The 72,089-nt window shown below is 39.9% G+C and overlaps 3 protein-coding genes and 1 non-coding gene across 4 annotated transcripts; 2 read left to right on the top strand and 2 right to left on the bottom strand.

The window, feature by feature from the left end:
* Positions 1–28,710: 28,710 nt before the first annotated feature.
* On the bottom strand, positions 28,711–28,817 carry LOC138886574 (small nucleolar RNA R71). Its single transcript, XR_011405624.1, has one exon. It is a non-coding gene; the product is annotated as a small nucleolar RNA R71 (small nucleolar RNA).
* A 12,039-nt stretch (positions 28,818–40,856) lies between these two features.
* Positions 40,857–43,153, top strand: LOC104218130 (premnaspirodiene oxygenase-like). Its single transcript, XM_009768530.2, has 2 exons — positions 40,857–41,809; positions 42,334–43,153. The coding sequence occupies exons 1-2, from the start codon at positions 40,913–40,915 to the stop codon at positions 42,946–42,948; spliced, it is 1,512 nt and encodes a 503-aa protein (XP_009766832.1). The 5' UTR covers positions 40,857–40,912; the 3' UTR covers positions 42,949–43,153.
* Positions 43,154–43,769: 616 nt separating this feature from the next.
* LOC104218131 (NEP1-interacting protein-like 1) lies at positions 43,770–47,021 on the bottom strand. Its single transcript, XM_009768531.2, has 5 exons — positions 46,553–47,021; positions 45,355–45,533; positions 44,447–44,530; positions 44,192–44,359; positions 43,770–44,090 (listed from the first exon to the last, which is right to left on the bottom strand). The coding sequence occupies exons 1-5, from the start codon at positions 46,722–46,724 to the stop codon at positions 43,968–43,970; spliced, it is 726 nt and encodes a 241-aa protein (XP_009766833.1). The 5' UTR covers positions 46,725–47,021; the 3' UTR covers positions 43,770–43,967.
* Positions 47,022–47,466: 445 nt separating this feature from the next.
* Positions 47,467–48,104, top strand: LOC138885825 (uncharacterized). The gene is made up of 2 exons (XM_070166809.1): positions 47,467–47,928; positions 48,024–48,104. Exons 1-2 carry the CDS (start codon positions 47,467–47,469, stop codon positions 48,102–48,104), a joined length of 543 nt encoding a protein of 180 aa, XP_070022910.1.
* Positions 48,105–72,089: the final 23,985 nt, after the last annotated feature.

The raw sequence follows: 72,089 nt of genomic DNA, 5'->3' as shown, positions 1-72,089 counted from the left end.
AAAAAGAAAAAACTTGACTTTAAAAATGTTTTTTTTGCCCATAGGGCTTAATTCAAGTGGTAAAGGCCGAGGAAATTGTGACTTAAGTGACAGATTCAATTAACTATGATATGCAAACTAAATTAAGTATGATATTTAAGTGAAGAAGGGTAGAGGATATATGACACCAATCATCGAGTTTTTAAAGCCGCAGTTGGTCCAGAGTGGATTTCTTTGTTGTTTTTTAATGCTGCAAAACATAATACTTATGACTAACAGTTTTTGGTGTACAGATAACAATGTTTTCATGTGATTTTTTTATTTCCCCCTCTTCCACTCAACGACAGTGGAATTAATATCTTAAGATCATAAGCAGATCTCGATGAATGAAGCAACAAAGAAAGCGGGCTTAACGCTGAAGCTGAAGATACCGTGGTTCTTGCTAGATGATTTATTTGCTAAGTATTTTTTATGGATAAATAACAGGCTAGCTTTACATTCTATAATATTAGATTCGAGAATAATCAGAGTACTCCAACTTTGATCTCAGTAGGAAATTAAGTAAAATTTTGTCTAAACTTCAAAAATTAGATTTGTTCTTGTAAATACTAATTCAACGGATATTGCAATGGAGTTTGTCTGTAATTTTGTGTTAGGTTGCTTGTTTGTTAGATCCATTGTTATTAATGTGTATATTCTCTTCCACGTTAGATAATTTTGCTCCAAGTGGCGATCATTACACAGATGATAATTATGTCTCTGATGTGACTATTATATTCGAATTCATCTTTTTCTTCGTTTAAGCTGTAACGCTCGTGACGAAGGTTAGTACAACAAGGGGGCGGTCAAAGAGCAATATTGGTAGGCTTCTAGGCTCGCGTAAGCTTCTGAATCCCACGTTAGAGTGCCAATGACATATTAAATGAATATCACAGTTGAATGAGAATGAAAAATGATGAATATATACATGGACTATGTGTTCCTTGGACTATATTATCTCGATGACAGAGGCGGATCCAGGATTTCCGGAGGATGGGTGTAATTACCATTACTTTTTTTAAAAAATTAAACCAAAAGAGTGGTAGGGGATTTGATCTTCTAACCTTAGGTTATTGGAAATAAGAGACCAAAACCAATGCACCACTTGGTCTCTTTCGACCATATATATATATATATATATATATATATATATATATATATATATATATATATATATATATATATATATATATATATATATTGTCAAATGATGTACATCATATCTATACTTTACCCCGAGGACCACGGGTTCACGTGAACCATGTTTTACATGGTAGATCCGCCCATGCTCGATGGAGTTAGATGAGATTTTGTATATCATATCATTCCGATTATACTAAAAGTGGAAAGCTACCAACATTAAGGTTGAATTACCAAAATAATCATGTAAAATTGATGGACTCATTCTATGCTTTCAAGCATCAAATAACTCTTCTGCGTTAAAATATAAATATATAATATTTTAGATGTTGGGTTTTAAAGTCTTAATTTGATATGATCAGAAAATTTATTATGATTGCGTCAACGATAAAGCATATACAATGTATGTTACTATCTTTCTTTATTTTTTAATTGGAATTTACAACTTGATATTATGAAATATTAATGTGGCAATTAATATATAGTTTCATTTTCAACATAATAGATATACAAGGGAATTGAAGGGGCTAAGGTGAAGTCAAGAAAGAAAGGAAAGAAAAGAACAAGGATTGTTTTGATCTACTTTGTCACGACCCCAAACCGACCCGGTCGTAATAGCGTCTATCGTGAAACTAGGCCAGCCGACACATTCTCAATTTAATCCATATTTCATTTAAAACTTAAGAAAGACCATTTTTCAACTGAAATCCGATAAAGATATAAAGTCAAAATCAAACAAGCGGAAAATACAAGCCCAACCTCGGGTGTCACTAAGTCATGAGCCATGCTACAATAGTTTTGAAACAAGACAAGACCAAATAGTCTGAAAATAGCAACAATGTACTAATAGAAAGATAGAGAAGGAGAAAATCGGAACTGCGAATCGCCAGGCAGCTACCTCGCTATTTCCGTGAGGTCCGTGACCGAAATAGTCTACAGCCACTACCGTGCCCTGAGATACCTGGATCTGTACACAAGGTGCATGGGGTAACGTGAGTACACCAACTCAGTAAGTAACAAGTCCAAACTATGGACTGATAGGTAGTGACGAACCAAACCTCAACGGGTATTACATATAAACTGTACAAAAAAGTAGGCATGCTTGCAGTTCAAGTATAAATCAACAGTAAATAAATACAATCTAAACAATATGGAGTATAAAGCTCAGCAAATCTCTATGTAGCAATGCACATAAAGCATGAAAAATGTACCGTGTACCTCCACTCATAAGTGCTCAACCACTCGGTACTGTATATGGCCATCTATCCTAGGGAAGATCCATCCCGGAATATATACACATCACTAGCCGCAGTCATCCAGTACCGAGGTAGGACATTCCAGCCCCTATGGAGATGATCCATCTCTAGGTATAAATACTTCGGACAAGATCCATGTCCAGGGAAGATCCATCCCTCAATAACATCAACTGCGCTCACTGGGGTGTAAAGACTCCGGAGGGGCTCCTTTTAGCCCAAGTGCTATAACAAGACAACGAAGGCATAATCAATATCCCGCTGCGGCGTGCAGCCCGATCCCATACTATCACTCAATATCAGACTCTCGGCCTCACTCAGTTATCACTCTCCAGTCTCACACATACAGGCTTAAAATGTCATGATACTAGCCCGAAACAATGATATGATGTGCCAAATAACAATAATCGAGACCGAGGCATGATATAATATGCATGAACAAGACTGAGTACAGAATATCAATGAAGCTAACGATATGACAGCAAGAAACGACCTCTCGGGTTTCAACAATAGCGGCGTGAAGCCTTAACATGATAATTAGCACGATTTAAAGTTCATTAACTTAATCACATAATCATAACACAGATATCAGCAAGAAAGAGTCACTAAGCGGTGCCATTGAATGACCCAGGCCGCGATTCTCACAGTGCATGCTCACACACCCGTCACTTGGCATTTGCATCACCTCAATAGTAATTATAGAATACGTAGTTTGTTGTTTCGATCCCTCAGAACCAATTTTGGAAGCGTTACTTACCTCAACCAAGCCAAAACTCTAACCCGTGATGCCCTTGCCTCTCGATCCGGCCTCTAATGCTCCGAATCTAACCAAAATTAGTATATTATCATCAACATACGTTAAAGGAATGAAACCCACATGAAAATTATCAAATTAGACCCAAAATCCCGAATTTGCTCGAATCCAGCCCCGAGCCCATGTCTCGAAATTTGATAAAATCACATCACTAGAACCTTTATCTCCTCACGAGTCTATACATACCAAAATCATCAAAATCGGACCTCAAATGGCCCCTCAAATCCCCACTCAAAGCTCTCCAAAACTCAAGCCATAGCCTTCAATTTTTAACCTTTAAATCCACTAATTTCATGTCTAATTAGTTAGAATTTACCATAGAATCGAGTATTGAGTTCAAAAACCTTACCTCCAAGTGTTACCCCTCGAATCCCTCTTCAAAACCTCTCAAAACGCTCCAAGTCCGAACACAAATGGTGGAAAAATGACCAAATTACGCGAAGACAAGAATTTATATGTTCTGCCCAGGGGTTCCGCACCTGCAGTCAATGAAGCGCACTTGTGGATTCCACTTATCCGCCAAATTCCGCATCTGCGGATGATACCTTACTCCTGCGGCCCCGCAGGTATGATAGAACCTCCGCACCTACGATCAAGATCCAACTGGCAAAAACCACTTCTGCGACCTCCAAATGCATCTGCGACATCGCACCTGCGATCCCCAATCCGCATGTGCGGTTATGACAGGAACAACAACTGAAGCTGCTAAATTATGATTCAAATCTTTCCGACAACCTTCCGCACTCATCCCGAGGCCCCTGGGACCTCAACCAAAAATACGAACAAGTCATGTATAATCATTCAAACTTATTCCACCCTTCAGAATACTCAAAACAACATCGAAATACCAAATCATCCCCGGATTCAAGCCTAAGGATTTCCAAACATCTGAATTCCGCAACCGATCCAAAAACCTATCAAACCTCATCCGAATTACCTGAAATTTGGCACACACATCACAAATGACACAACACACCTACTCAAATTTTTGGAATTCCAATCCGACACCGATATCAAGATTTCCACTGCCGATTGGAAAATGCCAAAATTCTAATTTCGCTAATTCAAGCCTAAATCTACCACGAACCTCCAAATTACACTCCAAATATGCTCCTATGTCCCAAATAACCTAACGAAGCTATCCGAATCATAAATGCCAAATTCCGAGATCATTTACTCACAAGTCAACTTTCGGTTGACTTTTCCAACTAAAACTTCCAAATAAGAGACTAAGTATCTCACTTCACTCCATGACCACTCTGAACACAGAACAACTAACACGTGATGATGAAATACAGCTGAACAACATATAAAGAAGCAGAAATGGGCGAAATGGAGCAGTAACTCATGAAACGACCGGCCGTGTCGTTAAATCCTCCCCCTCTTAAACAAATGTTCATCCTCAAATGAGTCAAGAAACATACATGAAACCTCAAATAGGTGAGGATATCTGCTCCGCATCTCCCACTCGGTCTCCCAGGTAGCCTCCTCCACGGGCCGACTTCTCCACTGCACTTTTACTGAAGCTATATCCTTTGATCTCACCTTCAGACCTGCCGCTCCAAAATAGCTACTGGCTCCACATTATAAGTAAAATCACCGTCTAACTGAACCGTGCTGAAATCCAAAACATGAGATGGATCGCCAATATACTTTCGGAGCATAGAAACATGAAATACCGGATGCACACTCGACAAGCTAGGTGGCAAAGCCAGCTCATAAGCCACCTTCCCAATCCTCCAAAGCACCTCAAAAGGCCCAATAAACCGAGGACTCAATTTACCCATCTTTCCAAATCTCATAGCACCCTTCATGGGTGAAACTTTCAATACAACATTTTTCCCAACAGTGTAAGACACATCACAGACCTTCCTGTTAGCATAACTCTTTTGTCTCGATTGCACTGTATGAAGATGCTCCCGAATTACCTTAACTTTGTCCAAAGAATCCTACACCAAGTTTGTACCCAAAAGCCTAGCCTCGCCCGGCTCAAATCAACCAACTAGAGACCTACACCGTCTCCTATATAAAGCCTCATATAGAGTCATCTGAATACTTGACTGATAACTGTTGTTATATGCAAACTCTGGAAGAGGTAGAAACTGATCCCATGAACCCCCAAAATCAATGACACATGCTCACAACATGTCCTCTAATATCTGAATAGTGCGTTTGGACTGCCCGTCCGTCTGAAGGTGAAAAGTTGTGCTCAACTCAACCTGAGTACCCAACTCTCTCTGCACGGCTCTCCAAACCTGCGAAGTGAACCGAGTACCTCTATCTGAAATGATAGAAACTGGGACACCATGCAAGTGAACAATCTCTCGGATGTAAATCTCTGCTAACCGCTCTGAAGAATAAGTAGTACACATAGGAATGAAGTACGCGGACTTAGTCAGCCGATCTACAATCACCAAAATAGCATCGAACTTCCTCAAAGTCCGTGGAAGTCCAACTACAAAATCCATAGTGATCCGTTACCATTTCCACTCTGGAATATCTAACCACTGAAGCAAGCCACCCGGTCTTTGATGCTCATATTTCACCTGCTGACAATTGAGACACCGAGCTACAAACCCCACAATATCCTTCTTCATTCTTCTCACTAATGTTGTCTCAAATCCTGATGCATCTTCGCGACACCTGAATGAATAGAATACCGCGAGATATGGGCCTCTTCCAGAATCAACTCCCGAAGCCCATCTACATTGGGCACACATATCCGGGCATGCATCCTCAATACCCCATCATCACCATTTATCACATCTCTGGCATCGTCGTGTTGAACTTTGTCCTTAAGGACAAACAAATGAGGATCATCATATTGACGCTCTATGATGGGATCAAACAAGGAAGACCGAGAAATCACGCAGGCTAAGACTCGACTGGGCTCCGAAATATCCAACCTCACAATCTGATTGGCCAAGGCCTGAACATCAACTGCAAGAGGTCTCTCCTCAACAGGAATATATGCCAAACTGCCCATACTCACCGCCTTCCTACTCAAAGCATCGACCACTACATTGGCCTTCCCCGGATGGTACAAGATAGTAATATCATAATCCTTTAGTAGCTCCAACCATCTCTGCTGCCTCAAATTGAGATCCTTTTGCTCGAACAATTGCTGAAGGCTACGATGATCAGTAAACACCTCACAAGACACACCATAGAGATAATGTCTCCAAATCTTCAACGCGTGAACAATGGCAGCCAACTCTAAATCATGAACATGGTAGTTCTTCTCATGGGGCTTCAACTGACGAGAAGCATAAGCAATCACTCTACCCTCTTGCATTAACACACACCCAATACCAACTCTCGAAGCATCATAATACACTGTATATTAACCTGAAGTGGATGACAAAAACTTACACTAGAGTTATGGTCAAGGCAGTCTTGAGCTTCTGAAAGCTCACCTCACACTCATCCGACCACATGAAAGGAGCACCTTTTTGAGTCAATTTGGTCAAGGGCGATGTTGTAGATGAAAATTCATAAATGAACTGACAGTAATAGCCCGCAAATCCAAGAAAGCTGTGAATCTCTGTGGCTGAGGACGGTCTGGGACAACTCTAGACTACCTCTATCTTCTTCGAATCAACCTGAATACACTCGCTAGGCACCACGTGCCCCAAGAAAGCCACCGAACTGAGCCAAAACTCACACTTGGAGAACTTTGCATAAAACATCTCCTCCCTCAATCGCTGCAATAATACTCTCAAATGCTCCGCGTGCTCCTCCTGACTACGCAAGAACACCAAAATATCATCAATGAATACAACGAGTCGAGATAAGGTCGAAACACGTTGTTCATCAAATGTATGAACGTTGCTGGGGCATTGGTCAGCCCAAAAAACATCAGAAGGAACTCATAATGACCATATCGAGTCCTGAAAGCTGTCTTAAGAATATCCGAGTCCCTGATCTTCAACTGGTAATACCATGACCTGAGATCAATCTTGGAGAACACCCTCGCTCCCTGAAGCTGGTCGAATAAATCATTAATGCGAGGCAAAGGGTACTTGTTCTTGATTGTCACCTTGTTCAATTGCCTATAATCAATGCACATCCTCATCGTGCCATCCTTCTTTTTTACAAATAGAACTAGTGCACCCCAAGGCGACACACTAGGCTGAATAAACTCCTTATCAAGGAGTTCCTGAAGTTGCTTCTTCAACTCCGCCGGTGCCATACGATACAGTGGAATAGAAATGGGATGAGTGCCCAATACCAAAGTCAATATCCCTGTCTGGTAGCATGAGCGATAGGAAACACATCTGGAAAATCCCTCACTATTAGGACTGAATCAATACTAGGAGTCTCTACACTGACATCCCTCACAAAATCCAAGTAAGAAAGACAACCTTTCCCAACCATCCACTGGGCCTTCAAAAATGAGATCACCCTACTGGGGACAAAATCAGTCGAACCTCGCCCCTCAATCCGTGGCACACCCAGCATAGCCAACATCACTGTCTTAGCATGATAATCCAAAATAGCACGATACAGAGATAACTAGTCCATGCCTAATATCACATCAAAGTCCACCATACAAAGCAATAAAAGGTCAACTCGAGTCTCTAAATCCCCAATAATCACCACACACGACCGATATACACAGTCCACAATAATAGTATCGCCCACCGGAGTAGATACACGAATGGATGAAATAAGAGACTCACAGGGCATATCCAAATAACAAGCAAAATATGATGACACATATGAAAAAGTGGAACTGGGATAAAATAACACAGAGGCATCTCTGTGGCAAACTGAGACAATACTTGTAATCACAACATCTGAAGCAATATCATCTAGTCTGGCTGGGAGGGCATAGGAACGGGCCTGACCACCTCCTGATCCACCTCCCTCTTTAGGTCGACCCCTAGCTGACTGACCTCACCCCAAGCTGACTGAGCGGGTGGGGAAGTAACTGGTGCTGAAGTTGAAGACTGACTCCTCTTATGGGATAAACCTCCCATAAGACAGGGACAAAACCTCTTGATATGACCCAAATCTCCACACTCGAAGCAACCTCTCCTAGTAAATGGAGGTAGGGACTAAAGGGATCCCCGAGCACCAGGATAACCACTAGAAGAACCAGACGCAGATGAACCCTGAACTGATGGTGCATGAGTCGAACTCTGAGCTGGCAGGGCACTAAGAGATGAGTGGCCCTGATGTGAGATGTGAGAACTATGGCCTGATAATCCACCACGGTGACCCGAACAAGCTGGTTGAGCATGTTTAAATGGACGGTCTCTATCATGCTGATACTGACCTCCAGAAGGAATACCACCAAAACTACCAGATCCCCGAGGCCTCTTGGCCTGCCTCCCAACTCGCTCCTGGCGGCAAACTGACTCAATTTCTCTGGTAATGTCAACCACCTCCTCAAAAGAAACGCTAGATACCCTCTCTCTAGTTAGAAATATCCATAGCTGATAAGTGAGCCATCGACAAACCTCTTGATCCTCTCCCTATCCGTGGGAACTAGCCAGATAACATGATGGGCCAACTCGGAGAACCTCATCTCATATTGCATCACGGTCATGTCCTCCTGATGTAACTGCTCGAACTGCCTACACAGCTCCTCCCAATGGGAATGCGGTACATACTTCTCCCGCAAGAGAATGGAGAACTGATGCCAGGTAAAGGGTATTGCACCAATAGGCCTACGCCTCTCATAAGCCTCCCACCAAGTAAAGAAAGCTCTAGAAAACTGAAAAGTAGTAAATGAGACTCCACTGGCCTCCAGAATACCTGCTGTACGTAACATCCTCTGACACTTGTCCAAGACACCCTAGGCATCCTTGCCCTCTACACCACTGAAATTCGGAGGCTGAAGTCTACCAAACCTCTCCAATCGACGCTGCTCATCATCAAGCATAACTGGTACCACAAAGTCCTGAACAGGTGCAACCGGCTGGGCTAGTGGTTCCTTCGGTGTCTGTAGTCCCTAAACAAACTGCTCGGGTGTACGTGCAGGGGGAGTCTGAGTGCCTCCCACGACCTGAGAAGTAGCTGCTTGTTACATCTCGTGTTTTCATACGTTAAAAGTTTTATCTTCAGTTAATTGACATAGACCCTGGGATAAGATTATCTTGAGGTTAACGTATTTACGCTGTTTATAACAAACGAGAAATAAGTGTCAAGAAGTATAAAAGGGTACATGAATTAAAGAAAATGAGTTTCATTAAAAGTGGCCAATTTGGGATAAAATATGGGTCGAGCGATAATGCCCGATAATTATGAACTAGTACAATGCAAGGTACAATATGGCCGTGATAAAGTAATGTATGAAGTATATTAAAAATAAGTAATATTTTTAGGTAAATTGAGATATTCTTAATTATACGGGTAGTTGATTAATTACCGGGTAACGGGACATTACCCAGTTAACTAATAAATGGATAGAAATTAATAAATTACACATGGCAAGAAGCCACAAATCTAGAAATGAATCAGTGATCATTTATGCCTAGGTGGCTACCTAAGCATTAAGTGGGAATTAATGATTAACTAAATAAGACTTCTAATAAGTCTTGTTACATTTGCATATTGAACAAAATGAGAACCAAAAACGTTAATCAACTCTAAAGCAAACCTATCTTCTTGGTTTGTTGTCCAAAAAATTTTCTAATAAGAAAATTTCATTCAAAGGATTTCAAGGAATCCGAAACAATTTCGTTCAAAGAATTTCAAAGAAGCACGAGCAAATTTCGTTCAAGAAATTCAAAAAGCAGAAGCTTAATCCGATTTTTTTGAGTTCTAAGTTCAATCAACGAAGGTTTTCCAACAAAATATTATTCGGAGTTTTCCTTACTCCATGTATGTTAAGGTCATCCCTTCTTTCTTTTGGCATGGTCCAAATTATACAGAAGAAACGAGCAAACGCACAATTTTCATAAATTACTCTATTAATAGAAATACGAGGGGTGTCTATATTCTTGATTTCCCATGAGAACTATTATTATCTTCTGTTCATGGGTCTCAGAATAATACGCAGTTGAAAAAGTTTATTCGGAAGGAATATTGAGATTATTATGTATTTTTCATGCATTTCACCCATTTATACATGTGCATTGACCCATGACCAGATGGTGTTATATACACGTATATATGTAAATATATGTATATGTGATATGGGAAAAGGTTACAGCGTTATATGTGCACCACCACCTGATCAGTTGGTATATGTTGATGATGTTGCCCACAGTGGCCAAGACGATATGATGGGATGCCCTCAGTGGCTTGATGATATTATGTACACCCGTAGCTATGCATGGCATGACATTTATACGCACGTGCATGACATTATAAATGTTTCAAAATTTACAAAGTTATTCAGATTTAAAGACGTGTTTCTTTATTCCATGTTTCATTTATGTCTTTTACATACTAATTTTCATGCCTTAGATACTCAATACATTTTTCGTACTGACGCCCTATTTCACGGGGCCTACATTTTATGCCCGCAAGTGTAGATAGGCAAGCTGACGGTCCCCCTTCTTAGGATCCCTTATCAGCGAGTGTTGGCGGGCTCCACTTGATCCGGAGCTGTTTTTGATTTTGGTACGATATGTTTGTATATATATATAGGTATGACATGGCTCAGTCCCATCTTTGTACATTTATATTTCTATTAGAGGTCTATAGACAGTATGTCTAGTTGAATAGTATGTGGCCTTACTGGCTTCCAGGTTTGAAATGTATAGTTTTCTATAGCAGCCTTGTCGGCTCATCCTATATTTGTTGCACGTATATGTATGTATGCCTTTTTGGGCAGATTTCCTTCATGTATATTATTCTCGTAATTCAGCAGATTTTATTCAGTTTTATATCTTAGATGCATGATTAAGGGTGTTTGACAGGTAGGACTCGGGCATCCGTCGCGGACCATCGATTTGGGTCGTGACAAAAGTGGTATCAGAGCAGTTCTGTCCTAGGGTTGTCTACAGACCATGTCTAGTAGAGTCTTGTTTATGGGTGTATTATGCACCACACTTATAGACATGAGGCTATAGGACATATAGGATGTTATCCTCTCTTTTTATCTCAGATCGCGCGATACAAGAATTCATGTTCCTAACGATATGTTATATTTTTAGCGATGCCTCCAAAGAGTACGGCTGCCCAGAAAGGAAAGTCCGTGGCTGGTAAGACTACTAGTCGAAGAGCCACGAGTTACCAGGGCTCGGGAAGAGTCTCATAGTGAGATTTCATCTCAGACGTCACATACCCCGCCCTTTCCAGAAGAGCTTCAAGGGGCACCAGCTCCAGCGCCCGCCCTTGTACATTCAACACCTCAGCCGGATGCACCGGGTCAGGAGATGAGAGTTGCTATTCAGCTATTAACCCGATTAGTAGCTGCGTATGCTCGGCGTCAGGAAATAGGTATTGGTCATACAGATAGGTCCGTTAGTGTGAGGGTTCATGACTTCATTAATTTAGACCCTCCGATATTCTCTGGGGCAGGTCCAAACGAGGATCCTCAGGTATTTATTGATAAAGTGCAGAGGACGTTACGGGTAATGAAGGCCACTGTGGCTGAGTCAGTTGAGCTAGCTTCCTATAGACTCCGAGATGTTGCAGTTAATTGGTACGAGTCTTGGGATTTGTCCAGAGGTGAGGACGCCCCTCCAGCAGTATGACAAGAGTTTACAGAGGCTTCTCTTCGTCATTATCTACCACCATAGCTTAGACGAGCCAGAGTTGATAGGTTCTTGACCTTTCGACAGGGTAACATGAGTGTTCGGGAGTACAATCTTCAGTTTGATTTATTGGCTAGGTATGCATCAAGTATTGTATCTAAGATGGAGGATTGGGTTCACCGGTTCGTGATAGGATTAGAGCCTCACTTGCTTAACGATTGTATGTCGGTCTCACTTCAGCTAGACATGGATATTTCCCGTATTCAAGCATACGCTCAGGTTATAGAGGAGCGTAAACAGAAACAGAGGGCCGATCGTGAGCATGATAGGGCCCAGAATAAGAGAGCGAGGTCTTCGGGTCCTTCTGGTGAGTTTCGAAGTGGTCAGAGGCAGTAGTACCCAAGGTATCCAGCCCAGCTATCGGCTAGCGTGTTTTTGTACGTTAAAAGTTTCATGTCAGTTAGTTGACATAGACTCGGGGATGAGATTATGTTGAGGTTAACGCAATACGCTATTTATAACAAGTGAGAAATAAGTGTCATGAATGATAAAGGGTACACGAATTAAAGAAAATGAGTTTCATTGAAAGTGACTAATTTGGAATAAAATACGGGTCGAGCGATAATGCCCGATAATTATGAACTAGTACCATATGACCGTGATAAAGTGATGTATAAAGTATATTAAAAATGAGTAGTATTTTTTGGTAAATTGAGATAATTCTTAATTATACGGGTAATTGGTTAATTACCGGATAACGGGACATTACCCAATTAACTAATAAATGGATAGAAATTAATAAATTACACGTGACAAGAAGCCACAAATCTAGAAATGACTAAGTAGTCATTTATGCCTAGGTGGCTACCTAAGTATTAAGTGGGAATTAATGATTAATAAAATAAGACTTCTAACAAGTCTTGTTACATTTGAATATTGAACAAAATGAGAACCAAAAACGTTAATAAATTCTAAAGCAAACCTATCTTCTTGGTTTGATGTCCAAAAAATATTCAAAGAAGCAAATTTCATTCAAAGGATTTCAAAGAATCAGAAGCAATTTCGTTCAAAGAATTTCAAAGAAGCAGAAGCAAATTTCGTTCAAAAAATTCAAAAAGCAGAAGCTTAATCCGATTTTTTTTAGTTCTAAGTTCAATCAACGAAGGTTTTCCAACGGAATATTATACGAAGTTTTCTCTACTCCAGGTATGTTAAGATCATTCCTTATTTCTTTTGGCATAGTCCAAATTATATAGAAGAAACGAGCAAATGCACAGTTTCATAAATTACTCTATTAATAGAAATACGAGGGGTGTCTATATTCTTGATTTCCCATGAGAATTATTCTTATCTTCTGTTCATGGGTGTCTGAATAATACGCAGTTAAAAAAGTTTATTCGGAAGGAATATTGAGATTATTATGTATTTTTCATGCATTTCACCCATTTATACATGTGCATTGACCCATGACCAGATGGTGTTATATACGCGTATATATGTAAATATATGTATATGTGATATGGGAAAATGTTACAGCGTTATATACGCACCACCACCTGATCAGTTGGTATATGTTGATGATGTTGCCCACAGTGGCCGAGACGATATGATGGGATGCCCTCAGTGGCTTGATGATATTATGTACACCCATAGTTATGCATGACACGACATTTATACGCACATGGATGACATTATAAATGTTTCAGAATTTACAAAGTTATTCAGATTTAAAGACGTGTTTCTTTATTCCATGTTTCATCTATGTCTTTTACATACTAATTTTCATGCCTTAGATACTCAGTACATTTTTCGTCCTGACGCCCTATTTCACGGGGCCTACATTTTATGCCCGCAAGTGCAGGTAGGCAAGATGACGGTCCCCCTTCTTAGGATCCCTTATCAGCGAGAGTTGGCGTGCTCCACTTGATCCGGAGCTGTTTTTGATTTTGGTACGATATGTTTGTATATATATAGGTGTGACGTGGCTCAGTCCCGTCTTTATACATTTATATTTCTATTAGAGGTCTATAGACAGTATGTCTAGTTGAATAGTATGTGGCCTTGTTGGCTTCCAGTTTTGAGATGTATAGTTTTCTATATAAGCCTTGTCGGCTCGCCCTAAATATGTTGCACGTATATGTATGTATGCCTTTTTGGGCAGATTTCCTTCATGTATATTATTCTCGTAATTCAGCAGATTTTATTCAGTTTTATATCTTAGATGCATGATTAAGGGTGTTTGATAGGTAGGACTCGGGCACCCATCGCGGCCCATCGATTTGGGTCGTGACAAAAGTGATATTAGAGCAGTTCTGTCCTAGGGTTGTCTACAGACCATGTCTAGTAGAGTCTTGTTTATGGGTGTGTTATGCACCACACTTATAGACATGAGGCTACAAGACATATAGGATGTTATCCTCTCTTTTTATCTCAGATCGTGCGATACAAGAATTCATGTTCCTAACGATATGTTATATTTTCAACGATGCCTCCAAAGAGTATGGCTGCCTAGAAAGGAAAGTCCGTGGATGGTGAGACTACTAGTCGAGAGCCACGAGTTACCAGGGCTCGGGGAGAGTCTCATAGTGAGATTCCATCTCAGACGTCACATACCCAGCCCTTTCCAGAAGATCTCCGAGGGGCACCAGCTCCAGCACCCGCCCCTATAAATCTAGCACCTCAGCCAGATGCACCGGGTCAGGAGATGAGAGATGTTATTCAGCTATTAACCCGATTAGTAGTCGCGTATGCTCGGCGTCAGGAAATAGGTATTGGTCATGCAGATAGGTCCGTTAGTGCGAGGGTTCATGACTTCATTAATTTAGACCCTCCGATATTCTCTGGGGAAGATCCGAACGAGGACCCTCAGGTATTTATTGATAGAGTGCAGAGGACGTTACGGGTAATGAAGGCCACTGTGGCTGAGTCAGTTGAGCTAGCTTCCTATAGACTCCGAGATGTTGCAGTTAATTAGTACGAGTCTTGGGATTTGTCCAGAGGTGAGGATGCCCCTCCAGCGGTATGGCAGGAGTTTACAGAGGCTTCTCTTCGTCATTATCTACCACCAGAGCTTAGACGAGCCAGAGTTGATAGGTTCTTGACCTTTCGACAGGGTAACATGAGTGTTCGGGAGTACAATCTTCAGTTTGATTTATTGGCTAGGTATGCACCCAGTATTGTATCTAAGATGGAGGATTGGGTTCACCGGTTCATGATAGGATTAGAGCCTCACTTGCTTAACGATTGTATGTCAGTCTCACTTCAGCCAGACATGGATATTTCCCGTATTCAAGCATACGCTCAGGTTATAGAGGAGCGTAAATAGAAACAGAGGGCCGATCGTGAGCATGATAGGGCCCAGAATAAGAGAGCGAGGTCTTCGGGTTCTTCTGGTGAGTTTCAAAGTGGTCAGAGGCAGTAGTACCCAAGGTATCCAGCCCAGCTATCGGCTAGTGTGTTTTTGTACGTTAAAAGTTTCGTGTCAGTTAATTGACATAGACTCGGGGATGAGATTATGTTGAGGTTAACGTAATACGCTATTTATAACAAGTGAGAAATAAGTGTCATGAAGGATAAATGGTACACGAATTAAAGAAAATGAGTTTCGTTGAAAGTGACTAATTTGGGATAAAATACGGGTCGAGCGATAATGCCCGATAATTATGAACTAGTACCATGCAAGGTACCATAGGCCGTGATAAAGTGATGTATAAAGTATATTAAAAATGAATAGTATTTTTAGGTAAATTGAGATAATTCTTAATTATACGGGTAATTGATTAATTAGCGGGTAACGGGACATTACCCAATTAACTAATAAATGGATAGAAATTAATAAATTACACGTGGCAAGAAGCCACAAATCTAGAAATAACTAAGTAGTCATTTATGCCTAGGTGGCTACCTAAGCATTAAGTGGAAATTAATGATTAACAAAATATGACTTCTAACAAGTCTTGTTACATTTGAATATTGAACAAAATGAGAACCAAAAACGTTAATCAATTCTAAAGCAAACCTATCTTCTTGGTTTGATGTCCAAAAAAGATTCAAAGAAGCAAATTTCGTTCAAAGGATTTCAAAGAATCAGAAGCAATTTCGTTCAAAGAATTTCAAAGAAGCAGGAGCAAATTTCGTTCAAGAAATTCAAAAAGCAGAAGCTTAATTCGATTTTTTTTGAGTTCTAAGTTCAATCAACGAAGGTTTTCCAACGGAATATTATACGAAGTTTTCTCTACTTCAGGTATGTTAAGGTCATCCCTTCTTTCTTTTGGCATGGTCCAAATTATACAGAAGAAACGAGCAAATGCATAATTTTCATAAATTACTCTATTCATAGAAATACTAGAGGTGTCTATATTCTTGATTCCCTATGAGAATTATTATTATCTTCTGTTCATGAGTCTCAAGATAATACGCAGTTGAAAAAGTTTATCCAGAAGGAATATTGAGATTATTACATATTTTTCATGCATTTCACACATTTATACATGTGCATTGACCCATGACTAGATGGCGTTATATACGCGTATATATGTAAATATATGTATATGGGATATGGAAAAAGGTTACGGCGTTATATACGCATCACCACCTGATCAGTTGGTATATGTTGATGATGTTGCCCACAGTGGCCGAGACGATATGATGGGATGCCCTCAGTGGCTTGATGATATTATGTACACCCATACCTATGCATGGAACAACATTTATATGCATGTGCATGACATTATAAATGTTTCAGAATTTACAAAGTTATTCAAATTTAAAGACGTGTTTCTTTATTCCATGTTTCATCTATACCTGCGTTTCATGCCCGCAGGTAGGAAGGCTGACGGTCCCCCTTTTTTGGATCCCTGATCTGCGATATTTTGCATGCTCCACTTGATCTGGAGCTACTTTTGATTTTGGTACGATATGTTTGTATATATATATATATATATATATATATATATATATATATATATATATGGGTATGATGTGGCTCAGTCCCGTCTTTGTACAATTATATTTCTATTAGAGGTTTGTAGACAGTATGTCTAGTGGGATAGTATGTGGCCTTGCCGGCTTCCAGTTTTGAGATGTAGCATGTGTCCTCACCATCTGTGAGAGAATAGAATAATAGAAGTTTAGTTACCAGAATCAACAGATTCACACGACAGGAATTCAAGAATATGAAGTTTTTCCTAAAGGTTCTGCAGCCTCTTGAGGATCAGTACAGACGTCTCCATACCGATCCGCGAGACTCTACTAAACCTGCTCATGACTTGTGAGACCTATGTAACCTAGAATTTGATACCAACTTGTTACAACCCTTAACTTAACCCGGTCGTAATGGCGCCTATCGTGAAACTAGGCCTGCCGACACATTCTCAGTTTAATCCATATTTCATTTAAAACTTAAGAAAGACCATTCTTCAACTGAAATCCGATAAAGATATAAATTCAAAATCAAACAAGTGGAAAATACAAGCCCAACCTCGGGTGTCACTAAGTCATGAGCCATGCTACAATAGTTTCGAAACAAGACTAGACCAAATAGTCTGAAAATAGAAACAATGTACTAATAGAAAGATAGAGAAGGAGAAAAGCGAAACTGCGAATCGCCAGGCAGCTACCTCGCTATCTCCGTAAGGTCCGCGACCGGAATAGTCAACAGCCGCTACCGTGCCCTGAGATACCTGGATCTGCATACAAGGTGCAGAGAGTAACGTGAGTACACCAACTCAGTAAGTAACAAGTCCAAACTATGGACAAACAAGTAGTGACGAACCAAACCTCAATAGGTATTACATATAAACTGTACAGAAAAGTAGGCATGCTTGTAGTTCAAGTATAAAACTCAATAGTAAATAAATACAATCTAAATAGTACGGAGTATAAAGCTTAGCAAATTTCTATGTACCAATGCACATAAAGCATGGAAAATGTACCGTGTACCTCCACTCACAAGTGTTCAACCACTCTGTACTGTATATGGCCATCCAGCCCAGGGAAGATCCATCCCAGAATATATACACATCACTGACCGCAGTCATCCAGTACCGAGGTAGGCCATTTCAGCCCTATGGAGAAGATCCATCTCCAGGTATAAATACTTCGGACAAGATCCATGTCCAGGGAAGATCCATCCCTCAATAACATCAACTACGCTCACTGGGGTGTAAAGACTCCGGAGGGGCTCCTTTCAGCACAAGCGCTGTAACAAGCCAACGAAGGCATAATTAATATCTCGTTGCGGCGTGCAGCCCGATCCTAGACTGTTACTCAATATCAGGCTCTCGGCCTCACTCAGTCATCACTCTCCAGTTTCACACACACGGGTTCAAAATGTCATGATACTAGCCCGAAGCAATGATATGATGTGCCAAATAACAATAATCGAGACTAAGGCATGATATAATATGCATGAACATGACTGAGTACAGAATATCAATGAAGCTAATGATATGACAGCAAGAAATGACCTCTCGGGTCTCAATAGTAGTGGCGTGAAGCCTTAATATGATAATTAGAATGATTTACAGCTCATTAACTTAATCACATAATCACAACACAGATATCAGCAAGAAAGATCACTAAGCGGTGCCATGGAATGATCCAGGCCGCGATTCTCACGGTGCACACCCACACGCCCGTCACTTGGCAGTTGTGTCACCTTAATAGTAATTATAGAACATGTAGTTCGGGGTTTCGAACCCTTAGAACAAGTTTGGAAGCATTACTTACCTCAACCAAGCCAAAACTCGAACCTGCGATGCCCTTGCCTCTTAATCCGGCCTCCAAATGCTCCGAATCTAACCAAAATCAGTATATTATCATCAACATAAGCTAAAGGAATGAAACCCACACGTAAATTATCAAATTAGACCCAAAATCCTGAATTTGCTCGAACCCAGCCCCACGTCTCGAAATTCAATTAAAATCACATCACTAGCACCCTTATCTCCTCACGAGTCTATACATACCAAAATCACCAAAAGCGAACCTCAAATCCCCACTCAAAGCTCTCCAAAATACAAGCCATAGACTTCAATTTTTAACCTTTAAATCCCACTAATTTCATGTCTAATTAGTTAGAATTCACCATAGAATCGAGTATTGAGTTCAAAAACCTTACCTCCAAGTATTACCCCTCTAATCCCTTTTCAAAACCTCTCAAAAAGCTCCAAGTCCGAACACAAATGGTGAAAAAATGACCAAATTTCGTGAAGGCAAGAATTTATATGTTCTGTCCAGGTGTTCCGCATCTGCGGTCCAATTTAATGCACCTACGCTACCACATCTACGGTCAATGAAGCGCACCTACGGATTCCACTTATCCGCCAGATTCTGCATCTACGGCTGATACTTCACACCTGCGGCCCCGCAAGTGCGATAGAACCTCTGCACCTGTGATCAAGCTCCAACTGGCCAAAAACCGCTTCTGCGACCTCCCAATGCATCTGCGACATCGCACCTGCGGTCCCCAATCCGCAGGTGCGGTTACGACAGGAACAACGACTGAAGCTTCTAAATTATGATTCCAATCTTTCTGACAACCTTCCACACTCATCTCGATGCCCCCAGGACCTCAACCAAAAATACGAACAAGTCACGTATCATCATTCAAACTTATTCCAACCTTTGGAACACTCAAAACAATATCAAAGCACCAAATCACCCCCGGTTTCAAGCCTAAGGATTTTCAAACATCCGAATTCCGCAACCGATGGAAAAACCTATCAAAACTCATCCGAATTACTGAAATTTGCACACACATCACAAATGACACAACAGATCTACTCAAATTTCCAAAATTCCAATCCGACACCGATATCAGGATTTTCACTAACGACCGGAAAACACCAAAATTCTAATTTCGCTAATTCAAGCCTAAATCTACCACGAACCTCCAAAATACATTTCGAACATGCTCCTAAGTCCAAAATTACCTAACATAGCTATCCGAACCATAAAAACCAAATTTTGAGATCATTTACTCAAAAATCAACTTCCGATGACTTTTCCAACTAAAACTTCCAAATAAGAGAGTAAGTGTCTCACTTTACTCCATGTCCACTCCGAACACAGAATAACCAACACGATATGATGAAATACAACTAAACAACACATAAAGAAGTAGGAATAGGGGAAACGGAGCGGTAACTCATGAAACGACCGGCCGGGTCATTACATACTTATTGCTATAAAGTCCTCGTTCATGGGAGTTCATTCATTCCATAACAAGTTTGCAATGACATTTTTAAAAATTTCTTTTGGTGGTTTAAATTTCGCTGCATTTGATTATTTGATGTGCTTCAACATCAAATTAAGCACTTTGAAATCTTGAATACAACTAGCTGACAAGCGACGGAAAGAAAAATTTCGTGGTGTAAAAAGGTATATGAAATTTAGAAGTTTCATTTGAGTGACTTAAGGTCAAATGTCGTTGTTTTGTTTTATGTTTGTCTTCTCTGTTTTTTGTGTATTTGGAGGGTATGGAGATGTATTTATGTTTACAGTTAATTACATATGACAATTTTAGTATAACGACAGATTATGTGAATTAATTTAGGAAAAGATAACCTTTCCTGTTCACATTTCCTCTTGTATCTAGCTTTGTAGAGATGCCAATTAACGATCAAATGAACAGTTTAAACAAAACGATGTAGCTTTGTAAAATTTTCAATTCATTAAATTTACTAAACATTTGAAATTAAATTTTGATAAGATTTTTCCTGTAATTGCTAGCTATTAAGGACATTTAAATATTTTTCACAATCTGGTAATATATAAGACCAGAAATTATGTATAATATCTCATTTCGTGCTCAGCAATTCATTACCCTAGTAGACTCTAACCACACTGATTCCCCTATATATAGACCCCACCTCGATCACCAAAATATCGCACTCACCTATTACTTCCCGTAATCCACTTCTCTCTCCCCACGCTTTTCCTATTATATTTCTATCCCTTTTCTCTCTCTCTCTCTCTCTCTCTCTCTCTGTCTCTCTCTCTCGAGTTATCACCCAATCTCTTCCAAAGAACAATGTTCTAGAAAAGAATTCTACTTTCACTCTTTGTTCTGTTTTACCTCAATCGAGGAACATATTGTTCATCCATGGTGTAAATTGACGTGGTATCAGAGCACATATGCTTTCGATCCAGTCATCTTAATTGTCTCTTAGCCTAATAGAGTTTTCCGATTCTGCCCTAATCTCATTCTATTCATACAATGTAACATATGTGTTCCTTGGACTATCTTACCTCGATGGAGTTTGTTGAGATTTTGTATATCATATCATTCCTATTATACTAAAAGTGGAAAGCTACCAACTGTTACATCTCACATTTTTGTACGTTAAAAGTTTCATCTTCAGTTAATTGACGTAGACTCGGGGGTGAGATTATCTCGAGGTTAACGTATTTACGCTAATTATAACATGAAATAAGTAAGTTTCAAGAAGGATTAAGAGTACACGAATTAAAGAAAGCGATTTTTGTTGAAAGTGGCCAATTTGGGATAAAATACGGTTCGAGCGATAATACCCGATAATTATGGACTAATACCATACAAGGTACCATATGGCCGTGATAGTATGATGTGTAAAGTATATTATAAATAAGTAGAATTTTAAGTAATTTGAGATATTTTTTTATTATATGGGTAATTGGTTAATTACCGAGTAACGGAACATTACCTAGCTAATTAATAAATTATGAGATAAAAATAAAACCCCCAAAACAAAAACGTGGCAACACCACCAAACCAAACCTATGACTAAGGGTCATATGATCTTTAGGTGTTAAAATAACAATTAGTCACTTTTACAAAAGCTTTTAACAAAGCTTCATACAAAGACACAAAATTAAAACATTAGCTATTTTCCTACAATTAGAACTTAAGAGTGAAAGAAGTCCTACAAAGGCAGAATGTACAATTCTCCAACAAAGTTCTGATCCAAACCTTCATTAACAACGAAAATTCGTGCAATTTAATTCTCCTACAAGGTTCCAACGAGAATTTTTAAGAATCGTAGCAACGTAAAATTTTGTGGGTCTAAAGGTGTACGGTGCATTCTTCTTCAATAATATTATACGGAATTTTCCCTACTCCAGGTATATTAAGGTTATCCCTTCTTTCTTTTAGCATTATCCAAGTAACGATACGTAAATATAATGATATTTCATAAGTGTTTCTACTCTTAGCAGTTAAGAATGTCTACGTTATTCATTCTTGTAAAAGTGGCACAAGTTTTTCATTCAGATTCCGTCACATGCATATTGAAGTACTTCCTTCCATTTAAGGTGTCAATCATTTGAATGTGTGCTATATATTCACTAGACTGTGATGATCTATACAGTTCAATAAGCTTGGAAATTTGTACTAATCATCAAGCTTAATCTTTCATGTAATTGAAGGGGTTTAGATTTCACTTAGATTTTGTACTTTAATTATCCGGACTTAGTTTAATTTGGATTTTAAGAAATTTCATAAGAAATTTCGTAGCCTTATGGTTAAGATGGATTATAATTTGTCCTTGTTTCGCTAAACTTTCTTTAGTGCTTATGCATGAAGGTCGATTATGTTAATCTATATGTTAAAGAAAAACAAAAAGTTTCTGTTGCTAAATGCTACTTGGAGGAGTGGTAGTAAGATGTTCCTGTATTTTCGTTTTGCATGATAAAGATGTTAATATTAATAGTATTGTGATATACGCATGTTCGTTTACCATCGAGCTACGTCCGTTCGGACAGCTACAGTTACCACCGGTTGAGCATTATATATTATTGTTTACCACCGGTAGGGCAGTTACGCATTTACCACCGAGTTACGGCCGGTCGGGCAGTTACCACTGATTAGTTGGGCAGTTAATCTCATAAAGATGAGGTAATTAGAACTATTATATTGTAGTTTTATTTATATATACGAGATGTGATTTATTTTATATGTTACGACCCTCAGAGGCAAGTCATAAGTTATAAGTTGACTCTTATCTCTTTCTGAGATAGTATTTTATTATTATTACGTTTCGTTGCCGCCTTACATACTCGGTACATTCTTCATACTGACGCCCCTTTTTTCTGGGGCGCTGTGTTTCATGCCACGCAGGTGTAGGTAGGCGAGGTGAGGACCATCCACTGTAGGCTGCCTCCAGATATCAACTTTGGGTTGGTGAGCTCCACATCTTCCTGGAGCATTGCCGAGTCACATTCCATATATGTTACTTTGTTTTATGAGGACGTCTGAGACCCTGTCCCGTTTTATATGTTATGGTCATGTTTTCTTAGAGGTTTTGCAGACAGTATCATGTGTATAACTTTAGGTATGACATGTCAACGGCCTTGTCGCCCCCTATGTATCTATAGAAATCCTTTTGAATTAATTACGTGAGTTATGTTCTAATATTGTTAATTACATATATAGATGTGTCCTATCATGGCACATGATGAGATTTATAGAAAAAAAGGAATAAGGTACGTGGCGCTCGGTTGAGTAGGCACCGGGTGCCAGTCGTGACCCTCTGATATGGATCACAACAAAGTGGTATCAGAGCAGTTCTGTCCTAGGGTTATCTGCAAGCCGTGTCTAGTAGACTTTTCTTTATAAATGTGTTGTGCACTACGTTGGATAAACAGGAAACTACATGGCATTTACAGACCGGTTACCCTTCCTTCTTGATATTAGATCGTGCAATAGAGCAGAGTCATAGGGAACAAAGCCCTTGACCTTTGACTTGTTTTATATATGCAGCAATGCCTATGACCAGGAACGTTACGGCTAGTCAGAAGGGTAAAGTAGTGGCAGATGAGGGCATGAGTAGAGTACCAATGTCTAGTGAGGGCCAGAGTAAGGCCCCGAGGGGAAATACGACACCCTTGCATAGTTCTCTGATTTCGTCAACACCCGAGGAGATGACGAGGAACCCAGTACCTCCACCTATTGTTCAGGATGAGGATATGGATATACGGAGTGCAGTACAGTTGTTGACTAGGTTGGTAGCCGCTCAGGCTCAGCGCCAGGTAGGTACAAATGTTGGTCATGTTAATAGAGTAATTAACGCAAGAGTTCGAGACTTCATCAACTTGGACCCTCCAGTGTTTACCGGATCCAACATTGAAGTTACAAGTGTGTCAAGAAACAAGAAGACAGCTCCACTAAAGGATCAGTTTCACAATGATTCTATGTGTATCCGTAGTTGAGTTGTAATCTTGTTATTTATTCTTCATTGTAACTCCTATCTTGCTTTCTTAGAAGCTGTGTTTTAGGAAACCCAAAATCACAAACCTTCTAAGTTTGTGTAGTGACTAGAGTTAGTTATAAGTTAAAGTCTTTGTAACTAGAGAGTGACAAAGTGGCTTGTGGTAAGAGTATCACAAGTTAGTTAAGTTGAAGTCTTTGTAATAGAGTCATTACAAAGTGGCTTGTAATAGTGTGATTACAAATTAGTGAAGTTGAAAGCCTACAAGTGTAGGTCGTGGTTTTTGTCCCCTTGAGTGGGATTTTTCCACGTAAAAATCTCGTATCTCTTTTACTTACTGCTTCATAATTCTCAGTGGAAATTCATAGAGGATCACGTACTCTATAGTTTGGTGGACTCATATAAACTCTCAACGTATAAATAATTAATTTAGAACTCAATAATTTAAAAGGACTAAAATTTTAAATATGCAAGCTTCGAACTCTTGCTCCACCTCTAACTACAATATATATTATAATAATCATATTATTATAAAAGCACGAATAATAATATTAATTATAAAAATATTCTTAAAATATTAATTTACTGTTAATGAGTGGAAAGGCCATGATTGTCATTGAAGAGTTCTAGAACTATTATAATAGACCTATTATAATAATAGGAATTCTCCGAGTAAAAGTTTGAAACCAACAGAACTAGGAGAATGAAAGTCTTATTTTGTGAAAAAATTCCTAATGACCCGTTACTCATTTCCCAACAGAATTAGGAGAATGAAAACACGTATAAGGTTGTGACAAAATATCACCAAATTTGATTGCGGATACGCTACTTTAATGACATTTTGGGGTATTATCACTTTTAGTCCGTGTCAGAAATTATTTATATTCGGTAGCCAAAAAATATATAAAATTTATATAATTTTTGTATATAAAATACAGAATATATATATATTAATCTAAAGTTTTGTCACCATTAATATAAACAATTACTGACAATTATTTTGTTATTTCTAATCATCCTGTGACTTAGTAACAACAAAGTTTTATCACCAAACATACAATGTTTAAATGGCGACGACTTAAAATTTTGTAGCTAAGTGATACAACTATTTTCTACGAAAAAGGATTCATAGCAAGATAATATGATCTTTGGCTATACGATTGTTTAAGGTTACAACTGACAAATATTATTTCAAATGCTCTTCGTATACTTGAAACCCAATTTTTGTTGGCATGTATGTCTGATATTTAATTTTTGTGTGTTTAAATATTTAAAGCTGAAAATGATATTGACTAATAACTAATTAGTTAGACTTGATATGATGAATATGAATATACATTAGTTATCTTTAGGGGTGGCAAAATGGTTAAAAGAAAATAATTAACCACCCATATTATCCACTAAAAATGAGTTGGATAATGAACTTTTTAAAAATGGGTCAAATATGGATAAAAACCATATTATCCATTTAGAAAATGAATAACCAATGAGTAACCAATAGATAACCAATGAGTCTACTTTTACATTTGTAAAGCCTCAAATTGGGGTTCCTCAAGTTAGGGAGACTAAATTCTCCCAAAAGTAATCATATGCAAGAATTCTCCCAAAAGTAATCATATGCAAGAATTAATGGATAATATGGTTACCCATATTATCCACCAATTAACCCGTTTTTTATTCGTATTAAATATGGGTCGGATCGGATAATTGATCCATTTCTTCATGACCCGTTTTCGACCCAAACCATATCCGACCCGACCCGCCCGTTTGCCACTCCTAGTTATCTCCTACACAAGTAGCATATCCCACCCCCAACCCCACCCCCAACCCCAATGTTGCAATTCACGTATCGCAAGATAGCATACGGCTTACGAAATCGCTCGAACCCTATATTTATCTTTAAAAATCTAGTAAATATGTAAAAGTTATTAATTTAGAACTTAGTAACTTAAAAAAATTAAAATTTGAAACTATAAACTTCAAATCTTGACTCCACCCTTACTATAAACTCAGTTAGGTATTAGTGGTGTAGCCAAGAATCTCGTCAAGGGTGTTCAAACTTTAAGAAAGTTGATAAATTCTTATTGATGAATGGGTGCACCAACTTTTTAAAAATTAAATTACGCAACATTTAGCTAAACGTGAAAACACTTGTAATATAACTATAATTTTATAAATCAAAACTAACATAAAACAAGACAAAAAAATTACTAATGAAAGTAAACATAAAACCAAAGGAAAGTGAGAGTCAAGAAGGTCTTTAGTATGCAGAGAGATTTTGTTGATTAAATTTTTGTAGAACTTGAATCTTAAATTGTAAAATTTATTTAAGAAGCAACATTTAAGATTAGTTGTTTACATAGATTTTATGTTTTAATAGTTATTTATTAGAAAATATTGAAATAGAAAAAATGTCAAATAAACCACATATGATGGTCTCTGTTTTACTTTGGCAAAAAAAATTAGCAAATAAAAATGTTAAGATAGAGATTCAAACATATATAATATCTCACTTTGAAAATCCTAGACCGTTGGATTACCTCACTCAACTATGTTAAGGATGTTCAAGATATAATATAGCCATAAAAAATAATATTTGACCTATATATACAATAAAATTATCCGGCGAAAAGTATTCGCTTGAACACTGATAGTAGACGATAATTATGCAATTTAGATACTATTTACACTCTAATTTGGCCGCACTTTATCAATGCTTGAATGTTAAAAGATAACAAAATGCTCTAATTAAGAGTTTTACGTTTTGCAAGAGCCACTCTGAGCTAGGAGGAAGCTAAAGAGTGTTTTGGAGTCAATATGGAGCGTGAAAGGCCAATCGGAGGATAGCACGGTCGAAAAGAAGAAAGAAGAGCAAGTGTCAGCTTCGCGGTCAGATCCGCGGCTGCGGACAGAACATGGGCGGAATCCGCGGTCAGATCCGCGGTCCAGTCCGCGGACGGGCTGACGGAAGCCAAGAACTCAGGGTCAATTATGTAATTTCTAGGGCGACTAGCCTAAACCTATATGAAGCCTAATTCGTCCAAAAGAGAGGGGTAACTAGTTTTAGAGAGAATTTGAAGGCAAGAACATGGAAGAAAGATAGAGAATTTCTTTAGAGTTTTATCTTCTTCTTTTTAATTCCATTGTTGATTATGACTTTATATAGTGAATTTTTATCTATTAGTATGAGTAGCTAAACCCTCCATCTAGGATTGATGGAGTCAATTGTTGGATGAAGTCTTGACTCAATTTTGATATAATTGAGTCATTTTTACTCTATAATTGTTCAACTACGTGTTGTCTTGTGATTAATTGAAAGGGCCTTTGATTAATCGTGTCTAGTTATCTTGTGTTGCTTGAGAAAGAATACTTGGTTAGATTGTTGTTTAACAACACCATTTTTGGGTAAGTTAAGAGATTAATTACTTGAATTTAAAAGCAGGGTTAGAGATAACGAAGCTTTGGTGGGATAATTCTGAGTTGCATAAGTTGTTAACTAGAGTAGTTCGAGAGAATGCTTCTAGTAAATTATCGTAATTGATCGAGAGATAATTGCAGTAACTCTGAATTCATATTTCTTATAGAGTGTTACGACGAGATAATAGCTAACATGTTAGGAATTAATCCGATAATTGGGGAAATCAATAACCCTAGACTATTTTACCATTGAATTCAACTCTATTCTTGATTATTGCTAGTTTTATTGTCATTTTTCCTTAGTTAATTGAATTCTACTCATTATCCATTAAAAATCTTGCATGCAGGAATTGTTTGAGCTTATCATTAGTAGCGTTAAAAGTTATAGTAAATAGGTTAGTTCCCTATGGGATTCGACTCCGGACTGAACCGGATTATATATTTGCAGCGATCGCTTAGTCCTTTTTATAAGGCATAGTTGGTCGTGATCAAATTTTGGTGTCGTTGCAGGGGAACTAACGGTGTTATTTATTCCAACTTGGAAGTTGCTAGGATTATTAGTTTATAGTATCAATTTTCTGTGGTGTTAAAAATATTTCCATTGAAATTCTCACGTTTGAACTCTTATGTGCCTCAGGTGTAGTCCTAGAAACTCTTTGATAATTGGTAAACTCTTTGAAGGACTCTCAGATCCCAAGAAAGCATTCCGAACATTGAACCGGGCTAACAAGAAGAGCAAACAGTTTAAACAAAACGAACAAATTAAAATTGAAATGGGTGACGTAGATTACGTCAACGAGATTAACGGGAATGATCGAGATGACCCAAACATCAGAGTGGTAGAACCTCTTGTGCCAGAAGTTGCTCTTTATAATTGGGCGCAACCAACTACTGATAACCTGGCCACAGTAATTGCGGTTCCTCAGATACAAGCGGAGAAATTCCAGATTACCAACAACATGCTGCACCAATTGCAAAATAAAGGGTTGTTCTCCGGGTCATACAGTGAAGACCCGCAACAACATCTAAAGAACTTTCTATCAATATGTGTCACTCAAAGATAGCCGAATGTGACTCCTGATGCAATCAAATTATTATTGTTCTCATTCTTAATGACCGGGGAGGCTCAAACGTAGCTGAATTCGCTCCCAATAAAATCCATTGCTACTTAGGAGGAACTAGTCAAGCAGTTCTTAAATAATTTTTATCCACCCAACAAAACTGCGAGGCAAATTGATGAGATAATACAATTCAGGCAGAAACCTACTGAGACTTTGCAAGAAACCTGGGAGAGGTTTAAGGGTATGTTGGTGAAGTGTCCTCACCATGGCATTACGGATCACATGATAGGATAGAGATTCTATATGGGTTTGGCTGACAGTCTGAAGGCCAATGTAGATGCTTCTATCGGGGTTGCATTCTTGAGCAAAAGCTTCACAGAGTGCAAGATTCTTTTTGACAAGATGTCTCAAAATTCAGGCTGGATGACAAGAGACACAACACTCACCCCAATAGTGCATTCTGTCGCTCTTGACCCAAACAACACAAATGCAGAAAACATACCGCTCTTATGACCCAGATGAGCTTGCTGACAAAGAAAATTAATGAGATGGGTACGAAACAGGTGCACATTGTTGATACCACAAATGAAGGCTTATGCACTCCTTGCATAAACCAGTCATATGTGTGCTCGTGGAATGGAGAGAATGACAACCAGGGTTTCAGAGAAGACATGAATTATGTCAATAATTTTGGAGATCAGAGGCAAGGTGGGAAATAATGGGGACCAACATCAAACCAGCAGTACAGACCAAACCAGCAACAACACAACCCCAATCTAGGAGGAGCACAACCACAAGTCGTGCCTTATCAAAGGCAGCAGGGCTATAATCAGCAACACTAACAACAATTGGCCTACCAACCACCTCATCAACAGCAGGATAGTAACATGATCGAAATCAAGGGTATGCTGCAACAATTCCTTAGGAAAAATAGAAAGATGCAAGAGAAGTTAGCTGCACATGATTCAGCAATGAAAGGCATTGAAACTCAATTGGGACAGCTATCTATGGCCTTGAACAATAGCCCATAAGGAACATTGCCTGCATATACAAACATTAATCCAAAGGAGCATAACCCAAATCAGCTCATGGCAGTGAGTCTTAGGAATGGAAGAGATTTAGACATGGAGCAAAAAGTTGCTCAATCTAGGAGAGAGACAACGCCAACTACTCCAATTACTCCATTTACATTAGTGATAGATGAGTCAACAGAGCTCACCGAGGTTGTAATAGAGCAAGCACATGTTGACAAGGGTAAGGAGAAGGAAGGTGAACAACTCCCAGAACAGGTAGTAGAAAAATCTTCCAGCAAAGAAAAGACACAAAGCAGCGGGCAGAGGTTGATTCCTTCACCATTCCCTTAGAGGTTGGCAAACCAAAAGAAAGATGATCAATACAGGAAATTCATGGAAATGCTCAAACAAATCAATTGAATATTCCACTAATGGATGCTTTGAGGAAAATGCCAAGGTATGCAAAAATGATGAAGGACCTGACGTTGCAAAAATTTGACTTCCAGGACCTGTCCACTGTAACTCTGACGCAAACCTGCAGCACGGTAGTGACAAGGCCTATGGCTCAAAAGGTGTCTCATCCAGGTAGTTTCACTATCCCATGCACTATTGGGAGTTATGCTTTTGCTAAAGCATTGTGTGACCTGGGAGCCAGTATAACTTGATACTCTTGGCAATCTATACAAAACTGGCATTGGCAGAGCTAGACCGACCACAATGTTGCTTCAACTGGCTGATCGCACAGTCAAAAGACTGACAGGAATTCTTGATGATGTGCTTGTTCAAGTGGGGAAATTTGTATTCCCTACAGACTTCGTCATTCTTGACTGTCAAGCGGATGAAGAGATACCAATCATTCTAGGCAGGCCATTTTTAGCTACTGGGAGAGCATTGATTGATTATGAGACTGGAGAATTAAGAATGAGGTTGAACAATGAAGAGATAATATTCAATGTTCAACACTCTATGAGGAGACCCAGCGAATTTGCAAATTGCTCACTAGTGGAGGCCATAGATATAATACTACAAGAGGAGGATAAGACTATTAATGTCAGGGATCTGTTAGAAGCTTGCTTGATGAATCTAGAAAATGTGGATGGTGAGGAGTCGGCAGAGTGGGTCATAGCTCTTGAAGGTCAAGAGTTCTGGAAAAGGGAACCCTAGTTCGAGCCCCTACACTTAGAAGAAAGAACAATACCACATGCGAAAACATCGATAGAGGAGCCACCATAGTTGGACCTGAAACCACTTCCAGCACATCTCAGGTACGCTTTCTTAGGGCCTAATTCTACTTTACCTGTTATTATATCATCCGGTTTGCTAGTTGTGCAGGTAGAGCAACTCCTACAAGTGTTACAAGAATGTAAGACTGCTATTGGTTGGACCATGGCAGACATAAAGGGTATCAGCCCAGCTTTTTGTATACATAAGATTCTCTTGAAAGAAGAGCACAAACCTTCCAAAGAACATCAACGAAGGTTGAACCCGAATATAAAAGAGGCGGTGAAGAAGAAAGTGATCAAATGTTTAGATGGGGGTATCATCTTCCCCATATCTGATAGCAATTGGGTCACCCCTATTCAGTGTGTGCCGAAGAAGAGAGGAATGACGGTCATACAAAATGAGAATAACGAGTTGATCTCGACTCGTACAATCACGGGATGACGAATTTGCATGGATTATCGAAAATTGAACACATCCACCCAAAAGGACCATTTTCCCTTGTCATTCATTGACCAAATGCTGGACAGGTTGGCTGCGCGATCTCACTTCTATTTCTTGGATGGATATTTGGGGTACAATTAGATCTTAATAGCCCCCGAAGATAGAGAGAAAACATCATTCACCTGTCCATATGGCATCTTTGCCTTTCAGAGAATGTCTTTTGTACTTTGCAATGCACCGGCTACATTCCAGCGGTGTATGTTACCATTTTCATGGACATGGTTGAAGACATTATGGAGGTATATATGGATGATTTATCTATGGTGGGGGATTCATTAGAGGGCTGTCTTCACAATTTAAGAAGAGTGCTCAGAAGATGTGTGGAGACAAATTTAGTGCTGAATTGGGAGAAGTGCCAGTTTATGGTACAAGAAGGGATAGTCTTGGGGCATCGAGTGTCCAGCAAAGGAATTGAGGTTGAACATGCTAAGGTTGACATGATTGAAAAGTTTCCACCGCCCACTTTGGTCAAGGAAGTGAGAAGTTTTCTTGGGCATGCCGGGTTCTACAGGTGATTCATAAAAGATTTCTCTAAGATTGCTAACCCTTTATGTAAACTCCTTGAAAAGGATCAGCCTTTTGTGTTTTCTAATGATTGCAGGTTGGCATTAGAGGAGCTAAAGAAGAGATTGGTAATTTCACCCATCATTGTTGCACCCAACTGGGAGCAACCGTTCGAGCTCATGTGCGACGCAAGTGACTATGCTATAGGAGCAGTCTTGAGCAAGCGAAAGGATAAGCTGATGCACCTAATTTATTATGCAAGCAGAACACTAAGAGGTGCACAACTCAATTACACTGTGACAGAAAAGGATATATTGGCTATAGTTTTTGCATTCGACAAATTTAGGTCGTACTTGATTGGTTCAAAAGTTATTGTTTATGCTGACCATGCAGCAATTAGGTATTTGGTAGCAAAGAAGGATTCAAAGCCACACTTGATCCACTGGGTTCTTTTGCTACAAGAATTCGATCTGGAGATCCGTGACGGAAAAGAGACACAGAACCAGGTAACAGACCACCTCTCAAGGTTGGAAGAAGCTAAAAAGAAGGTGGAGGTTGAAGATATAACAGAAACATTTTCGGATGAACAGTTACTAGCAGTGACAATGGAGGAGACACCATGGTATGTTGATATTTCTAATTATTTAGCAAGCGGTGTTGTACCTTATGAACTCTCTTCAATTCAAAAGAAAAAGTTCTTTCGCGATTGTTGGTCTTATTATTGGGATGAACCTCTACTTTTTAAAATATGTGTAGATAACATGATCCGGAGGTGTATCCCCGAGAAAGATAAACCTTCTATTTTGCAGGCTTGCCATGCTTCACCATATGGTGGACACTTTGGAGGGATTCAGACAGCAGCTAAGGTGTTGGAATCAGGTTTGTATTGGCCAACTCCGTTCAAGGATGCCCATGCTTGGGTGAAAAGTTGCGATGAGTGCCAAAGGACAAGCAACATATCTCGACATCATGAGATGTCGATGACTACTATTCAAGAGGTGGAGGTATTTGACATGTAAGGGATTGACTTTATGGGGCCATTCGCCAGCTTGTATGGTAAAAATACATACTGGTGGTAGTTGACTATGTCTCCAAATGGGTTGAAACTGTGGCTCTCCCAACTACTGATGCAAAAGGGGTGACAAACTTTCTAAAAAACAATCTTCACACGTTTTGGCAACCCAAGAGCTGTAATCAGTAATGGTGGAACCCATTTTTGCAATAGAGCGTTCGCACTACTGTTGGAAAAGTATGGAGTTCGCCATAAGGTGACCACCCTATATCACCCACAGTCAAGCGGGCAAGTTGAAGTGTCTAACTGGGAAATCAAAAGTGTCCTAACCAAGACAGTGAATGCAACAAGGACTGATTGGGCAAAAAAGCTGGATGATGCATTATAGGCGTACCGCACAACATTTAAAACTCCAATTGGTACAAGTTAGTGTTTGGAAAAGCATGTCACCTTCCGGTAGAGCTCAAGCATAAATCCCTTTGGGCACTGTGGCAGTTGAATTTGGATATAGAGACCGCAGGCACTAGTAGAGTCACTATGTTACATGAAGTCAAGGAATTCAGGTTCCATGCATTTGAGAATGCAAGATTGTATAAAGAAAAGATGAAAATGATGTATGATAAGCATATTCTAGATCGGAACTTCAAACCCGGAGATCTAGTGTTGTTATACAACTCGAGACTAAGATTGTTTCCAGGTAAATTGAAGTCCCGATGGTCATGACCCTTCAGAATGGTGCAAGTGTTCTCAAGTGGAGCTGTAAAATTTGAATCCGAAGATGGAACAAATAAGTTCACGGTGAATGGGCAAAGGTTGAAACATTACCTTGGAATGGTCGAAGAAAAGGGGGATAGAGTGGTGATATCTTTGGAAGAGCCCCAATACATGAGCAAAGAGTAATAATAAAAGCTCGCATCGTGTCGCGACACTAAATCAGGCGCTTCCTGGGAGGCAACCTATGGTTTGTTGTAAATCATCGTGTCGTGATGTTAATTTAGGAGCTTTTTGGGAGGCAACCCATCATTTTTTTCTTTGTTCTTATTTTTGTAATTGATTTTTTAAATGGTAACAATAATAATCGATCTACTAAGGTGCAGGAATAAAGGTATGCGCAGCGGAAGGACTAGCGGTGACGAAATTAGCCCGGAGAGAAGCAAAAGTGCGAAAAAGAAGAAAAAATCGTGGATATGACCGCGGATCGACCGCGGATTTTGCATAAGTTCTGTCTGCGGCCGCGAACGTGACCGCGGATCTGCCGCCGTTCAAGTTCAATTAGAATAATTTTTTTTCTTTTCTCTTCTCCCCCTTTTAATTAGTTTTTTTTAATTAATCCCCCCCCCCCATCCGCCCACTCCCCCACTTCTTTTCCCTTCCCCCTTAAACAAAAACAAATCTTAAACCCTCCCCCTTCCCCAAATCAAAGCCAGTGATCCCCTCCCCCATCTTCTCCCCAATTTTTTTTAACTTTACCAAATCTCCTTTTCTTCTCCCTCTTCTCTATTCAATCACTACCCAAGCTCCATTCCTCACAAGATTCTCAAGTAAGTACATGCTTCTACTTTCATTTTTAGTTTTTTTTTTGTTTTTCAATTTTTTTCATTCTTTTTTCTCTTATATTGTAAGTGTAAGATAGTAGAAGTTATGGGTACTCTTATCTTTATTTTGTTTGTTGGTATATATGTTGGTATGTGGGAAAATTAGATTTGGTTGGGTTGGGAAGACAATGTTGAATTGTGAAGAATGGAAGTTTAATTAGGTCTTTGGGTACACTGGGGGGCCTATGCACAATAGGTGTTTGTTGAATTTTCACAATGAGTTTTTTAGTATAAATTGTGATCAATGGTGCGGGTGAAGCCTGAGTAACTGCCCTTGGTTTACACATTCCGCCGATTATTTATAGTGGTGGTTGTTGTGTAGATACCACGAGATATTCAAAGGAGAGACGCATTACCGGTACCTCATCAAGTGGTCATGAAGGCTCGTCCCGGGCACGGCACCAGCCAGTTCAGCTCAGTTTGATCGCAACAGGTTTGTCTCCAGAGCTTCCCAAGACCGTTTCAATTGGAAGGCTATTAGAAAGCCTGTACCGGAAAGGGAAGTTGACAAGGGATCCTTCCAAGCTGAGTGCCCCAATATGTATAGGGAGTTGATTAGGCTCAGGCTAGACATATTCTTCAAAGAGCTAGAGGACGGTACCTTGATGCTTGTTAGGGAATTCTACGCCAACTGTTTTGAACATGAGGATTACATTTGTATTGTGCGACAAAAGAGGGTGAATGCCTCGATTGAAGCCATTAGGAGCGTGTATCGCTTGCCTGCATTCACTAGGGAGGTGGATTACTATGATACTTACTGGCGAGAACCAACAAATTGGCAATTGTTTTTCAGAACTATCTGTGTACCAGATAAAGAGGTAGTGTGGGTTGTACCAGGATCGAAGTTGCACTCAGTCTCACTCACCTTTGAAGGGAAGTGTTGGTTGTACATCATCAATAGTAGACTGCTGCCGTCCTACAACACCACTGAGATAAATGGTTCGGGAGTTGCTTTGATCTGGTGCTTCGTGAATGGCCAAGATTTTGATGTGGCCAAGGTTATTCAATCTGAGATGTTCATCCGTTCAATACTGAGGAGGTATGGGTCTTCTTCCCATATCTGTTCACTAGATTGTGTCGGGCCGTAGGGATGCTAGAGAACCCCAATATGGATGGCAAGGTGAAGAAAGAAGCAAAGTTTCGGGTATCCAAAGTGATCATTAGGAAAGACATGGTGGTACCCAGTTCAACTATAGTGATGATTCTAAGGCGTCAGAGGAGATAGATGAAGAGCAGGGGAAAGTTGGGCCTTCTTCAACCCCACAGGAACAAGTTAGGCCACCTCACCCCCACGGGAACAAGTAGCCACGATTGAAGGTTCATCTGCAGTCAGATAGAGTACGCAGATGACAACCTTAGAACAGGAAATGGCAGGGCTGCGCACTTCCGTTGCGGAGTTGGGGACTAGAGTTGATGCTTTAGCCACCCAAAATGCAAAGTCAGAGAAAAAATTCATGGGTTGGATGCATGCGCTAGGGAGGGCGTGTCATCTCGACCCCGGCACTGTCTCCAATCAAGATTGATCTTCCAGGGAAGTTCCTTTACCTCGCATTACTTTATCTTGTATGACATGGGGACATGCCATCATTTTAAGTGTGGGGTGGGGGATACTTTGTTGGTTTGTTGTATGTAGAATAGTTTCGTAGTTTATTTACTTAAATCATTTTTGACTTCTCCCGACGATGGATATCATTCGACGGGTTTCTTCAGGGACTAAAGTCGAAGGAAAAAAACACAAAAAAAATTTCTTTTGTAGTAGTGTATCAATTCCCCCTTAGTTTTTCTTTAAGTCATGGTTCTTTTCTAAGAGTTTCATTTGAACCAGGTGTAGTTAGTTTTTTTTGTTAGTATGAACTTGTGGGTTATGGGAGGAAATAGAAATAGGATCTCTTAATGTCATAATGCCTTGAATATAGCAGGTACTTTGGTGTGCCGCTTAGGCTCAGTTGTCGACTCTTGTAGGAATGCCTTAAACTGTATGTTCTTAATTTGGCTAAGTACCCTGATTAGAGTGTTTGATAACCCAATATGGAGTGAGTCATGTGCCATGTGTGTGAGGCTTGTTGCATTCTGTGCACGACATTTGATGCCTGGAACTTGCCCTCGTGTGTTTGCAAAACGAAATAATAGTCTTGTTTAGTCTGGGAAGTGATATAGGCATTTCTTTATTAAACCATATATATACTTCATCCGTCCATTTGTTATGTATCATATCTGTTTCTTTGGCAACCACATTACAAGCCTTACCCAATTGTTTGAATTAACCATCTATTTCATTTTCACCTCTCATGAACACTTGAATTGTTATGAACTTTGTAAAGTTAAAGTGTGGGGTGGTTGGTTTGGCTTTTGAGTGAAGCTAATGAAATAAGGAGAAAGGTACACTATGCTGAAAAAAAAAGGACTAAGAGCCACTTAAAATATATATATATATATAGTTGTATTGTTGTGAAAAATATTCCTTAATAAGTGGTGGCTCTTGATGTAATTGTGCTTAAAGAAGAAGGGAGTTAATATATAATGATGTGAAGGTGGAGTTATGGTTTAAAATAAGTGTAGGGTTTTGAATGTTAAAGTATATGTATTAAAGTTCTTAGGGAGGTGTAGCCACTCGTATATCTAAATGTATCCTACCCATCCTGCAGCCTACATTACAACCAATAAAGCGCTACTTGATCCTAGACTAGATGAGCTCGATTAGTAGAGTAGTACACTACAGGCAAGCCTATGGTGCATTTTTTGTGGCATATGAATGTCATTTCTGAGGGTGAGTGAACTCTGTTTATATTGAAGTTCCTCAGTATGTGTGCATCTTATTAATTGTGGAATGAGTCTCTTTAGTTGTGAGCAGGAACTTGATTCTTGAAGGAGAGGTAAGTTTGGACCTCTGAGTTAGAGTAAGTAAGCCAGTTAGGAATATTGTGTGGCTCACTGGAGTCGACTCTTGAGGTGTGGATGTTACACTAATGTACTCAATCTATGAGGAATATTCCTGGTGTGACGAGTTAGCGAAGTCGCTCGAGGAAGTTGGGCCTCTGTAGAGTGTAATTTGATTGCTCGAGGATAAGCAAAGGTTTAACTGTGGGGTGTTGATAGTAGATGATAATTATGCAATTTAGTTACTATTTACACTCTAATTTGGACGCACTTTATTAATGCTTGAATGTTAAAGATAACAAAATGTTGTAATTAAGAGTTTTACGTTTTGCATGAGCCATTCCGAGCTAGGAGGAAGCTAAAAAGTGTTTTGGAGTCAATATGAAGCGTGGAAGGCCAATCGATGGATAGCACGATCGAAAAGGAGAAAGAAGAGCAAGTGCCAACTCCGTGGTCAGATTCGCGGTCGCGAACAGAACATGGGCGAGATCCGCGGTCCAATCCACGGCCACGGACAGGTTGACGGAAGCCAAGAATCCAGGGTAAATTATGTAATTTCCAGGGTGACTAACCTAAACCTATATAAAGCCTAATTCGTCCAAAAGAGAGGGGTAGCTGTTTTTAGAGAGAATTTGAAGGCAAGAACACGGAAGAAAGACAGAGAATTTCCTTAGAGTTTTTATCTTCTTCTTTTTAATTTCATTGTTGATTATGACTTTATACAGTGAATTTTTATCTATTAGTATGAGTAGCTAAACCCGTCATCTAGGGTTGATGGAACCAATTGTTGGATGAAGTCTTGACTCTGTTTTGATATAATTTGGCCGTTTTTACTCTATGATTGTTCAACTACGTGTTGTCTTGTGATTAATTGAAAGAGCCCTTGATTAATCGTGTTTAGTTATCTAGTGTTGCTTGAGAAAGAACACTTGGTTAGATTGTTGTTGAAACATACCACTTTCGGGTAAGTTAAGATATTAATGACTTGAATTTAAAAGTAGGGTTAGAGATAACGAATCTTTGGTGGGATAATTCTGAGTTGCATAAATTATTAAGTAGAGTAGTTCGAGAGAATGCTTCTAGTAAATTATCGCAATTCATCGAGAGATAATTGCGGTAACCCAAAACTCATATTTCTTATAGGGTGTTACGGCGAGATTATAGCTAACGTGTCAGGAATTAATCCGACAATTGGGAAAATCAATAACCCTAGACCATTTTACCATTGAATTCAACTCTATTCTTGATTATTGCTAGTTTTATTGTCATTTTTCCTTAGTTAACTGAAAACTACTCATTATCCATTAAAAATCTTGCATCCGGGAATTGTTTGAGCTTATCATTAGCAGTGTTAAAAGTTCTAGTAAATAGGTTAGTTCTCTATGGGATTCGACTCTGGACTGAACCGGATTATATATTTGCAGCGACTGCTTAATCCTTTATATAAGACATAATTAGGCGTGATTAAACACCCTTGGCATAGTGTGGCTACGCCACTAATTAGTATAGTATTAATTTAGGATCGCTATAAAAATTCATCAGCTTTATATTATGAATATTCTTCTAGAAATGGTGGATCTAAGCCAATGAATCTAATATAATGTTGTCTGCCAGAATATGACTCTAACCAGGCCAACAATGGTGAATGTAGTGTTGAACCAACGAGTTCAATTGAACCCATAATTTTTGAAGCGAAGTAAAAAAAATTATATGTAAAAATTCATTTAAATTGTAAGAATAGTAGATATGAACCCATAAGTCATAATTTTAAAAATATAATGGGTTTAATGCTAATTAAAATTTTGAAAGTTGAATCATAGAATTTAAATTTTGGATCCGACTCGACTCTGCTGAGGCCAAGAACAAGAAAAACGTGGGTTCAAATTCTAAACCAAGCAACAATAGACAACCATATGACTAGCTAGCAGTAGTTATAAGAAATTGCAGTGTTATAGAATCGTTCTTGATTATGACTCTTCCGCTTTCAGGGGCGGCTTGCTAAGCATATGTTAGAGTGAGTGAATACACTTCTCTCTGAATTAAAATCATGTTAAATACTAATTTTATGTAAAGAAAGAACCACTAGTTTATTAGTCTCAATTATTACCTGAATATACCCTTTTGATTTTTCATTTCTTTTTTATTGAAAAATTAATTCGAGAGGTGTTAAACTTTTTATCACCTGATATCGAGCTATTTTTCGGCAGGATCTCCCTTAAGTATCGTCACTACAATATTTATCACTTAACCACGATCACATTATGTGCATTCTCACTTTAATTTTGTAATTACTAATTAAAGTTAAATTATTTAGCTTAATGTAAATACTAAATATTAACCCGGTTTATATCTATGACTAGCTAGCAGTAGTTGAAAGAAATTAAATTACACAAATGCAGAATCGTCATTCAGCAAAATTCATGTACATATGACTATAATAATTCTGCTTTGGTCATATATGATATGCTGCAGTGTTATTGACTTAGTCGTTGCAATCAATTCGTCGTCTACCTATCCCCACCATTTATTGTATTATGATGATAATGAGAGGTTAATCAAATATACATTTTGTTGATAAATATTTTATTTTATTTTTTAAAAGAGAGACTAATACTTATTAATTGTGCATTAATATAAGTTTTAGTCCACGTAATTATAGTAAAAAGATAAAAGGTAGACAGGTAAAACAAAAATTCAATTGAACTGATGAGTAAGTCCAAAATTAAAATGAAGCGAGGAAGAAACAATGGTGAGATTTTAATGAGTGCAAAAATTTTGAGGAGATGAGGTTCTCTCTCTCAAATGTTATTGGAGATTGCTTCTACATTATTTTTTCTTTCTTGCTTTTTTTTTATTTGCAGAATGATGGTAAACTATTTTGAACTTAAACTTAAATAAAGTGATGTTCAATAATGAAGAGGAGCAGCATCCTGATATTGACTATCAGCAGGTATTGAAAATTTTAAAATTTGCAATTCTATATATACTATTCATTTTTACTACTCTCTTTGTGATACAGTTACAATTTATAGTCAAACAAGTTTTTCTTTAACATAACTTCATTATATGCCTTCTGAATTGTTAATTATTATGACTTATAGTAATATTTTTTTGTAATTTTTAAATATGTAAATTTTGTTTCAAAAAACTTGGAGATTCTATGCCTGAAATTAGATAGTTTAATGAATCGTTTGACATGAAATGGGATAGAGGGAGTAGGAGAGAATAAAGTTATATCCACCCTTTACTAATGCTTAATTTTAGGGCTCGATTCGTACGAGGGATAAGGGATTAATAAATTTCGTGATTAAATTTGAAATGAGTTTATCTCATGTTTGGTTATGATAAAATTGTGATATAATTAATTCCGGGATTGTAATATTTTTTTTTATTTCCACGAATGGATAAGATAACTAATTCTGAATAATTAATCATAAGATGTTCCAGAGGAGTCAAAGTTGGAAATTTGAAAAGAGAAGTAATCAAGTGGGATCAGTTAGACTGACAAATTAGACTTTAATTATACAAATGCTAAGTGTAGAATTTAATGAGAGAAAGACTTTATATATACCAGTTTTAACAGAACTTATTAATATGGTATCCATCAATAATCCTTCTTCCTTCCTAAGTCCTAACTAAAAATGGAGATTCAGTTTTCTAACTTAGTTGCATTCTTGCTCTTTCTCTCCAGCATCTTTCTTCTATTCAAAAAATGGAAAACCAGAAAACTAAATTTGCCTCCTGGTCCATGGAAATTACCTTTTATTGGAAGTTTACACCATTTGGCTGTGGCAGGTCCACTTCCTCACCATGGCCTAAAAAATTTAGCCAAACGCTATGGTCCTCTTATGCATTTACAACTTGGACAAATTCCTACACTCATCATATCATCACCTCAAATGGCAAAAGAAGTACTAAAAACTCACGACCTCGCTTTTGCCACTAGACCAAAGCTTGTCGTGGCCGACATCATTCACTACGACAGCACGGACATAGCATTTTCTCCGTACGGTGAATACTGGAGACAAATTCGTAAAATTTGCATATTGGAACTCTTGAGTGCCAAGATGGTCAAATTTTTTAGCTCGATTCGCCAAGATGAGCTCTCGAAGATGGTCTCATCTATACGAACGACACCCAATCTTACAGTCAATCTTACTGACAAAATTTTTTGGTTTACGAGTTCGGTAACTTGTAGATCAGCTTTAGGGAAGATATGTGGTGACCAAGACAAATTGATCATTTTTATGAGGGAAATAATATCATTGGCAGGTGGATTTAGTATTGCTGATTTTTTCCCTACATGGAAAATGATTCATGATATTGATGGTTCGAAATCTAAACTGGTGAAAGCACATCGTAAGATTGATGAAATTTTGGGAAATGTTGTTGATGAGCACAAAAAGAACAGAGCAGATGGCAAGAAGGGTAATGGTGAATTTGGTGGTGAAGATTTGATTGATGTTTTGTTAAGAGTTAGAGAAAGTGGAGAAGTTCAAATTCCTATCACAGATGACAATATCAAATCAATATTAATCGTAAGTTCTCTATATCTATTTAGTTCCTTGCTTTATTTTCTGGCCAGGATTTGAAGTTTATGAGTTCTGAACTTGACATCAAACTCATAGTTCGTCTTAGTTGTTGGGTACTTGGGTTCACAATTAAGTATTTATACCTTTTTAATGGATTTTCTAATATAAATACAAGGTCTAAATAAAAGATATTGGATTCATTTGAACCCGTACCTAATACTCTAGCTCCGCCCCTACATACAAGAAAGCGTAATGATCTTACTACATATTCTTGCACCACATTTACTAGATTTTCTTATGCATAATTACATAAAGGGACAAATATAAACTCCCAGATTTCTGCTACAAGCTTTAGAAAAACTAAAAGAGCTAATTCCCTTTTCAAGACTAGCTTAATAATTGTTGCCCAACTCAATATATATGCTAAAAAATCATGTTGATTGTGAGTTTTTGAGTTTGTGTTGTTCATTGAATTTTACGTATATAACTTAAATTCTTACTTATTTTATTCTAATTTCTTCATCATATAGGACATGTTCTCTGCGGGATCTGAAACATCATCGACGACTATAATTTGGGCATTAGCTGAAATGATGAAGAAACCAAGTGTTTTAGCAAAGGCACAAGCTGAAGTAAGGCAAGCTTTGAAGGAGAAAAAAGGTTTTCAACAGATTGATCTTGATGAGCTAAAATATCTCAAGTTAGTAATCAAAGAAACCTTAAGAATGCACCCTCCAATTCCTCTATTAGTTCCTAGAGAATGTATGGAGGATACAAAGATTGATGGTTACAATATACCTTTCAAAACAAGAGTCATAGTTAATGCATGGGCAATCGGACGAGATCCAGAAAGTTGGGATGACCCCGAAAGCTTTATGCCAGAGAGATTTGAGAATAGTTCTATTGACTTTCTTGGAAATCATCATCAGTTTATACCATTTGGTGCAGGAAGAAGGATTTGTCCGGGAATGCTATTTGGTTTAGCTAATGTTGGACAACCTTTAGCTCAGTTACTTTATCACTTCGATTGGAAACTCCCTAATGGACAAAGTCATGAGAATTTCGACATGACTGAGTCACCTGGAATTTCTGCTACAAGAAAGGATGATCTTGTTTTGATTGCCACTCCTTATGATTCTTATTAAGCAGTAGCAGAAATAAAAAGCCGGGGCAAACAGAAAAAAGTATTGCTGCTTCTAGGTATTTTCTATTGGATAAATTTCAAAATTCATCCACAATATTTAGTGTTTGCTAGAGTTGGTCAGTTTTCCAGTCTATATCATCTATATGTACTCAATAATTGTATGGGGTATTATATATATTACAAATAAATAAAGGTTTTCCTTTTTACATTTGTATTTAAATGTTTGCATATCAAAAACTTCTTGAAGGAGAGCTTTGGCGTAACTGGTAAATGTGCTGTCATGTGACCAGGAGGTCAGCCATGAAAACAGCCTCTTGCAGAAATGCAGGATAAGGCTGCGTACAATAGACCTTTGTGGTCCGACCTTTCCCCGCACCCCGCGCAGAACGGGAGCTTAGTGCACCAGACTGCCCATAATAGAAACTTCTGATTAGATTTCACTTTATTCTCTTTATGATGTAAAAGGACAAGATTCTCTCACCATATGGGAAAAAGAAAAGTTTTTCAAGTATCAATGTCCAAATCACATCAGCAGAGGGCAATGAAAGAGTATTAACACAGAAAATTGCAGCCTTCAGATATCCAACCACCAATGTCTACTCCAGTTCCAAAAGTCAAGGGAAGGAAACATAACTAACTGTCATTACTGAAATTTAAAAAATCAGAGCTAAGAGCATCAATTTCTTGCAACTGATGCTACTGGCAAAAAAACAAAGATAAAAATAAGAACTTTTTACCACTATCACCAAAATTAAGCACGATATGACTTTCCTACAGAGATTTATAGTATCATCAGCCTAATGATTGGTGTGGTGCATGTGATTCAGAGAATGAACACTATGATAACTCAATTTACAGGTAATTAATTGTCTACAACGACCAAACTTGAAAAGGCACATACTTGCCACTAAATAAACAGGTTTCCTTCGAAAATTGTGGTTAAGTGAAGAAAGAGAACTAAAGAAACCTTACAAGCAAGTATGAAGAAACTATATAACATTGTCATAATTTACGGAGCAACTACAGGTCCCTTCTGCACATTGGGCACGAGCCATGTTTCAACAGCCATGTATCTATACACGGTAAGTGAAACATGTGATGACATTGTGGCAAACATCTCACAGTTTCCCCTAGTTGAAAATCCTGTATGCAATGAAATAGAAAAAAGAAAAAAAAGGTTTCAGGATCGACAAGTAATTCAATATCAGGAGGAATAGCAAACAAAAGGTGTAAACATAATTCACCTGAAGGCAGACTGAACAAGAGACTCTGTCTCCACAATCATCCAAGTTGCTACCATTTGTAATTACAATCTTGGGGATCTTTTCAACAGAATCTCCATGCAAACCTTTAGCCCCTCCCGTATCAAAAATGTTAGGGGCCTCGTCATATGCAGTTTCAACAGCTCCCATCTGATCAACAAGAAAGTGTCAGTCAATGTGAAGGAAATTAAGTTGCTGGAAAAATTTCACAATGGCTAACAGTCATGCAGCATATACCTGACTCTGGACTGCACTTAGCATAGCTGGACCTATCCGTTCACGAACCAATCGACCACTTAACAAGCTCGTGAGTACATCAATCTGCTCAAATTAAAAATACCATCCGTCAAGGATATATCTATATATCCTAAGAGCCACGCAAAAGATCTTGAGTCTCTGTCTCTCTCTCCCTCTCCCTCTCCCTCTCCCTCTCCCTCTCCCTCTCTCTCTCTCTCTCTCTCTCTCTCTCTCCTCTCTTACTCGGTGTGTGGGGAATCCCACAAGATGAGTATCGTAAAATGCGTATGCTAAAATGGACATATAATGAACAAAATAGGACAAGATTAGAAATGATTACATCTGACTGAATGTATAAGTAGCATACTTTAGAGTATAAAATGAGAGAAAATCGATTGAAATATTTTGGAACCTAAAACCGTAAAAAGGAGAATTGTCTCAAGAGATCCATAGAGACTAAGTGAATAACATAACAGAATGGAAGCAAAAGTACATTGGGATGTAACTTCTAGCTGGGTTTGGTACACTTAACATTAGGTCGTCTGTCGCCAACAATTCCTTTGGATTGTTTAGATATTTGTATGTCATTATAAGGATAGATGTGAGATGTAGAGAATTTCTAGTGCAAGTGAACCTTCCATTTGTCTTAGAAGACAAATTTATTAAATTGGAATGAAAGGTTTCAATTGAAGCGGATGGATATAAATGATTCATAAAGCGGACCTCAACTTATTTAGGACTTAGGCATATATAGTAGGTTTTTGTTGTTGTTGGTTTGTGGGGAATGGCACGTAGAACAAAGCTTATTGGATCAGGACATGATCTAATATTATCCCAGACATTGATGTTACGAAAACACAAAACCAACTCTCACCATTATCAGTGAGAAAAGAGTCTATATTGCTTACCAAGTAAAGAAGACATCTAATTCCAGATTCATCCGACTGCCATAGTAACAGAGATGACTCAAAGACTTCAAGAGAGAAAACAGCGCCAGAGATGGCACCTACCGCAGCCCCTCTAACAAATCCACTCTCTGTCTCTTGGCCTATCAAAGCTCCAGTCAATGCTCCTAATAAGGTTCCCACTGCAAGAAGCCAGCACATTTCTGATAAGTTCCACATTCCAGCAAACAGGTAAAAAAAGCCCAAACTTTTGAATTTAAAGCAGCCCCTCTTAACATTACAAACATTTGGAACAAAATCACCGACCAATCTGCACACGCACACATATATAGCCAATCCCTCAATCAACTTACATTATCCTTAAGAGGGTAAACAGGGTTGGGTTGGCTATATGAGTCTCTATAACCATTCCGCTCTATGCGGATATTGAACCATTTGCCCATAAAGTTCTAAACCAGGGTGCCAACATAGCGTGGAGTACGTCCCTGCCAATTCATTAAAAGAGCTTAATATCTCTGCATATTTTGAAACCAATAGGTGCAGTCGTTATTATATGCTTAGAAGCGCCAATTTTTTTCCTTTTTGGCTTCTTTTTCCCCATAATGTAAATCCCTAAGTTTCAAGTCACAGAACAGATTCAACAAGGTATTATAAAAAACCAAGGTTTACTTCTAATGGTCATGAGCGGAGACAAGAGGGTTCATCGCCGGAAAATTACACTATATATACTAGGTCAAAATTATTTTTTTATATATACATAATGTTGAATCACTTGATTTCTTCGTATGTTTACTTCTTTATATTTTGAACCCCTTACTGAAATTCCTGGTCCCTCCTCTACTAATGGTATCAACGGAGTTTCCCACACAATCGGTGTGAGTTCAATTCTCACTATCTCCTTTCCCCGACGTAATAGAAGGAAAGTTTCAAGAAAACACAAAACAACTGCCCCCCCCCCCCCCCAAAAAAAAAAAAAAATTACACGCCCCTGATCGCACATGTGCAACCCACCCCAATATTAGAATGCACACATACATCAAGAATTATATAAGCTATCAAAGCAGCAAAGTTATATGATACGCAATTCTGAGCAAATATCATCTACCCCTCCCCAATAAAAGAAAATATATGAAGGAATATACAGAATCAACAAATTGAAAAGAGAAAGTGAATATGAGAATGGCGAGCAAGCGATACGCACCTAAAGCAAAGAAGAAGGTGAAGATTGCAGAGAAGAGACTGCCGATGATTGCAGATACCGCAACGCTAAAGAAATCTTTGGCCCTATCTACCAAATCCCGTATGCAAAACGAACAAATAGACGATGAAACAGGCAAAGCACGAGATGGGTATGCGTAAAACTCCATTTCCATTTATTCTTTTGTACAATCAACAACTCTTCCAACAAAAAGGTTGTCTTTATATACAAATATTACTAAGCTTATAAACGTAAAACTCAATTACATGTCCTATTGATTGTTATTTAAGGTGTTTAAAAAGCTTATTTGCTAAAAAAAGAGAGAAATCGTATTTATAGCTTTGGAAAGAGGAAAGGAAAAGGCCTGTTTTTGATCGAATGAATTGTATATGTCTAACTTGTTATGCAAAAAATTCAAAGGGAAAGAGAGAAAGTGGAGCTTGTCTATGAATTAAAAAAAAGAAAAAGAAAGAGTTTTGATGTTTGCTTGAGAGTTATAAATGAACCACAAAATTGAGTCACATGCCTTAAAAGAAGCTTTAGATGATCACTCGTTTTTCTCCACCGTGAGTCACAAGAAAGGTTATGAGAAAGGTGGATTTTCTTTGTAATTTGACTTAGCACAAAGTTTATTAAAAAAAATTAAAATATATGATGCTAAAAGTTTAAGGGACAAAAGTTTAATAGGATATTTATGTGACTATAAAAGCTTCTTATTAAACGCAAACTGGAAAAATAAGAAGTTTAAAGTTAAATTATTTTTAAATATAGAAATGTGTCATTATTTTGGACCGGACTAATAAGTAAAGTGTGTCATTTAAATTGAAACGGAGAGATTATATTTTTTTTTCTTTTTAAGGAATAGTCTCTCTCTCTCCTTCTTTAAGGATGTCACACATCGTATTGGAGCGGGATGGATGAAATGGAGGCTTGTTTCCGATGTTCAGTATAATAAGAATGTGCCACCAAAATTTAAAGGAATGTTCTATAGAGCAGTAGTTAGACTGACTGTGCTACAGTTGGCCAGTCAAGAACCCCATGTAAAGAAGATGAAGATGGCTGAAATGAGGATGTTTAGATGGATGTGTGGGCATACGAGGTTAGATAGAATTAGAAATGAAATTATCCGGGATAAGGTTGGCGAGGCTCCTGTGGAGGATAAGATGCGGGAGGCAAGACTTAGATGGTTCAGGCATGTTAAGAGGAGAGGCGTTGATGCTCTGGTGAGGAGGTGTGAGAGGCTGGCGTTGGAGGGCCAACGGAGAGGTAGATACAGGCCAAAGAAATATTGGGGTGAGGTGATTAGACGAGATATGGCATTGCTCCAGCTGACTGAGGACATGACCATAGATAGGAATGTGTGGAGGTTGAGAATAAAGGTAGAGGGTTAGGTAGCCGAGTGTTGTCTTTGTTTGTCACAGTAGCTTTGATACATCTCTTAGTGTTAGTTTTGTTATTTCGCTTTGGTTGTCAGATTGGTTTGCTTATTATTTCCCCTTTCCTTTTTCCTCCTAGAGCCGATGGTCTACCAGAAATAGTTGCTCAGTCTTTTTAAAGGCAAGGGCAAGGTCTGCGTACACTGTACGACTTCACTTGTGAGACTACTCTAAGTTTGTTGTTGTGGTTGCTCTCTCTCTCCTTCTCTTTAATTTAAATCATCTTTCGAACTTTATTAGCATCTAGCTAGCATTTGGATGGCTGAAACTTGAAAAAATAAATTTTTAAAGATGAGATAAAAAATAGTGTTTGAAAGTAAAAATTGTATTTGGACATGCAAATTACTTGAAAAGAATTTGAATGTCACGACCCAAACTGGAGGGCCATGACTAGCACCCGACCACACTTGCCGAGCACCAACGTACATTTCATCTAACCTTCATTATTATCTTTTAGGGCTGACGAGATCAATATAAATGGTAGACCTGGATCATGGACAACCAGCAATAAAATATGACGGCATGAACATACATAGCAGGGGATGACCAGACAATCAAGAAACTACATATAAGGTATGAGCTACCACGCTACTATGAAAGACTATACAACAAAAACTAGCCGACAAGGCATACCAAACTATACATGAGTCGACACCTGTCTATGAGCCTCTAAAGGAACATAAGTGCTGCAACATAGCCGGAACAGGGCCCCGACATACCCATAATGTCTATAACAAAAATGCATACCAAGACTAAGGCAAGTCCGGAGAAGGGATCTCACCAATCACCGCTGAACTGGACAGCCTACTGTGGTGGGGGAGTTGCACCTGCCTGTCTATCAGGACCTGCAGCACGACATGCAGCGTCCACAAATAAAAGGACGTCAGTACGAATAAAGTACTGAGTATGTAAGGTAGGGAACCATAAATACGATCAGTAATGTAAGCAAGGATAGAGAATATACAACCTGTAACATCTTAGTACCTCTGAGGGCTACTTACATGAAATGCATGATACATATGTATAAATATATAAACCCTTAAAACATTCGCCTCTGTGGGCATCATCATCATCATATCGTACCCGACCATAATAGGCTCGGTAAAAAAAACGTACCCGGCTATCATAAGGCTCGGTAGAATCGTACCCGGCCACATGGAGCTCGGTAAAACCCAACTGATTAGTGGTTGCACAATAGGTGTCGTACCCGGCCAACTATAGTGTGGTTCGGTAGAGTAAAATAGATACATATATATAATGCATGCTCGACTCATGGAATCACATTCTAAACCTTTCGGAGTGACGTAAGGTCGGTATGAACCTTATAAGAATCAGGAAGTACCAACAACATTGATAACATAAGAATAAGAGAAGCAACATTAACATCAATCGTTCCATGAGGGAAAACAATGTAAGTACTGCTAGCTTCTAAGAGTAGAGTATCTTGGAAGCTCATTCATTACATTATGTACAATCGGAGTCGTGCAAAAGAAGGAAAGGGATAGCCTCACATACCTTGTATATACTGCCCCAATCTCAAGCTATGCAATTGTCAAAACTCCTTAGTCTACAATAAGAGAAACGATACTATCGTTATCATTTAAGCGTCATAACTATTATGTATCGACCACAACCTATTTTACGATGAAACGGACAACACCTCCCCTATATATATGACCTCACACCATTCAAAACAGTCACCAAACAGCCCAAACAACATCAATAATAAACATATTGAGCCTCCCAAAATAGTCCACACACAGCCTAATCACTCCATACATACGACGACCACCGTAGTCGTGTCAAACAACCTGGAAATGTTACGAATAACTATCAGCCCATAACCCTACATATATATGGTGTTTCTCCACACCCTTCCTCCTCCAAAACTCCACAAAACAGTAGTAAAATACGCAGCCCAACAGCAACGCAAAACAGTCCACAAAACAATAACATTACTACCAAGCCTTTCGATATATATTTCACAAGTTCTAGCTTCAATGGCTTAGCCGCAACTTGGATAATCTTAAATACATATAGAGTAAGAGGTTCCTTACCTTTATACAGAAATAAAAACTCCAATTTGACCTTAAATTTCCATGAAATATCCCTCCAATGCTGCCACAACAACAAAAAAGCGAAACTAGCGATCAATTAGTGTTTTTCGGCACTAGAATCACTTTAGAAGGCTTGAAATCACCTAGGATTGATATTAAGAACATGAGGGAGTATTTACAGAACATAAACCCTTTAAAACAACCTCCCACACGAGCTGGAACGACACAAAAATGAGCAACAACAAGAAGAACAAGAGACTTACTAGCGCCACGGAATTCCCGACACTTGATTTGTGTTGTTTGCCCTTTTTTTGGGTCTTGAATCTTGAGAGAACCTTGAGAGGATGTTCCTAGGGTTCTAAGGTCTGAAAATAGTGAAAAGAAATGACTTAAAACGGGTTGGAGTCATCCTATATAGGTCCAAATATCTTAAACCGCCTTAGTGGGCCCCATAGAGAGGTGCTTGACGCAGTCTCGTGAAAACGCGAATATCTCTCTACTCCGAGATCGTATCGATGAACGATTTAATGCGTTGGAAACTAGACTCATAGATATTTAATTTGGTTGGTAGATCACCCCGTAATTCCTTGTAAATTATGAGAAAAGATTAGAAACATTTGACCTAATGTTTAAGTAAAATTATGAACCTAAGTTGCGACAACTTTTGTCGACTTTTGTTTCATAACTCGTTTGACTTCAAGACTTATGATACGGATATTATATGATTAAAATACCTTAATAAATGAACTCTTGAGTGTATTAAGCACCGCTAGATTACTTGAAAATACGAGTTACAACATCCTTGATTCATTTAACTTCTAATACTTGTTAATCACCCTTATACACTCTTGTATCACTTAATACCAATAGGATTGACTTCTTATCATCTCAAAGATAATTCCTTCTTGGATTTATGTTAACTAATATATGGCACGAACTAACACATGTGGATATGAGTTGTAACATTGATGTTTTGTGAGTAGAAAACTTTAGCTCCCATTTGGCCATAGATTTTGGTTTTATTTTTTAATTTTTTTTGAAAACATTGTTTATTATGAAATATGATAATGTTCTAGAAAAAAAATTCAAAAATTTTTAAATTCCCAAAAATTGGTTTAGGACAATTTTTGGGTGAAATTTTTTCTTTCACTCGCATAACTTTAACTTTTCTTCAAATAAAATGCATGTCCAAACACAATTTTAACTTTCAAAACTTATTTTTCAACACAATTTTAAAAACTCTTTTTTGAAGTTTCAATCAAATCTATGTCGAAACGCTAGCTTATAAACTTTAAAAATTAGTCCAGACCTGTTTTTGAGATTTGAAGGTTTTATTTTCAAAACCTGCCAAACAATAGCTAGACAAACATATATTTAAAATAAAATTTGGAAAAAGCTCCCAAATTTTATTACCAAACGGGAGCTTAAATTATATTTGGTTAAAAATGAAAAGAGATCTTCGAAGTTAGAAAGTTTGGAGCTATAAAAAGGTATTAAGAAGTTGTAAAGTTTACTTAAAAATAAAGAATTCAAGACTTGCGAGTGAAAATGATTTAACTTAAAATACTTCTCAAACCAAAATTTTAAATTCGGAAAATAATTTTTGATGTCCAGACATGTTTGAATTCAGTCTTACCTTATAATGTGTGATGACCCAAAAGGTCATCACTTGTGTTGCAAGTGAATTCAGTATTGTGAGGCCTAAAAACCTCTTCTTTACTCACCTTGATTTACGTGCGTGATCCGGACCTATATCCGAAAAGTCTTTTATGTGAAAATATGAGAAATAGAAATTTCTAGAGTTAAAATTTGATTATGGTTGATTTTGGTCAATATTTTGAGCAAACGGACCCGGATCCGTGTTCCGACGATCCCGGGAGGTCCGCAATAAAATATGGAACTTGGGCGTATGCCCGAAAATGAATTTCGAGGTCCCAAACCTTAGAAATCAATTTTTGAAAGAAATTGTTTTACTGAATTATCTAAGAAATGAAGAAAAGAATTAATGTTTGAAACCATTGTTATCGGGCCCGTATTTTGGTCCTAGAGCGCGGTACAAACTTGTTATAGTATTTGAAAGATAACTGTGAAATTTGGTGAAAAACGGAGTTTATTTGACGTGAGTTGGACTTCCGGTTGAAAAGTTATGAACTTTGAGAGTTCTTGATGAAAATGTTGAGTTTTGAGGTTTAATTCATGATTTTACATGTTATTTTGATGATGTGATCGCATGAGTAGGTCCATATGATGTCTTTGAGTTAGTATGCATACTTGGTTTGGAGTTTCGAGGGCTCGGGTGAGTTTCGGGTAGGTTCCGGGATGTCTTAGGCTTAAAACATGGATGTTGCAGGTTCAGAGAAGTGCAAATCTTTGAACCCCCCAGTGCTGACCGCACTGGTTTTAGTGTTGTCCGCGGTGGGGGCTGTGCGGCCGCACTCGATTTTGTGCGGTCTGCACAAGTTCACTGGTCCGACTTCGGAAGCCTACTTTTGATCTACAAGGAATTTTGAGATAATTCAAAAACGAAAGTTGTAGCCCTTCGTGTCTAGTTTTCAGAAAGGTAAAGAAATCATAATTTGGACATCTGTAGAGAAAGTTATGGCCAAAATACTAAAGAATGTCACTGCAGTCCACATAGAGTGTTGTGCGGACGCACTCGTTTTTTCTGCAGTCCGCACATGGGGTCTGAAAGGTGTATATTAAAATGGAATTTTCAGTTATTTTTCATTTTTCAAAACCCCAAAAACATAAGAGGCGATTTTTCAAACAACCTTTCTTCTCCAAAACATTGGTAAGTGATTTCTAACTCGTTTTCTTCAATCATTAACATCTTTTCACATGATTTCAACTCAAAATCAATGACTTTCATGGGGGAAATTGGGTGTTTTGGGTAGAACCTAGGTTTTTCAAAAAAATTGGGGATTTGGTCCTCGATTTGAGGTCTGATTTCAAAACAACTCATATATTTGGGTTCGTGGAGGAATGGGTAATCGGATTTTGGTTCGAACCTTGGGTTTTGACCATGTGGGCCCGGGGGCGATTTTTGACTTTTTGGGTAAAATTTTAGAAAACTTATTTTCATGCATTGGGGTTGATTCATTTAGCGTTTATTGATGTAATTAAGTAACTTGTAAGTTGTGACTAGATACAAGCGAGTTGGAAGTGGAACCAAGGGGTAAAGCGGTAGTTGAAGCTTGATTGTGCTCGTGGCTTTGAGGTAAGTGTTTTGTCTAACCTTAGCTTAAGGGATTAGGAGTTGTGTCTTATTTGCTACATGTTAATTGTGGAGTACGACGTATAGGCATGGTGACGAGTATCTATACTTTGGTGTCAAGCATGCCCGTAAGTCTTGTATTATAATTGTTATGACTCCGTTGTGGTTTATTGCGCTTCATATGTTATTATCACTATTGTTCCCTTGCCGGGATGTTTATTTGATATTATTGTTCCCTTGTCGGGATGTTGTTGAAATATCATTGTTCCCTTACCGGAAAGTTGTTATATTGCTCTTGTTCTCTTGCCGGGATTCCTTGTGATTATTGTTGGCTTGTAACTAGGAGCGGGTGGTACGCCTACCACAAGATATAATGAAATGGGAGCGGGTGGTACGCCTACCACAAGATATAATAAAATGGAAGCATGTGGTATGCCTACCACAAGATAAATGAAATGGGAGCGGGTGGTACGCCTACCACAAGATATAATGAAATGCGAGCGGGTGGTACGCCTACCACGAGATAAATAAAATGGGAGTGGGTGGCACGCCTGCCACGAGATACAGGAAATGGGATCGGGTCGCACGCCTGCAACAAGATGTAAAAAGAAAGTGAAATCTGCCTTTGTTTTCCTTATTCTTGTTAGTGGTTGGATTTTGATTCCTTTATAGTTCTCTTGATATTCTGTTTTATCTGTTATTTCCCCAAAGCATGTTTCCTCCTCCCATCTTTACTCGTTTATTCCTGCTTTACTTTCCGTTGTATATTATATAACTGCACAGGTTTATTTGGTGGTTTGGTCCTAGCCTCGTCACTACTTCGCCGAGATTAGGCTAGACACTTACCAGCACATGGGGTCGGTTGTGCTGATACTGCACTTTGCACTATGTGTAGATCCCGAAGCAGCTCTTGGACCGTAGTTGGAGGCTACCTTCAGTCTACGCGGAGATCCAAGGTAGACCTGCAGGCGTCCGCAGTCCCTGGCATCTCCTCTATATTTTATTTCCTGTTTCATCTTTTTGCTTCAGAAATAGTGTGTCTTTTATTCTCGGACCTTGTATTTTGCAGTCTTAGACCGTCTGTGACACCAGGTTTTTGGGTAATTAAGGCTTAATTAGTTGTAATAGCTACAGAATCTGATATTTTATTGTTTTTCTTCCGATTAATTAAATATTCTGCTGTTTATACGTTATCACTTTATATTTATTAAAAAGAATTAAGTGGATAATGAAGTAATTAGTTTAAAGGATTGGCTTGCCTAGCTCACATTAGTAGGCGTCATGGGTGGGAAATTCGGGTTGTGACAAGTTGGTATCATAGCTCTACGTTACATGGGTCTCACAGTTCACAGACAAGCTTAGTAGAGCCTGAGGGATCAGTATGGAGACGTCTGTATTTATCCCCCAGAGGCTACAGAGCTAGGAAAAACTTCACATTCATTATTTCCTGTCGTGCGGTTTGGTTTTTCAACGCTGATTGAATTTATATCCTGTTCTTTCGCAGATGGCGAGAACACGCGCTTCCTCATCTAATGACCAGCAGCCCGAGCCCCCAGCAGTAGCTCCCACGAGGGGTAGAGGGTGAGTCCGAGGCCGTGCTAGAGGCCGAGGTAGGGGCAGAGCTCAGCCCCGAGCAGCAGCACCAGCGGCGGAGCCTCAGGTTGACTTTGATGATGAGGTTCCGGCCCCAGCAGTTCCAGTGGGCCCGCTCAGGTCCCAGAGGGATTTATTGCTACCCAGTTCTTCAGGATGCTCTAGTCCGTTTAGTGGGCCTCATGGAGAGTGTCACCCGAGTAGGTTTGCTTCATATAGCACCAGCCGTCTCTCAGGCTGGAGGAGGAGCCCAGACTCCTGCTACTCGCACTCCGGAGCAGGTAGCTCCCCAGATTCAGACTTTAGCGGTTCAGCCAGTTGGAGCGGTTCAGCCGGGTGTGGTATCTCAGACCGGTGATGGAGCGATTATGTCTGCCGATGCTTTGTGGAGGTTGGATAGGTTCACCAAGCTCTTCACTACTACTTTCAGCGGTGCATCTACTGAGGATCCCCAGGATTATCTAGATAACTATCACGAGGTTCTGAGGAACATGGGGATAGTTGAGACCAATGGGGTCGATTTTGCTACTTTTCGCTTGTCTGGATCCACCAAGACTTGGTGGAGGGATTTCTGTTTAGCTAGACCAGCCGGATCGCCAGCTTTGAATTGGGAGCAGTTTACTCAGCTATTTTTAGAGAAGTTTCTCCCCATCACTTAGAAAAAGGCCTATCGGGGGCAGTTTGAGCGTCTCCAGCAGGGTTCTATGACTGTTACCCAGTATGAGACCAGATTCATCGACCTAGCTCGTCATGCTCTTGTCATACTTCCCACCGAGAGAGAGAGGGTGAGGAGGTTCATTAATGGACTTATTCAGCCGATTCGTCTTCAGATGACTAGGGAGACTGGGAGTGAGATATCTTTCCAGGAGGCGGCCAATGTGGCCCAGAGAGTTGAGATGGTTCTGTCACAGGGAGGTGGTCATGGGTCGGACAAGAGGCCTCGTTATTCAGGTAGATTCAGTGGTACCTCGTCTGGAGGTAGGGATTCATATGGTAGGGGCCATCCTCCCAGACCTTTTCAGTCAGCTCTTCAGGTTTCTCACAGTGCTTCAGGTGGTCGTGGATCTCAGATGCAGTATCCTGATCAGCAGTCCTACAGTGCACCACCAGCTCTTATCGATGCACTGTTGCTTTAGAGTTTCCAGGGTCATCAGCCCCAGCAGCCAATGGCTTGTTTTACTTGTGGAGACACGAGGCACATTGCTAGGTATTGCCCTCGAGCACCGAGTAGCTCTCAGCATCAAGGTTCCCGTGACATGGTTCAGGCACCAGGTGTTCCACAGCCCGCCCAGCCAGCTAGAGGTGGGGGTAGAGGTGCTAGAGGTGGAGGTAGAGGTATTAGAGGTGGAGCTCAAACCGCTAAGGGTGGAGGCCAGACAGCAGCAGGCCGTCCCAGAGATGTAGTTCAGGGTGGTGGGCCCCAACCTTGATGTTATGCTCTTCCATCTAGGCTCGAGGCAGAGGTTTCTGATGCAGTTATTACAGGTACGGTCCTGGTTTGTGATAGAGATGCTTCAGTGTTATTTGACCCAAGGTCTACTTACTCGTATGTGTCCTCTTATTTTGCACTGTATCTGGTCATGCCTAGTGATTCTTTGAGTGATCCTGTTTATGTGTCTACGCCGGTGGGTGATTCTATTGTGGTAGATCGAGTCTATCGTTCATGAATAGTTGTGATTGAAGATCTTGAGACTCGTGTAGATTTGCTTCTTTTGGACATGGTCGATTTTGATGTCATATTAGGGATGGACTGGTTATCACCTTACCACGTTATCTTGGACTGTCATGCCAAGACTGTGACCTTAGCCTTACCGGGTTTACCTCGTTTAAAGTGGATAGGGACTCCTAGTCATTTTATCCATAGTGTTATCTCTTATGTGAAGGCTCGGCGTATGGTCGAGAAGAGGTATTTGGTCTATTTGGCATATGTTCGTGATTTTAGTACTGAGGTTCCTTCTATTGATTTTGTGCCTGTTGTTCGTGAGTTTCCTAAGGTATTTCCTTCAAACCTGCTGGGTATGCCACCCGACAAGGATAATGACTTTTGCATTGATTTGGCTCCGGGCACTCAGCCCATTTCTATCCTGCCGTATTGTATGGCCCCGCCTGAGTTGAAAGTGTTGAAGGAGCAGTTGAAAGACTTGCTTGATTTCATTAGGCCTAGTATTTCACCTTGGGGTGTGCCGGTGTTGTTTGTTAGGAAGAAGCATGGATCGATGAGGATGTGTATTGATTATAGGCAGTTGAACAAGGTTGCAATCAAGAATAAGTATCCATTGCCGAGGATTGATGATTTGTTTGATCAGCTTCAGGATGCCAAGGTATTTTCGAAGATTGACTTGAGATCTAGCTACCATCAGTTGAAGATTAGGGCATCGATGTCCCTAAGATAGCTTTCCGCACTCGGTACGGGCATTATGAGTTCTTGGTGATGTCATTTGGGTTGACGAACGTCCCAGTAGCTTTTATGGATTTGATGAATCGAGTGTTCAGTCCCTAATTGGATTCGTTCGTGATAGTCTTCATTGATGATATTTTGATATAGTCCCGCAGCCGGGAGGAGCACGAGCAATATCTTAGAGTGGTTCTTCAGACCTTGAGGGATAGTCAGTTATATGCTAAGTTCTCAAAGTGTGAGTTCTGGTTGAGTTCAGTTGCATTCCTAGGTCATGTTGTATCAGTATAGGGTATTCAGGTTGATCCGAAGAAGATTGAGGCAGTCAAGAACTGGCCTAGACCAGCATCAACTACAGAGATTCGGAGTTTCTTGGGATTGGCAGGTTACTATCGTCGGTTCGTGAAGAGGTTTTCATCTATTGCAGCCCCAATGACCAGGTTTACTCAGAAGGGTGCTTTAATCAGATGGTCGGGTGAGTGTGAGGCGAGCTTTCAAAAGGTTAAGACAGCTTTGACTACGACACCGGTATTAGTTTTGCCCACAGGTTTAGGGCCTTATACAGTTTATTGTGATGCATCTCGCATTGGACTTGGTGCGGTGTTGATGCAGGATGGCAAAGTCATTGTTTATGCTTCGCGGCAATTGAAGATTTATGAGAAGAATTATCCGGTTCATGATTTGGAGTTGGCAGCCCTTGTTCATGCGTTGAAGATTTGGAGGCATTATCTGTATGGCGTGGCATGCGAGGTGTTCACGGATCACAGGAGTCTGCAGTACTTGTTCAAGCAGAAGGAGTTGAATTTGAGGCAGAGAAGGTGGTTGGAGCTATTAAAGGACTATGATATCACTATCTTATATCATCCGGGAAAGGCCAATGTGGTGGCCGATGCTTTGAGTAGGAAGTCAGCCAGTATGAGCAATCTTGCTTATATTCCGGTCGGTGAGAGACCGCTTGCTTTGAATGTTTAGGCTTAGGCCAATCAGTTCGTGAGGCTGGATGTTTCTGAGCCCAGTCATGTGTTAGCTTGCACGGTCGCTGGTTCTTCTTTATTGGAGCGTATCCATGATCGGCAGTATGATGATCCCCATTTGTGTGTCCTTAGAGACACGGTGTAGCGCGGAGGTGCCAAGCAGGTTACCTTAGGTGATGATGGAGTTTTGAGATTGCAGTGTCGAGTTTGTATGCCTAATGTGGATGGGCTCTGAGAGTTGATTTTAGAGGAGGCCCATAGCTCCCGGTACTCTATTCATCCGGGCGCCGCAAAGATGTATCAGGATTTGCGGCAGCATTATTGGTGGCATAGAATGAAGAAGGATATTGTAGCATTTGTGGCTCGGTGTTTGAATTGTCAGCAGGTTAAGTATGAGCATCCGAGGCCTGATGGTTTGTTCCAGAATATTGAAATTCCTGAGTGGAAGTGGGAGCGGATCACTATGGACTTCGTTGTTGGACTCCCACAGACTCAGAGGAAGTTCGATATAGTGTGGGTTATTGTTGATAGGCTGACCAAGTCAGCGCATTTCATTCCTGTGGTAGTCTCCTTCTCTTCCGAGAGGTTAGCTGAGATCTATATTCGGGAGATTGTTCGTCTTCATGGTGTGCTCGAGTCTATCATCTCAGATCGAGGTACATAGTTTACCTCTTATTTCTGGAGAGCAGTTCAGCGAGAGTTGGGCACGCAGGTTGAGTTGAGCACAACGTTTCATCCTCAGATGGACGGGCAGTCCGAGCAGACTATTCAGATTTTGGAGAATATGCTCTGAGCTTATGTCATTGACTTTGGAGGCTCGTGGGATCAATTTTTTCCCTTAGCAGAGTTTGCCTACAACAACAGCTACCAATTGAGTATTCAGATGGCTCCGTATGAGGCTTTATATGGTAGGCGGTGTCGGTCTCCGGTTGGATGATTTAAGCCGGGAGAGTTTCGGTTGTTGGGTACGGATCTGGTTCAGGATGCCTTGGACAAGGTCAGGATTATTCAGGATAGGCTTCGTATAGCTCAGTTCAGGCAAAAGAGTTATACCGACCGCAAGGTTCGTGATTTGGCATTCACAGTCGGTGAGCGGGTATTGCTTCGAGTGTCGCCTATGAATGATGTGATGAGATTTGGGAAGAAGGGCAAGGTTAGCCCTAGGTTCATTGGCCCGTTTGAGATTCTTGATCGAGTAGGAGAGGTGGCTATAGACTTGCGTTGCCGCCGAGCTTATCAGCCGTGCATCCAGTGTTTCATGTGTCCATGCTTCGAAAGTATCACGGCAATCCATCCCACGTGTTAGATTTCAGCACTGTCCAGTTGGACAGGAACTTGTCTAATGAGGAGGAGCCGGTAGCTATTCTAGACCAGCAGATTCATCAATTGAGATCGAAGAGTTTTCCTTCTGTTCATGTTTAGTGGAGAGGTCAGCCTGCTGAGGCATCGACCTGGGAATCCGAGTCCGATATGCGGAGCCGTTATCCCCATCTTTTTTCCCGACTTAGGTACTTCTTTCTTATGTCCGTTTGAGGACGAACGGTTGTTTTAGAGGTGAAGAATGTAATGACCCAAATGGTCATCACTTGTGTTGCAAGTGTATTCAGTGTTCTGAGGCCTAAAAACCTCTTCTTTACTCACCTTGATTTACGTGCGTGGTCCGGACCTATATCTGGAAAGCCTTTTATGTGAAAATATGAGAAATAGAAATTTCTAGAGTTAAAATTTGATTATGGTTGGCTTTGGTTAATATTTTAAGCAAACGGACCCGGATCCGTGTTCCAACGATCCTGGGAGGTCCACAGTAAAATATGGGACTTGGGCGTATGACCGGAAATGAATTCCGAGGTCCCAAGCCTTAGAAATCAATTTTTGAAAGAAATTGTTTTACTGAATTATCTAAAAAATAAAAAAAGAATTAATGTTTGAAACCATTATTATCGGGCCCGTATTTTGGTTCCTGAGCCCGGTACAAACTTGTTATAGTATTTGAAAGATAACTGTAAAATTTGGTAAAAACAGAGTTTATTTGACGTGAGTTGGACTTCCGGTTGAAGAGTTATGAACTTTGAGAGTTCTTGATGAAAATGTTGAGTTTTAAGGTTAATTCATGATTTTACATGTTATTTTGATGATGTGATCACACGAGTAGGTCCATATGATGTCTTTGAGTTAGTATGCATACTTGGTTTGGAGTTCCGAGACTCGAGTGAGTTTCGGGTAGGTTCCGGGATGCTAGGCTTAAAACATGGATGTTGCAGGTTCAGAGAAGTGCAAATCTCTGAACCCGCCTATGCTGACCGCACTAGTTTTAGTGTTGTCCACGGTGGGGGTTGTGCACTCGATTTTGTGCGGTCCGCACAGGTTCACTAGTCCGACTTCGGAAGCCAATATCTTTTGATCTACGAGGAATTTTGAGATAATTCAAAAATGAAAATTGTAGCCCTTCTGTCACGACCCGGATTCCCCACCCTCGGGAGTCGTGATGGTGCCTACTAATAAGAGCTAGGCAAGCCAATCCTTAACTGCATACATCGTTAACAATTACTTCTTTTAACAATTATCGGTGATAGCATGAAATCAACGGAATTAAATAAATATGCGGAAGTCTTAAATTTAAAGAAAACTGAACAATAATGCGAGAATCAACATATGCCTCTACCCAAGAACTGGTGTCACATTACTCACGAACTTCTAAGAGTGCTAAATACATACGTTTGAAAGAAAAATATAAACTGTTGTCACACCTCCTTTTTACGTACCTGAGAGGGTACAGGGAGTTTTTCCAATTAAAGGACAATCGAAACGGGATTGGTTTGATTATTTCAGAGTCGCCACTTGGGAGATTTAGGGTGTCCCAAGTCACCATTTTTAATCCCGAATCGAGGAAAAGAATGACTCTATATTACAGTCTGCGTACCAAAAATCCGGATAAGGAATTCTGTTAACCCGGGAGAAGGTGTTAGGCATTCCCGAGTTCCGTGGTTCTAGCACGGTCGCTCAACTGTTATATTCGGCTTATTTATCTGATTTTAAATACGATATGGACTTACGTGCAAAAATTAATTTTAAACCGCTTTTATCATTTACTGTTATTTTATAAGACTTGCAACGTTGTGAAAACATATCTCGAACCACGTTGCATCAATGCACCCGTGGTTGTTGACATATTTCGACTCGGTTAAGATTTGGATTTGGGTCACATAAATGTGCACCCGAATTAAGGAGAGTAAATTATTAAGACGTGCCTAAAGCAACTAGCGTATATGGTTGTTTTGGGGAGGGCCGTAACATTCGCTAAATGACCTATCCCGAATTCTAAGTGTTTTAATATATATACAGTTGGAGGGCCCCGTGGCTGTGTACATTTTTCATTTTTTGACGAGGCTCGTCTCGTTCTACTTTTAAAAGGAATTAGCGACGTCATGGATATGCCTCTCGGATCACGTCACAATCAATGTACCCGTGATTAGAAATACATTTCGAATCCGTCGAGATTTGGATTTGGGTCACATAAATGTGCACCCGAGTTTTTAAGAAGGTAAGGCTTATTAAAGCGTATCCTAAAGAGACTAACGTATTGTTATTTTAGGAGGGTTGTGAGATTTGCTAAAGAACCCGTCCTGGAAACTAAATGCTTCAATAATATACATTTAACAAGGGCCCCGCATCTGCGCGTTTTGTTTATTTTCATCGAGGCTCATCTCGTTCTTATTTTAAAAGGATATCCTATAGCAACTACGTTTCTTGTCGTGTTTGTCTCTATCAATTGAAAACAGTAGATAGTCCTAATTAATTACATGCTTGCAAGTTGTTTGTAATGGAATTAGGAAATGCTTAAAAAAATCGGGACTGAAGCTGCGTGCACAGACGGCCAAACAAATAATCATGGGCCCAAATCCAGCCCACGCGCGGTTGGCCAGACCTGGGCCACTGCTCGTTCGATGCAGGCCTGCCTGGTCTGTCTTCGACCTGGGCTCGACCTTCATGAGGTTGAAGCCCTGAATTTGTGTTCTTTATCTTGAAACATGGTTTTAAGAGTTATATATGGCAATTTATTGGAAAGGAAAGAACTTAATTTACAGTGTACAAATTTCATGCTTGGACTGCATTACAGCATATACGGCAAAGTAAACTAAATCTGAGATGCAACCTAATTCATTGAGACCACTTTTATCTAACAGCATACATATACAATTATCATTCGATACCCTATATTGACATCAACTAGGCTTGTAAGCTAACTTCAGTATCCCAAATATGAGCTATTAGACATTACATGACATTCAACACAACAGTACATGTATATAAACAACATCTGCAGATCTTCTCTTTTATACTCATTGCTCAAACTTTCGAGTTACATTGGTAGTGTAATTGTGTACCTGGTATAGAGGACAAAGAAGGAAGGAATGATCAGCTAGGCAGTATGCAGTAAACACAGTAACAGCAGATACACAACAACAACACAGCAACAACCAACTAAACCAAGTGTTTTCCACAACCACAGACAACCAACAATGGTCTCTCAGAATACAAGGACTAGCAAATACTCGAGTGCCAAGCCAGTAATCCCAGGAAAGAGTAAAGAAATAGCAGCAGTAACTGAGGGTTCAAATGCAGTAAAACCACCAGTTCAATAACCACAAACAACTCAGTCAATGCAAGCAACAGAACTTGGCCAAGACAGCTTGACCAATATGCACTCTTATACCACTTTCAGGCAGTGTTTGGTTACAATGTCTTACTGGAGCATCTCTTATGTTTTCAGTCTTTTTTTTTAACTCACAAATCTTTCTTAAGACTTAAAGATTCCAGCCTTAAGACTCAAAATTCTCCCTTTTTCTGAAGACTAAAAGTTCCACCTTTAAGTTATCAAATGGCCTATTTATAAGCCAAATGACTCAGTGCAGCTAGGCTGCCCTTTTTGCTGCAACTTGCAGCCTGCCCATACCCCTTTAAGCCCCATGCCTCAGCATTTTTTTGGTGTCAGCCCCCCTTTATTCCCCACGCCTGATTTTTTGTTTAATCCAGAATTATGGGCTCATTTGTTTATTCATTTTAAGCCCCATACCCTTGTGTCTTGTTCCCCATTGGTATTAGTTTAATCCCAAATTAGTACCCTACTTGTCAGCTCATTTAAACTAATTATTTCTGTTCTTTTAACACCCCAGAATACCCCTGTCAACCTTGATTATTACTGCCCCTGCCTATTGCAGCATTAGGGCATTTTTGCACTGATGAAAGCTCAAACTCAGGACTGCCTAGACTGAACCCTTTTAGTCATTTTTATAATGCCAACAGACCATTTCAAACATTACTAGGTCATCCAGCCAGTGCCCGAGTTCAATTAGTTATGTGAAAATACTAGCTCCTTCGATTCATTAGTTATAGAAAACTAATCGACGACATTTATCGAGTCGACTATACTAATTATAGCAGGTAATAATCGATCGCTCACATAAACAATACATTTAGGGACCTAAAGGGCATCGGACAATTTTTGTTCAATTACTGGGGGCCTATATGAGTCAACTTATCTGACGATTAAACTAATCGACGATCATGTTTACTCACAGAGTACATTCAGAGTCATACACAGAATACAATCGACCAAATAAAAAGGCCTTTACAGGGAAGAAAGAAATCCGGATGAAAATAACAGAAATAACAAACAAACACAACGAAACATGCTGACCACTTAATCAAAACCAAACAAAGAGAAAAGGAAACTTACTGAAAAAGTTTGAAATCAAACGGACCCAAATCAAAACTCGACTTCGAACTTTTGAGGCCGAACAAACTTTAATCAGGGTGTTCTCACATGAGAACACCTTGATTAAGGTCTATTAGACCTCAAACCTATGTCCAAACCGGCCGGATTCCCCAAGTGCATGTGCTCTAAAGTCTGGATATCCAGATCTGGATTTTTGGGAGTTGTGGGTAGATTCGGACCAAACCGAGTTTGGTTTGGTCACGAGGAAGGTCAGGGGAGTGTCTGGTACAAAGATGGTGGAGGTTTGGTGTAGATCGAGTTTTGTCTCGAATCTTCAAATCCAGATTCGAGACGATAGGAGATGATTCGAGGTTCGTGGTTAGTGGATTCATGTTCAGGGGAGTGAGGGGGTCTTAGGGTGTTCAGGGGGTGGTCACCGGCGTTCGTGCCGCCGGCTTTAATGGCGAAGGAGACTAGGGCGGCTGCTAGGGTTTGGGGGTTTCAGGGTTCAGGGAAGGAGACGAGTGAGGGGTGGGGTTCGGATAGGGGGCGTGGGGTGTAAGGGAAGGTTTATATATGGTGAGGTTGATCGGATCTGAGCCGTTAGATCAGATGATCTCAACGGCTTAGATCTGATGTTGAGAAATGGGACGGGGTCGTTTGGTTTAAGTGGGGGATTGGGTCAAACCGGTTATTGGGTCGGGTTTAAAAACGGGTTGCTGAAAGAGGTCCTGAGCCGTTGGATCGGCTAGGACGGACGGCTCAGATTGATTTGCCTGAAACGACGTCGTTTCAGGAGGTTCCTGGGCAGGCCTGGTCTGGACCGGGTCAGATCGTTGGTTTGGGCCTGTTTTGTCTTATTTTTTCTGGGCCCAAATTGATTTCAACTTTCTTTTGTTTTCCAACTTTAAAGAAAAATAAAATAACTAATAAAATAAAAAAAATGAAATTAAAACAAATAACATTATGGCATTTCAACATAATTATCATACCAAGTAAGTTAAATCACAACCTAAGACGGACGATGCACATATATTTATATATTTTTTTGAATTTTCTTTTAACGCCACATATATTTTTCGTATTTTTGTTTGATAATGACTAGATGCAAAATGGACAGACTCACAAACGACTAACAACACACGTCACGGAAAGATCGAAAATTTGTACAGCGAAGCCTTTTGCCACTGTTTTTATTTTCTTTTGGAGCGATTGTCCGTGAAGCAAAAATCACGTGCTTACAGCTGCCCCTCTTTGCACGAAGACACGAAGGGTTTTCGCGCAAAGATAAAGCGAGCGATTTTTGCCCGTCCGAATACTCCGTGTGAAGCATTTTTTGAAAAAGATTTGACCGAACCTTTGCTTCAGAGGTTTCCTACATATCCTGGGCTGAACAGGAATCAGGTCAATGTAGTTCGGGAAATTTTGGTAGCTGGGACTACCATGTGACTGTATTGCTTGCTGTTGTTGCGCGCTGTTGTATGCTACTGCTCAACCGATCTCCCTATTACATTGCTCTAAAAGGAAAAACAAGAAGCTAAGCTAAACTGAGGATCCTGAAGTCTCATCCATCTTCGACTTGTTCTTGTTGCCTTGCTTTCTTGTCGGCTATCGCTTTCCTCCGATGCCTTTATCTTGTGCCTTTGGGAGATGATGTTGGTCCTTTGCTGACGTTTGAATGCCAGTTTTCATCACTTTGCTTGACCCGCTGGGGATACGACTTTCTTCTTTAAATCTTTCAATGGTTTCCTCAGTGGTATGGCTTTTCATCAGAATTGTTATGTTGGGCATGCCATAGCGTTCTCAAACTGCCTCTTTTGAGACGCGTTCCTTCTTCCCTTTGAATGTGCGCTTGCTTTTGCAGTTGTCTGCTTCTTGGTGCTGGGGATTTTATTATTTCCCGTTTGGGGATCTCTGTTGTAACCTTCTGTCTTCAGGTGGGGTGACTGATTCCAAAATCTAGAGCTGAACGTATTCCCGCATTATACTGGTGGGCGACCTAGAACTTAAAAGTATTCCCGCATTATACTGGTGGGCGACCTAGAACTTAAATGTATTCCCGCATTATACTGGTGGGCGACCTAGAACTTAAAATGTATTCCCGCATTATACTGGTGGGCGACCTAGAACTTAAAATGTATTCCCGCATTATACTGGTGGGCGACCTAGAACTTAAATGTATTCCCGCATTATACTGGTGGGCGACCTAGAACTTAAAAGTATTCCCGCATTATACTGGTGGGCGACCTAGAACTTAAAATGTATTCCCGCATTATACTGGTGGGCGACCTAGAACTTAAATGTATTCCCGCATTATACTGGTGGGCGACCTAGAACTTAAATGTATTCCCGCATTATACTGGTGGGCGACCTAGAACTTAAATGTATTCCCGCATTATACTGGTGGGCGACCTAGAACTTAAATGTATTCCCGCATTATACTGGTGGGCGACCTAGAACTTAAATGTATTCCCGCATTATACTGGTGGGCGACCTAGAACTTAAATTATTCCCGCATTATACTGGTGGGCGACCTAGAACTTAAATGTATTCCCGCATTATACTGGTGGGCGACCTAGAACTTAAATGTATTCCCGCATTATACTGGTGGGCGACCTAGAACTTAAATGTATTCCCGCATTATACTGGTGGGCGACCTAGAACTTAAAAGTATTCCCGCATTATACTGGTGGGCGACCTAGAACTTAAAAGTATTCCCGCATTATACTGGTGGGCGACCTAGAACTTAAAAGTATTCCCGCATTATACTGGTGGGCGACCTAGAACTTAAATGTATTCCCGCATTATACTGGTGGGCGACCTAGAACTTAAAAGTATTCCCGCATTATACTGGTGGGCGACCTAGAACTTAAATGTATTCCCGCATTATACTGGTGGGCGACCTAGAACTTAAATGTATTCCCGCATTATACTGGTGGGCGACCTAGAACTTAAAAGTATTCCCGCATTATACTGGTGGGCGACCTAGAACTTAAAAGTATTCCCGCATTATACTGGTGGGCGACCTAGAACTTAAAAGTATTCCCGCATTATACTGGTGGGCGACCTAGAACTTAAATGTATTCCCGCATTATACTGGTGGGCGACCTAGAACTTAAAAGTATTCCCGCATTATACTGGTGGGCGACCTAGAACTTAAAAGTATTCCCGCATTATACTGGTGGGCGACCTAGAACTTAAATGTATTCCCGCATTATACTGGTGGGCGACCTAGAACTTAAATGTATTCCCGCATTATACTGGTGGGCGACCTAGAACTTAAAAGTATTCCCGCATTATACTGGTGGGCGACCTAGAACTTAAAATGTATTCCCGCATTATACTGGTGGGCGACCTAGAACTTAAATGTATTCCCGCATTATACTGGTGGGCGACCTAGAACTTAAATGTATTCCCGCATTATACTGGTGGGCGACCTAGAACTTAAATGTATTCCCGCATTATACTGGTGGGCGACCTAGAACTTAAATGTATTGAAATTGTTTCCCCGTTCTTCCGAGAAAATTTTCGACAATCGGCAGAAAATTTTCTGCCCCGGTTTTTGGTGACTTCCATGGCGTTGCATCTTGCTGCCATCATCAACTCTTTGATCTCCTGCAACAGACAAAAGGATTTAGTCAGTTTTAATCGTGGTGGTAGAGGGTGCCTTTCTGGCGAGCAATTTTTCTTTCTTCCTTTTCTTGCTCTTTGTCCCCATAATTGGTTGGCGGGCAAAGTTGCCTGTTGGGGTCTCTAGCCTGCTGGGGATTGGTTTTCAATTTATCCCCTTTTCTGCTTTCTTTTAAAACACATGATGTGGGAGTCTGCTTCTAACTCCCGAAACCACTCCCTTTTGGAGCTTACTTCTTCCAACATTTCCGAGCACAATCCCTGCATTGCCTGGGGCCGGCCTTTTAAGACTGTTTGTATTACCCTGCATTGGGTGAATTCCCCTTCGGTTTCTGGTAGTAAGCTTCGACAAATCCTTTAAAGACACATTTTAGGAAAAGAAATAAAGATATGGAAAAGAGAAAATCTTTCTGAACCAATATTTTGTGGGAGGAGACAATCAAAAGAACTTATCTGGATGACACAACTGGTCCCCGTGATCATGACATGCACCATAGATTCCCGACCCAGTCTATTTGTATCAATCGATTTGTCCGATGGTCTGACTTTCTGGGGATGATAAAGGAGTGTCCATTTCGTTTCGAATGTGGCAGCTTTGCTGATCTGTCTCGTCGCCTCATAGTGCCCTTCGAGGGGTTTTCACTAATGAGACTCTCTCTTTTCTCTCATCTCCCGGCGCCTTATGGTGCCTGTGAAGGTTTTCACCAATAAGACTCTCTCATTTCATACCCCTCATCTTACATCGCCTCTCGGTGCCTGTGAAGGTTTTCACCGATAAGACTCTCTCATTTTATTTCTTTCGAGGATCCGGGGTGTTGTTGGTGCGACCTTCTCTTCCGGGGATTCTTTTGACTATCAACTCATTCCCAGTCTTACGATCCTTTTCTTTGCTGGGGATCAGTGTATTATTCTCGGCCTTATTTGCCAGATTAGGCATCTCTCGAACATTGATCGGGAGGTCTTTTGGATGTCGATGTTGGTTTTGGTGTGGGTTTGAAGAAAGGCTATGAAAAATGAAAATAATCTGATGGGTGATGTGCTACCACTTTTGGAATCAAACCTTTGTTGGATTTTAAAACATAACCTCTGCCCCAGTTTTCTTGCTTGGGGAATTTATTTTTTACACTTACGTTGCGTTATGTGCGTTACGCACGCTGTGCCTATTATGCACGCTATGTACCTTATGCATCCTATATTCACTATGATGCATACTATGACCGAGCCGTGAGGCGCCTACGTATCCTCTTTGAGGAATCAGGTCAAACGTAGTTCCCACGGTTTTGTATTTCTTTATGATTTCATCTTCTTTTTTTTTTTTTCTTTTCTTTTTTTTTTCTTTTTCTTTTCTTTTCTCTTTCTTTTCCTTTCGCTTCTCGTATCTTTCCCATTAGTGATTCCAAAAGAGGGGTATTGAAAGAATTTGCTTAAGGCTCAAAGGGGGAAGCAAGGGTTAAACAGTGTTTGGGTAGAAGAAAGAATTGCCTCCGTCATCTCATTATCCAATAAATGCCAAATACAAACAAACAAACCGAATAATTGCCGTAATTAAAGAAATTACGCATAATATCTCTTGACTGCATCTGAATTGATAGCCATGTCGACGCATCTACCTTCGACATCTGTCAAACACAAAGCACCGTTGGACAATATTCTGGTCACGACATAAGGCCCTTGCCAATTTGGGGCGAATTTGCCTTTTGCCTCGACCTGATGTGGGAGGATCTTCTTTAATACCTGCTGCCCTACTTCAAACTTCCTGGGGCGCACCTTTTTATTATACGATCTTGCCATTCTCTTCTGGTACAGCTGACCATGGCACACTGCTGCCAATCTTTTCTCATCTATCAGGCTCAACTGTTCCAATCGAGCTTTGACCCATTCATCATCATCAATCCCGGCTTCAGTGACAATTCGGAGGGACGGAATTTCGACCTCCGCTGGTATCACGGCCTCAGTTCCGTATACCAACAAGTAAGGAGTTGTGCCTATGGAGGTCCGGACGGTAGTGCGGTACCCCAATAAAGCAAAGGGTAATTTCTCGTGCCACTGTCTGGACCCTTCCACCATTTTTCGCAGTATCTTCTTGATATTCTTATTGGCTGCTTCGACTGCTCCATTTGCCTTAGGACGATATGGGGTGGAATTGCGGTGTGTAATCTTGAATTGTTGGCATACCTCTTTCATCATGCTGCTATTAAGATTCGCACCGTTATCCGTGATGATCACTTTTGGGATCCCAAATCTGCAGATGATATGGGAGTGAACAAAGTCCACCACTGCCTTCTTGGTTACCGACTTGAAGGTTTTAGCCTCAACCCATTTGGTGAAGTAATCAATGGTCACTAGAATGAACCTGTGACCGTTGGACGCTGCTGGCTCGATGGGCCCAATGACATCCATGCCCCAGGCCACAAACGGCCAAGGTGCTGACATCGTATGTAACTCTGTTGGCGGAGAATGAATCAAATCTCCGTGTATCTGGCACTGATGGCATTTCCTCACAAAAGTGATACAGTCGCGTTCCATGGTGAGCCAATAACACCCTGTTCGAAGGATCTTTCTCGCCAATACATATCCGCTCATGTGTGGTCCGCAAACTCCCGCATGTACCTCTTCCATGACCGTCATTGCTTGACTGGCATCTACGCATCTCAACAATCCCAAATCCGGGGTTCTTTTGTACAATACTCCTCCACTGAGGAAGAAACCATTCGACAAACGCCGAAGGGCTCTTTTTTGGTCTCCCGAGGCATGTTCTGGATATATCCCCATTCTGAGGTATTCCTTGATATCATGAAACCAGGGTTCTCCATCTGCTTCTTCTTCTATGGTATTGCAGTAGGCGTGCTGATCACGGACTTGGATATGCAGAGGATCAACATACATTTTGTCAGGGTGGTGCAGCATTGATGCTAAGGTGGCTAAGGCATCTGCAACCTCATTGTGAACTCTCGGGATGTGTTTGAACTTCACCGATCGAAATTGCTTGCTCAGATCATGCAAGCATTGTCGGTATGGTATGAGCTTTAGATCTCGTGTTTCCCATTCACCCTGAATTTGATGTACCAAGAGGTCCGAGTCTCCCAAGACCAAGACGTCTTGGACATCCATGTCAGCAGCCAAGCGCAGACCCAGAATGCAAGCCTCATATTCGGCCATATTGTTAGTGCAGTAGAAGCGCAGTTGGGCCGTAACAGGATAATGCCGTCCTGTTTCAGAAATGAGTACTGCCCCTATTCCAACCCCTTTTGCGTTTGCCGCTCCATCAAAGAAAAGCTTCCAACCCGGTTCCTCGGGTAATTCCAACTCATTTGTATGCATCACCTCTTCGTCAGGAAAATACGTTCTTAAAGGCTCGTATTTTTCATCAACGGGATTCTCTGCCAAATGGTCTGCCAGCGCCTGGGCTTTCATGGCCGTCCTCGTCACATAGATGATATCAAACTCTGTGAGCAGAATTTGCCATTTTGCCAACCTCCCCGTGGGCATAGGTTTCTGAAAGATATACTTCAATGGGTCCAAGCGGGATATGAGATAAGTAGTATATGAAGACAGGTAGTGTTTCAACTTCTGAGCTACCCAAGTTAGGGCGCAACATGTTTTCTCGAGTTGAGTGTACTTGACCTCATGCACTGTGAATTTCTTGCTAAGATAGTAGATGGCCTGCTCCTTCCTCCCTGTGTCATCATGTTGCCCCAGTACACAACCAAATGAATTTTCCAAGACCGTCAGGTAAAGGATTAGGGGCTTCCCGGGCTTAGGCGGGACCAATACGGGTGGATTAGATAGATACCCTTTGATTTGGTCGAAAGCCTCCTGACACTCTGTCGTCCAACCTACTGCAGCATCCTTTCTCAGTAGCCGAAATATGGGTTCACAAGTTGCTGTGAGTTGAGCGATGAACCTGCTGATGTAATTGAGTCTACCCAGCAAACTCATTACCTCTGTTTTGTTCCTTGGCGGTGGCAAGTCTCGGATGGATTCAATTTTGGATGGGTCTAACTCAATCCCCCGTCGACTGACGATGAATCCTAGCAACTTTCCTGATGGAACCCCGAATGCGCATTTGGCCGGGTTAAGCTTGATATCATACCTCCGGAGTCTTTGGAAAAATCTCCTTAGGTCTGTCACATGGTCCTCCTGACGCCAAGATTTGATGATCACATCATCGACGTACACCTCGATTTCCTTGTGTATCATGTCATGAAACACAGCAGTCATTGCTCGCATGTACGTTGCCCCAGCGTTCTTTAAACCGAACGGCATTACCCGGTAGCAGTAGGTTCCCCATGGCGTAATAAACGCTGTCTTCTCAGCATCCTCCTCATCCATTAGGATCTGATGATAACCTGCATAGCAATCTACAAAGGATCCGATCTCGCGCCCAGCACAATTATCGATCAGGATATGAATGTTGGGTAACGGGAAATTGTCCTTGGGACTTGCTTTGTTGAGGTTGCGGTAGTCGACGCACACCCTGATTTTTCCATCCTTCTTTGGGACTGGTACCACATTGGCCAACCAC

The sequence above is a fragment of the Nicotiana sylvestris genome, chromosome 2 (assembly GCF_000393655.2).
Source record: "Nicotiana sylvestris chromosome 2, ASM39365v2, whole genome shotgun sequence".
Classification (NCBI taxonomy): Eukaryota; Viridiplantae; Streptophyta; class Magnoliopsida; order Solanales; family Solanaceae; genus Nicotiana; species Nicotiana sylvestris.
Note: the sequence above shows the minus strand (reverse complement) of the source record. Positions and strands in the feature narration are given on the sequence as shown.

Coding starts and splice junctions, on each gene's coding strand:
- LOC104218130 (XM_009768530.2), top strand. CDS start 40,913: ATGGAGATTCAGTTTTCTAACTTAGTTGCATTCTTGCTCTTTCTCTCC. Junction 41,810..42,333: donor ATATCAAATCAATATTAATC/GTAAGTTCTCTA, acceptor TTCATCATATAG/GACATGTTCTCTGCGGGATC.
- LOC104218131 (XM_009768531.2), bottom strand. CDS start 46,724: ATGGAAATGGAGTTTTACGCATACCCATCTCGTGCTTTGCCTGTTTCA. Junction 44,531..45,354: donor TTAGATGTCTTCTTTACTTG/GTAAGCAATATA, acceptor TAATTTGAGCAG/ATTGATGTACTCACGAGCTT. Junction 44,360..44,446: donor TAAGTGCAGTCCAGAGTCAG/GTATATGCTGCA, acceptor CTTGTTGATCAG/ATGGGAGCTGTTGAAACTGC.
- LOC138885825 (XM_070166809.1), top strand. CDS start 47,467: ATGAAATGGAGGCTTGTTTCCGATGTTCAGTATAATAAGAATGTGCCA. Junction 47,929..48,023: donor TGTGGAGGTTGAGAATAAAG/GTAGAGGGTTAG, acceptor TTTGGTTGTCAG/ATTGGTTTGCTTATTATTTC.